Below are 72089 nucleotides of genomic sequence, written 5' to 3' on the forward strand. Positions count from 1 at the left end.
GATGTTCTACCATTTGCCACTTCCAAATTTACATTTAGCACAATCTAATATTGAATTGGTTTCCAAGAATTTTCTAACAATTAAACTCATTCGAAATGCACATGAACTGAGTGTGACTTTTCAACACTAAAAATAATAATAATAATAATAATAATAATGAAAAAACCTTAATGCCACCAACAAGAAAGAGAAGAAAATAACATGCGTTGTGTTCCTAATTAATTTTCATTTTTAATTCTTAAGAGGCTTCATATTAGTGTTCATTTTCCACGTTTTAAATTCATTGGGTATTAAATAAGTTTGCTTAAAAAATAAGCTTGAGATTAAGAGTAACAAACACTGGTTTAGATGTGCAAGAGTGCAAGAACAGGGTGCAGAATGCAGATACAATACCAACCCTTCTACCAATAATCAACTTACCATTCCAAGTAGTATTTGGAAAAGAAAAGGATAACATAAACTAAAAAAGCAAGATCATTCTTAAACGAATTACAAACCAAATTACAATGCATTACAGGATCACTTATGATTAAGGACATGTAAATCCAATGAAGTCCCATTAAGCGACTTTTGAAATAGAGTACCTTGAGGACAAGCCATTAAGGTCATGACCTTTCTTAAGGCTCTTCAATGATGTAGGGTTGATCTGTACGAACAAGTAATTGCCAGCAAAAATATCACCAAAATGAGCCTGACTTTCCTTGAATCTCTTCAACACCTTAGCACATGAGAGTCTCACTGAAGAGAACAGCCTAACTTTCCTCCTCAAGAACCTTCTCAAGCTTGGAACTTTAAGCTTGAATCTCCTCCTTATAGGCACCCTTTTGAACCTGAACCAGCTCCTTGATTTCCCAACATACCTCTCTCCAATTTCTTCATCATCATAACCATCGAAACCATCATCATGTCCAAGTCTTTGGTAAGGAAGAAACTTGGTTAGTGAGGCCATCTCAGTGCCAGACATGGCTAAAATTTTAGAAACAAAAAACAAAGACAACCCAGATGAAGTGGAGAATGTATAGCCAGTCCCTTTATTTCTATTCAGATAGTAGTCCAACTCAAATTATACTCTAGTAGTTGGTCTTCTTATCAAATACGTACTATATTAATAATCACAAGAAGGAAAGAAGGGTTGGTTTTCAGAAACTGTTGGATACACTAAATGCGAGAGGGGAAGCTGGTGAAAATTGCCTAGTGGTACCAAAAACTATTAATGACCATTGACAAATGAAGTCACAAGTTACGAGTGAGAATATGACTACCACACTTACTTGCTATCTTTTGTCAAAAAACAAACAAATAGATAGATATATATCCAGCTAAAAAATAGATGGGTCCGGTGAATGTGTGACTTTTTTTTTTTTTTTTTTGAGTCAAGAACTTGAACTTTATTAAGATAAAAAATAAATCAGTCATAATCGGCACAGAGTACATGAGAAGGGTGTGGAGGAACATTCTCCATCCATACCTAAGGTCACCTTAGGGCACACATTAACAAATTCATTTTAAAAAAGTTTTATTGGGAATTGAAAAAGTTGTCAAAACTTTTTCAATTTTGGACAAACTTTTTCCAAAATTGGTTTATTATTGGGGCACACATTAATAAAATCCAAAATGGACAAATGCATACTCACTTTTGTCAACCAAACAATAAATAAATAAATACCCCTGCTCACATTCTTCATAAATATACAAATAATAATATGATGCTTACATTCTAAACACACATTTTCTCACAATTTACACATATTTTAATTAATGATTAAATTACATTTTCATCAAGTATATTAGTGATGAAATCATTCGTAAGTGATGTAATCCAATCATAAGTGACACATAAATACATTTAAGATAAAGTTGATGAATAAAAGAAAGAAAATTAAATAAACAGACATCCAAAGTTGGTTTATATAAAGCATAGTTTAACTAATAACGAGATTCTTAGTGTGCATTTAGTATCAGCTTATTTAGGCTTTTGTTAATTTGTTTTTTTTGTTAAAAATGTGCTAAAATATACTTGTTCTTTGAAAAAGTGAATTTTTTTTTTTTTAATGTGAGGTTTTAAAAATTTATAAATAAAAACTAAAAATTTAAAACTTGTTGAATAAGATGAAGGCAAACAAACAAAAGTGCCCATTTAGGATGCATTTATACGCCAGTTTATTGCTTATTTTTCCTACTATTTATAAGTCCCACGGAATCCCCTACTTATTTTATTTAGCTCTTATTCTTTTATATTTTATTTACAGTATTTTAAGTATACAGATAGATAAGTTATTTATAAATGAATACATTATTAAACAATTATTGACTTGTAATCAGGTGGTGGGGATCAGGGCCTAGGAGTCCAAAAACCCATAGAGTTTTCATCAACAACCGTCTCTACGTCCGTAAGATTAAATTTTTTTTTTTCTACCATAGCCATTGAATGCTGACCTTCACAAATTACACTAAACAGTTGGGTTTTTTTTTTTTTTTTTTTTTTCAACGCCAGTGCATAAAACTCATCCACCAGTTGATTATTCTTACGGATGTAAATAATTTTGTGTTTTCACACACCAAATAATTATAAGGAGAAAAATGTAATGCAGCTCCAAAATAATAGTTAGAGGTTTTCATACTCAAAATCTGAGGAGACTTAGGATCCATTGGGCTAATTTCATGGATCATATATTTCACCAGCAGTTGCACGACCTTGTGGAGTACTTTGACATTACAAAAAGGGAAGGAACCAAGGGAATTACCACCCCTTTGATTCCAAATTATTGTACATCTTACAAATTTGAATATTTTAAAAGAAAAAATAATATTTTTTTGACATAATTTTTTTTTTCTATTACTTATCAATGTTACCCTCTAGTCCGTGTAACCCTTTCCTTGAATATAATATCCAGAAAATGGTATTGACACAAGCTAGAGTTTTATAGACTGTTTAGTGAGAGAGGAGGGAGAGAGAGAGAGTAAGGGAGAATAAATTAGAGTTGGCTAGATATTAATTCATGAATTGGATCAAGCCACACTGACAGTCTATTTTGATAGAAAAAAAAATGATGTTTTATCTATTATTTTTCTTAGGCAAACCAATGTTTGATTGATTTCAATTAACCTCACTAATGCTTTAGAATAATTTGAAAAATACCTCCCCATACATGTGAAAGCCCCACCCATAACACATCGTGTAAGTCTCAGTTCCCTCAAGTTAGAACTGAAGATATGAGAAGCTGTGCATCACTCCGCACATCAACGGACAAAGGCATGTGGGAAATTAAATCTTGAAAATAAACAATTTCCTCATCTTTTTAGGAATACGGGGACCTTCATTTCAGCATCACTGAAAACAGCCCCATAACTAAATTAATGATCATGTTTAAGAAAGTTTGACATGTGCCATTCTTCTCTTTTTTTTCTTTTTTTTAATAAGAGTCCCCACACTACATGAAGAAATTGCGTAGTTTCCAATCTAGATGCAGAAACATATTGGACCACGTACAATTGGTGAGAATATGACAGCAATCAAACACTATAATGGCATAGACATTTACTCAAACGATTCCAAGGCCACATTTCTAAAGATATTTTTATAAATTTGTTGTGAATGAATCTGGAAAATGGATGAGAATCCAAGGTGACACAAACCAATTTAGCCCCAAAAAAAGAGTTGCACACCCAACAAGACTAAAAGGTATCACTAGCAAAACTGTCATTCATATCCTAAGCAATAAGATTTCTCGCGCAACACCAAATCTAATCGAACAGTTTTGTGCAAAAGAAACAAAGATCAAGCCGGAAAGTATTTTGGAATGCATTTTATAGATTTTCCGGCATTGATAAATCAATTTACAATCATTCTTTAGAAATCTAAAATGTTTAATTACAAAGGATGATGAAATTGACTAACTACAAAGAATTTCGTGCATGAAAACAATTTTGGAAGGAAATAGAACACTATTTAGTAGAGCCTTATTCTGGTTTCAATTTTCCTCCTACATATTGGGCATATCTCAAGGTCTTCTCCACAATCGCAACATGTCTGCATACAAAGATATTTATAGAAGAAATTTGTTAAATGTTAATACATTTCCCTCACTTATCTCTTCTAAAGAGAATGAGCAAATGGAAGAGGAAAATTTACCTGGTGTCCACAACCATAGGCCATGTCCTTGACATTAGTAAGGCAAATGGGGCAAAGCTGTCCAAAACCATGATAAATGTCAATACTAACTCTTGACCAACAAACAAAATTACATTACAGTTAATGCAGTTCTTGTTAAAGCATGCACACATACTGAACAACCCAGGCATCCAAGCAAAATATGCCACAGGCAATCAAAGATAACAAATCATTTGTGTTACTGTTAATTGGACCATGTATTGCTATGACCAACACAATTGAAATGGTAAGAAAGCCGGGATAGAGTAAATCTAAATATCCCATTTCTTAATCCTCATGCAGTTTTATTAACCAACAAGAGAATTATCTAAAAGGAAAAAATTATCTTCAATCAAAAACACTTCCTCCTCTTAGAGGTATGGCTAACCTAGAATTTTCACTGAACTTCTACTTTAGAATTTTCTCCTTTTTGTAACCAAATATCAAGCGACAGCACTTTCTAGAAGGAAAAATTATGAAGAATTACAAAGATCATATTGTTAATGAGCCTAATACCTGGTTTTCATAAGTGGAATTAGGAACAGGTGGAGCTGTGCTCATAGGGTTGATATCTTCATGATAAGGAGGAACACTCGGTGCACTGCTGGAAGGATAAGGAGGTTTCAAGCTGCTGGAAGATGTACCATAGATAGGTGTCGGTTCATAACTGCTGGAAGAATAAGAAGGTTTCAAGCTGCTGGAACTGCTGGAAGATGTTGTACCATAGATAGGTGTGGGTAGGGGAACCCTCCCGGGAGAAGTGCCCTTCTGATCACTATTTCAAAAGTAAGAAGAAATGGCAAGTATTAAAAAAAAATTAAGAAAAACAAAAAAAGTGTTCAAAATTCTCGAACAAAAACAATTAGAGAAAATTATTGACTTACCCTAGTATATTAAGCTCTATAGTTGCCTTATACTGAGAAGGAATTTCCATCAAGGCTGTAAGAGCAAATTCTGTCTCCTTTCGAGCTGGAGCAACATTTTTTGACATAATTTCTGTAAAATTCACAAACTGAAGAAAAACAATATAGCAAAAAAATTTCCAGTCAAGAATTTTCCAATAACAATATACATGAAGATACAAACAATAAAATTTTGAAAATTCTAAATGCCAACTGAGACTTACTTGAAAATTATCAAATTCCCTAGCAGGAATATTGTCATCAAATTCCTTCATCATGTCCCAAGGTCCATCTCCAACTCCAACTAATATGATTGACAAAGGAAACTTGCTGGAGAAAAAAAAAAAAAAAAAAAAAGGCATATAAGACAAGAAGACAACTGACCAAAAAGCATTGGAGTAAGTAAATTGCCCCATATTCACCTTGCTTCAACAATGGCATCGACAGTCTTCTGCTCTTGCGGACTTAGCTTTCCATGCTCAGTATCAACACTTCTTGTTACCTAGGGTAACCATCAATTTAAGTAAGATGATCCATAGAGAAATAAAGGCATTACAAGAAGATACTCTCAAATGAAAATAAATAATTTTTGCATTGCAAGAATGATGACATGTAGAATAACCAAATGAAGTTCCTTCTTATGCAGTTATCGATGTTTGGGCATTCCCTTCCAACATTGGGAAAAGCATTTTTTTTTCCATATCAACATAAGCACAAGCCAATTGAACTAAACCTCAATACCAAGATTCAACGCAGCATTCATAACAATAATGACAAATGCAGCTTTTATTTTTTTTTTGATAAGTAAAAAAAGAATATTATTAATAAAAGAATAGCAAGAAAAACACAAAGAGTTCACGGTAGCGAACAAAGGAAAAAAAAAGGAACAAAAAGATAGAAGTAGCCCCTAATCTATTCTAATAGACGAAAGAAAATCCAAAAGGGTAGAACAATACAAGAAACCCCAACATCGAGACCAATCAAAGAGGGTCCGGTGGCAAAACTCTACTAATTGAATAAAGGAAAAATTAGGGTGTCCCAAAACTTTCGACCTAACACATGGCAAGGTGCAAGAAAGTGGCAATAACTTCAATTAAGGAAAACAGCAATCCCAAAACTTCCAACTAGACACATGATAAGGTCCAAGCACGCGACAAATGCTAGAATTGCAGTTAATTAAAAAACTTGTAAGATAGCAGGTTCCTCTGCATCATATATTTTACTAAATAATGTCCAAACAATGTGTGATAAACAAATAAATTACTCTGAAAATTTGTCAACCATATTACTTGAAAACATACACATAGTGACCTACAAATTAAGTTTACAAATTAAAATTGATTGTGCGTTTAAACCCTATATCCACTTATCAAAGCTTGGTATCAGCACGTGAACCTATATTTAACATTCAGCTCCACCATGCAATTTTATTTATTGTTAAGTTCTACTCTAGAGCATTTCTCACCAACACCACTTGCACTTTCTCTAGTCCTAGCCCTCTACCTGTAGTTCATTGAAATTGTGTATACAGATATTCTCATTAACATCATTGCACCTATTTTATGTGATCTGATACAATGATCATATGACCAATCTCAATCTCATACACTAAGTACGAGTATTTTAACTAAATTTCAATGTAAAACTTGCAATTTAGATGACAAGCTAATTTAATTTTCTTGTTGTATTGGCATTCTACCCCTCAACTTAACTATGATAATATTCATATAAGATGCAAAATACCTGTCCATCTGCAATTATTACAAACAAGAGCATTTCTCACAGACACCACTTGCACTTTCTCTGGCCCTAGCCCTCTACTTGTACTTGTAGTTCATTGAAATTGAGTATACAGATGTTCTCATAGACATCATTGCACCGGATCTTGCCATCTGACACAATGATCATGTGACCAATCTCATGCACCAAGTACAAGTATTTTAACTAGATTTCAATGTAAAACTTGCAATTTTGATGACGATCTAATTTAATTTCTTTCGGAACTTAGCAAATCCACTTAATGTTCTAAATATGTTGCATCAGCATTCTACCCTTCAGCTTACATGATTATGATAACATTCATACAAGATGCAAAATACCTGTCCATCTGCAATTATTACTAACACATGATATTGGCCCCCACTCTGCTCCACGATGGTCATGGCCATCTCAATTACAGGTGCAAACGAAGTTGGTCCTACAACAAAATAGGACTTGTATAAATTACAAAACTAATATGAGAATTATATCAAACTAAATCAAAACTATGGTGAAAACAAATTAAAACCTGCAAGTCGTAATTTTGGGACTATTTCCCTGTAGCGCCTCAACACTTCCTCAAATCCATTACAAAATCTCCCATCTGGGTAGAAACTGAATACATCTCTATCATGTGTTGATGCTGTCAAGGGATGAAAGTAATCCTTATCATTCCCAAATGTCAATGATAGTTATAATGATATAAATATAGTAGAGATAAGGAGGATGATGATGATTAAAAAAATGAACTAACTAATTTTTTTTTTTTTTTTTTTTTTAAAAAGAAGAAGAAAAGAAAAGAAATACCATCTCCAAATCCAAAACATGGAATCAGGTTATCCTCATCAAATGCGGACAATGTCTTCCCAATAATGGATATAGCTTGTTCATAGGGATTTAAGCCACCTCCAATATGATGCAAACTTCGTTTCTGGAATGATTTTGCACCTATTCATGAAACCAAGTTCAGAAAATTCCATTACAACACACAAACTATATAGCATTACATTGGAAATAAGGCTTAACCTGTCCACTCATTGCTTTTTGTGAAATCAATGCCAACAATAAGATTGGAAGACTCAAGGCCAGCCCGTGCAAGAGCCTCAGTCACCTGCAAGGCAAGGTAGAAATATTTTATTTAACTCATTGTTAATATAAGTAAGAGTATAGAATCATTATAATTTGAAAAGCATCATTTACAACTAAATCTTACATGGACACATGAAAATCATCACTATGTTGTCACACACCTAAAAGATCAACATCAAATGATTGGTGGATCTTTAAGTGATGTAGGACAAGCCAGAACAATTCAACAATAAAATATAAGAAGTGAAAAATAAAGGCTCTTAACCTAGCTAAATAAGAGGGTCACCCAAGTATACAAGGAGTATACCTCTAAAATAAGAGGGTCACCCAAGTTAAAATAAAGCATCATTAACCCTTTTTTTTTTTTAATTCTATAATTGGGGGAGGGGGATTTGAGCCGTGGATGACACCAAGAGGTGCCAACCAGTTGAGCTTCTGATGCAGATTGGTTAAGAAAGAATAAAATATTTTAATATTTTATGTTTTTTTTTCTTTCCTAGTGGAATTAGGATTTATTTGATTTTACAAGTTCAATTAAAATCATTTTTCTAGTTGAATTAGGATTTTAATTGTTTTTCTTTTCCCTTTTTCCTTTCTCAAGTAGAAGTAGGTTTATTATTTCTTTTCCTAAAAGGAGTAGGAGAAATTCTATTCCTATAAATACTCTTTATAGAGGGATTGATTATTGTTGTTATGCGTTTATTAATAAAAGTTTGCTAGAGAGGTTTTCTCTATTATTTTGCATACTAGCCTAGTGTTCTTGTAGAACTTAGGTTTCATGGAAGAGTTGTAGTAATTGTGTATTATAGATTCTGCTTTTACATGCCCAAGTTGCATCAGCTTCTTAGCCTAGCTACGAACATACCCAATTCCATGAATTACTAGAATCCTTTTAACTTGAACTAATAAACTAAAACAATTGGACTTATAAATAAACCACGATATATGTTAACCACATGCAGTTGTAGTGGTATGCCAAAGATCCAACCAATAACCTAAGACAAAAGAATCACTAATTGACCATGTTCCAAAATTATTCCAACTATCCAATTACCTAATTAAACAATTCTAAATTGACACAATAAGGAAAATTAGTGATTTCATATGCATGCAAAATGAACAATATCTTCCTAAAATAAAAAAAGATTGTTTTCCTTAATTGTTTCAAAGCCCTAAACAAATGCTACAACTCCATACAACATACCACAGTTTCAAGCAGCAAAGTTATTAAATGTTAAAAGTAGACTACCATATCCTTTCCTAAGCTTGGTGATAGCATAAGTACCTGCTCCAATGAATTGAACTTATCAGCAATTCTTGAATACCTCCTGTCTAGTCTCCTTCTGAGATCAAAGTCCTCGGCACCAACACCATAATTTTGTGAACCATAGTCTTGGGCAGGAGCATGATACTGCTGCGTATACGAATGTTGGGGCGGCGCATAGGTCTGACTTTCTTGGTCGAACGGAGACTGATATAATCCACCCCACGTATTAGAAGAAGAAGAATCAGTCGAACGGATAGATGAAGTTCGCCCCCAACTCCCGTCCTTGGAACTCTTACCACCCATTCACTCAATTCTCTACAAAGAAAAGATTCCCCAAAATTTCTTAACAATGCAAGCCAACCAAAAAAAAAATCCCAAATTCAATAACAACCCCAAATCCGCCTAATTCTTGTCTTTCAAGATGCAATAAACTAATAGACCAAACCAAACCAACACCTAAAAAGCAAGACCCACCAAAGAAAAACACAATAACACCCCCAAATCTGCCTACTTCTTCTTCTTTTTTTCACAATGCAAGAAAGAAGCTGATAAACCAACTCCCAAATTTGCCTACTTCTTTATGTTTTTTTCACAATGCAAAAACCAACCAAACCAAACCAAAATAAAAAAAAGGCGCTTATGTAACTTAGAAAGCAAGGCCAGCCAAAGAAATCTTCTAGTGAACGCCGTTTGCTATTTATATAGAAATCAAAAAAAAAAAAAAAAACAAAAGTTAATAATAATCAAAGGCGGTTCCTTTTACGTAAGCCATTTGTACACGACTTGATTACGTAACCGACTAATAAAAGTAAAACCCTCCACCTTAAGCTTCTTCATCAGATAAAATGCAAAAAAATCCACACATACAAAACACTATAATCACAACACGGCACAAACAGAAAACAATATTGTTACGTAAATTTTACCAGAATTCCCAAAAAAAACACATAAGAGTAAGCAAAATTACAGGGGAGTTTGTTACTAACAACAGCAATCTCTTAATATAGAAACAGAACAGCCAAATGGGTCGGCGAGAAACACTGCAAAAGACACACCTCATTGGTTGGAGATCTTGTTCGCAGTGGCACACAACATATATAGAGCGAGAAACAGAGAATACCTTGTACCATTGTCTTTCCTTCTTAAGCACTAGCAGAGTTGCTTCCAAGTTCGAACTAGTCTTTCTTCTTGAACGTTACAAGTCTTAAAAGTAAAAACAGAGGATCGGGGAATCTCTGAAATTTCTCTCTTTCTTTGTTTAAATTTCAAATCTCAAAAAGGGAAAACCCCAAAAAGTCCAAAAGCTTTTGAAATTTTAAACGTTATTCGCTCGCCTTTTTTTTTTGGTTGTTGCTGTTGTTGCAGCAGCACATGGAAATTTCGAGAGATGCTATTATGGGTATCTCTGTGAGTGATACTATAAATACAATAATTTTGCTTGAAAATCAAAGAGGAATCAATTTGATCCGTTTTTTTAGGTAAATGATTTGATTGATTGTGTGAGTGGGAAGCAAACAGGTGTGGTACTGTGGATCACGTGGACCAAAGCGTGACAGAGTTGGTTTAGTTTCATCATATCTTTTGTTTGAATGGCCGACGGCGCTGTTAATAAACAATTTTTTTTAAAAAAAAAATATTTTACTAATTAATAATATGGTGAGTAATAATTAGTAAATATATAAGATTAACATATGTGAAATTTTTGTCAATATTTTTTGTATTTATAAATTTCTTTTTTTATTTTGATGGTGTTTGTTTTATTATTATATAAAAATTGGTTGACAATGATGTTATCATATTAATAATAATATAATAAATAAAATTCTTAAATTTTTTTGACCTCTTCTCAAAAGATATCTTGAATATATTTTTTTTGTTTTATTATCATTTTTTATTATAAAAGACTAACAAGTTGATAATGGTGTAATAAATAAATTTTAAATGATGATTTTTTTTAATTTAAAAGTTGGTAAATCACTTTTCATGTTTATCTATGATCCATACTAGCTTCGCATACAGCTATGTAATATTCTTTTCGTTCAAAGATAAATAATTTATCATTTATCAAGATGAGTAATTTATTAGATGTCAAAGAGTTTTGAAAGTTTCATAGTTTTTTTTTTTTTTTTTTGAGAAACCAGACTAAAATTGGCAAAAAATTAGAGATGATTTATAGTTAATAATTAGAGATGATTTGTAGGTCCCTAAAAAAAAAAAAAAAGGATGATTTATAGGTATGAAGTTAGATATATTTAGGAGCATTACCAAATATATATATATATATATATATATATATATATTTAAGAGTTTTTTTTTTTTTTTAGAAGAAGAGATTTGTTTTCAATTAGACTATTTTATCCCTTATCTTTTTATTTTATTTCAATTTTTCTTTTAACCATTATCTCAAACAAAAATGCTAGGTACACAATATTTTCACAATACTTTCACAACAAAACTTAAGTGATAGATTATTATGGTTGGGTAAAAAGTAATTTAAGTTGTTAATTCAAATTAGAACCAATAACAACTTATTGTGATTTATTGTGAACATAACACTTCTCTTTTTCAAAACTTTTTCAATTCTTTTTTTCATTTTTTCTTAGGAAAATCACTTCACACAAAACAATAAAGTTTAATAAAAGTGAATATATAAGATAAGATATAACTAATAATAAGAGCATTCACATCTCATATCTTCAAACTATTCTATTTTACCATCTCAAAAGATATTTTATCTATATCATACTATTTTACAATATTCCCAACATACTAACTTTTATTTTACAATACAACACGATAAAATAATATAAATTATACAATAAAAATAATAAACAAACTATTTATCTCTCCTCTCTCTCTCTCTCTCAATTCTATCCCTACATCTCTATCCCTCTCTCAACAACCAAACAACTCAATCACCACCACGCCACCACCATGCCCACCACGCCACCATTGCCCACTGCCTACCAAAATCCCACCGAAACCAAAAACCTAAATTATATAATAATAATAATAATAATAATAATAATAATAATAAAAACCCAGTATATACCCGCCAAAAACCCAGTCAACCCATTAAAAAAAACCAACAACCCAGTCACCACCATGCCCACCACGCCACCACTACCCATTGCCCACCAAAATCCCACCGGAACCAAAAACTAAGCATGTACATGGTGCGATGCGGCCAGTTATGAGAGTGTTTTTAGCACTGCACCTATAAGGTGCAGTTTTCCCTAATGCTTGACCGCACCTCACTAGTGGAGGAGTAAAACCGGTCTACTCAAGGTGCAATTAGTTTAATGAATTCCTCGATTTTCTCATAATCCAAACACAACATTTAACACTCCCAAACCACAACATAATCATTAGATAACCCAAATATTCCACACACAAAAACAAACATACACGAAAGAAAACAAACAAAATACGCACAAATTCACAATCTCACAACAACAACAACAACTAAACTAAACAAAACTAAGCTAAACCTAAGTCATAAAAGATGAAACAAAAATATCAAAGGAAAATATATAAACAAACCTAATAGAACAAAGGGGAGGGGAGAGAGTGAAACTTCAAGAGCAATGCCATGGGTGAAACTCCAAGAACAAAGCATCAAGCAATAGAGTATGGTGACAGACTGACAGCAAGTGGCGGAGGCTGAAGAGGGAGGGGAGAGAAAGGAGAGGCGGAGATGCTTGGGTGAGAAAGACTAATGGGAAGAGAGAGAAAGAGAGGTAGTGGACTGATTGGGGATGGGGATATAAGATATTTAGGGTTTATAAAATGACAAGGTTACAAGTTTTTTTTTTAGTCTAATACCAAAACGACGTCATTTTGGAATTGATATTAAAATTAATATCAGGCTCAAACAGTGTCATTTTGGTACTGTAGAGTTAAAAATTAAAAACCCTACATTTCCCATCTCATTATCTCTTTCGTTGTTTCCCCTTCTTCCTCCTCCTTCCTTCCTTACCTCTCTCAAACTCTCGCCTTCTCTCTACTGAAACCTATAGTAACTACATATATAAATTATATAGCATATAAATATATATATATATATATATACACATCGGTGCGGTGCGATTTCTCATCCGAGTGAAAAATGGTCACCGATTGTTGCACCGGCTGCCTTCGGTATGCTTAGATCTTTGCCAACCACCTCTTCGAGCATCTACGATGGAGCTTTGAATCGGTCGGATTGGTTTGGCACCGATCGGTTTCATCGGTGCCAGTCAAGTCCTGAATAGGCCTACCAAAAACCTAAATTATTTAAAATAAAAAAAAAATTAAAAAAAAAAAAAACCCCAGCAAACCCATAGCAAAAACAACTCAATCACCACCACTGCCCACCATGCTAACCCAAACCAACGTATCCAAATCCAACCTAAAACCCCATCAGAATCCAACCCATCAAAATCCAAAATTCAACCTATCTGAACCCAAAAGACAAAAATCAATCCATGCCTTACTGCAAAACACACAGACAAACACACCAAACATATTATGGAGATGAAATAGACCACCAGAAAAAACTCAATAATCCATCCATGCCTTATTGCCACATCTAGCCACCGTCGCCGCTAGATCAACGTTGCCACCATCGCACCACAACACACAAAACCCAACAACCCATAGCCCCTCAAACCACCCGCACACCACAACCTACCACCGGAACCACGCTAGAAAAATCACAGCCCATCATCAGCAAGCTTGAGCAACCCATCATTGGAGGCGAGGTTGGGCACTTCCATCAAAGGAGCATACCATCGAAACCACTAGACTCACAACACCACTAGATCCACACCGCCGCCAAATCCTTGTCAGACCCACAACCCATGCCAGAATTTGCCCATCGTGAGAGAGAGATGTGATGAAAGACAGTTGTGATGAGAGAGAGAGGCTAGAACGTTGTGGAGAAAGAAAGAGGAGATAAGAAACAAATAAAATGAAGAGAAAGAAAGAGTCAGATATGTTTAAGTGAGTGAATAAAAAAATATTATTTTGTTTTACAATTGTGTTATAGTACCGTCACAAATTTGTGATGGTACTGTAGCACAATTGTAAATTTTTTTAGGATACAAGACCGGATAATGGGATATTTTTCTGTTTTGATGGTAAAATATATCTACATATGGCATATGGTAGTGCAGGTGTGAATGCTCTAAGAAGTCTATTCCATTCATATATATAGATTAAATGAAAATTTTTAACTTTTTTTTTTCTAAAGTTACCACATAAGTATTCCAAAACCCATAATTTTCCTTTTCTTCCTTGTAATATAATTTCAATTTCACAGTCATTTTTTTAGCAACTTTTTTTTTATATAAGATAGAAATTATATTCTAACATAATCTAAGCCATCGTTTCGGATGAAGGTATGGAATGTGTTGGGGGAACCACAATTTGACTCCCTACAACCATTCTAAAAATAGGCCCACGTGACGTGATATCGAATGCCATAAAAGATTTGAGTGTATTTTCCTCATCACCAATTGCTTTTGAAATGAAATGGCATAGCTCACAATTCGACAAATGGTATCAGAGCCAATGTCATAGGTTCGAGTCATGAGAGTGTCATTAGGAAGGAGGGATTGTTCGAGGGACCACAATTTAACTCCTTACAACTACTCTAAAAATAGGCCTGCGTGGTGTGATGTCGAATGCCATAAAAGATTTGAGTGTGTCTTCCTCATTACCAATTGATTTTGAGGTGGAATGACACAGCTCACGATCTGATAAAATGGAATAAAAAGAAATGAAAATAATAATTTTAGAATATTCTTTCATTCCCTTATTTAGGAGTTTTAATGGAGGGAATGGAAAATCCATTCATTTTTTTTTAAATTTAAGTGGAAGGGAATGTAATGGGTAAAAAGGAATATTCATTCCTCTCTATTCTCTTAAAACCTTAAATTTTCATTCCCCCTGAAATTGGGAGGAATGAGAGAGAATGAAATTAGATTTAATAAATTTTTTTACTAAAACTCTCAAAATACCCCTATATATTCAACCATTTATTTTAAAATAGGGGTCTAATAATAATATTTTCATAAAATGATTCAATTTTATTCTCTCTATATTACTCCCAAACAAGATTATTTACATTCCATTGACAGAAGGCACTTTACTCGTAAGTGTTAGGGTAATATTTTCTATATAATTGGCTAATCCATTGACAGAAGGCACTTTACTTGTAAATTAGGTAGATCTAAGTTGGGTTTGGTACATATCAAGTGGTTGTATTAAATACATGAAGGTTGATCCAAGAAACAAATGAAGAAAAATTGTTTTACTGAAGGTCAAAAGATAGCTCATCAGAAATCTACTATTGAGATTTAATGGGCAGCTTAACACAAGCTAGATTTATCGAGCTTTACGAATTAAAAATTTCCAGATCTAAATTTTGGCCCATGTTGATGTATTTGTTTAAAGTTTCTTTTTTCACAACCCTAAACATAAATATGACTTATTTTAAAGGCCATCACACACGAATACAAAGACCAAGAGTTTAATTTTCTCCGTGAGAAATTATTGCGTTTGTACGCCATAGGGTTTTGTAACCAAGTGTTTTCTAATCTTCATCGTTTATGAAGTGAAGAACTTTACAGCTAACAACAATTATTCAAGTTACTGGAGTTAGTCACGTATTGAGATCCATGCAAAGGAATTAGTCACTGATTGGAGATTTGTGCATCAAAGGAGAGAAGGCTACTACAAGATTAAGTCCAATTGGGTATTAGAGCAAAGGTTCGACTGTAAATTGGTATTTTGGGATAGGCCAGGGTAGTGGTAAAATTCTCCATACTTATAATCGCTTGATTATTGATTAGTGGATTCTTGGGAGTGGTGACCTTAAATTCACTTGGTGGGGTTTTTGTCTTGCAAGAGATTTTCTCAATTTGTCAATAAATCACAGTGTTAATTTATTTTCTACTGCATATTAGTTTATTTGGTGATTTGTTGGTGCCTCTACGATCTGCATGTAATTTGACTTAATTAATCAATTTGGATAATTGAATTAATTAACTGGAGTCAAACTCTCTTAACCTAACAATAAGTAACTTAACACTAAACAAATTCTTATTAAGTTCAATTTGATATTTCCTAATAAATTTAATCAAATTAGATATTTTCTTTTGTACTAATTCTCAAAAAGGAAAAAAGAGAAAAATTCTCTAATTTAAGATTTTTTATTGAGAATATTCAATACTTATAAATTAAATAACTCTATATAAATATTTTTTTTCCATACCTTCTTATGTTTTGCACAGATTAACAACTAGTGTAGTCAAATTTGTTATATATTATTCTACCAAAAAAAAAAAATAGTTATATGTCTACTGGCATTATTATATTTTGCCGAAATTATAATGACATTTCTGATGGTCATCTTAAATTATAAAACTATAGTCAATATTTACAATGTTCATTCTACCATCAAATAGACCGGTTAATACCAATTTATATTCATTTGAATTGTTCATCTCAATTAGTTTTAAATATTTTAATTTTGACAAAAATATATGTTTGATCCATAAATTTTGGTTAGTCAATTAGGTTCCTCATTTTGATGAGGATGACTTTTGAAAAAAGAAAAAGAAAAGAAAAACTGAGTTATCTAAAAAAAAAAAAGAAGGAAGACATGAGTTATCCACGATGCTTTTCAAAGAACTTTACTTAGTACCTTCACCATTTATTAAGAACTGCAATAAAATAAAAAAATTTCGTGAAAAGCTTTGTAACTAATCTAGTTGACACCTTGAGATGTTAAAGGTTTAAATCTCCAATCTCTAATAAATAAATAACTTTTCAACTTTCACGTGCTAAAGACTAAAATGGAACTAGACTCAAAATTTGGGGACCATTTATATATTTTTCACCTTTTAATATTGATTTTTTGTTGGTGGCATGAACATGACAATTTTCTGTTGTGAAAATATTGTGAACATAGCACTTCTCTTTTTCAAAACTTATTCAATTCTTTTTTTTTTTTTCGAAAAAATCATTTCAAACAAAACAATAAAGTTTAATAAAAGTGAATATATAAGATAAGATATAACTAATAATAAGAGTTCTAGTCCATTCATATATATAAATTGAATGAAAGTTTTTAACTTTTTTGTTTTTTCTAAAGTTACCACATAAGTATTTCAAAACCCATAATTTTCCTTTTCTTCCTTGTAATATTCTTTCAATTTCACAGTCGTTTTTTAGATAACTCATAAGCAACTTAACACTAAAAAAATTCTTATTAAATCAAATTTGATATTTCCTAAATAAATTTAATCAAATTAGATATTTTATTTTGTACTAATTCTCTAGATTTTTTTTATTGAGAATATTCAATACTTATCAATTAAATAACTCTATATAAATATTTTTTTTCCATAACTTCTTATGTTTTGCACACATTAACAACTAGTGTAGTAAAATTTGTAATATATTAATCTTCCATTAAAAAAAAAAAAATTGTTATATGTCTACTAGCATTATTATATTTTGCCAAAATTATAAGGTCATTTCTGATAGTCATCTTAAATTATAAAGAGTAATGTTACAGTTACAAACTATTTTATAATATTTTTACAAACTATAGATGTGGTAAGTTCTTATTAGTTCTAATATAGGTCTACTACTAACATCACGTTTATGTTTACCAATAATTATTTGAAAATTACTAAAGTCATATCAGCAGTTTGTAAAAATGTTGTAAAATAGTTTGTATCTATAGCAGTATTTAATTATAAAACAGTAGTCAATATTTACAATGTTCATTCTACCATCAAATAGGCCGGTTAATACTAATTTATATTCATTTGAATTGTTCATCACAATTAGTTTTAAATATTTTAATTTTAACAGAAATATATGTTTGATCCATAAATTTCGGGTTAGCCAAATTAGGTTCCACATTTCGATGAAGATAACTTTTGAAAAAAGAAAAAGAAAAGGAAAGACTGAGTTATCTAAAAAAAAGGAGGCTATGAGTTATCCACTCCAACGATGCTTTTCAAAGAACTTTACAACCTTGCTTCGTACCTTCACAACATTTTTTTTTTTTTTTTTGAGAAATTACCTTCACAACTTATTAAGAACAGATAAAAAATAAATAAATAAAAAATCGCAAAAAACTTTGTAACAAAACTAGTTGACACCCTGAGATATAAGGTTTAAATCTTCAATCTCTAACTATAGAATTGTACATAAATAAATAACTTTTCAACTTTCATGTACTAAAGACTAAAATGGAACTAGGCTCAAATTTTGGGGACCATTTATATATTTTTCATCTTTTAATATTGATTTTTCGTTGGTGGCATGAAAATGGCAATTTTTTTATTTTTTTATTTTATATATATATAGAAGAAAGAACATGGCAAATTAATCTCAAGTTAAGTGGTAATTACAAAATATGTAATATATGATCCTGCCAATTTTTTTTTTTTTTTTTTTTTTAAATCCTTTATGATAATTATACCTATTAAACATTTTTAAAGGTATAGCCTATAAAAATAGGGGTTGACCCCCAAGCAAAAATTTCTAGTTCCGCCCTGAAAGTGTTCTCATAAATTAAGGTAGAGACTTTAAGATTGACCATAATTTTTTTTTTTTCCATGTTTGTCTTGGTCCTGCAAAATTCCATTCTGGACCTGAAAGTTTCCATGTTTGTCTTGGTCCTGCAAAAAAAGTGTTACGAATATAGTATATATGGACCTGAAGGTTTCCACGTGAAGATGCCAAATGTTGAATAGAAAATGCAGGTGAAGGCTATCTCAATTCTCAAAAGAAAAATAAAAAATAAAAAATTGCAGGACAAGGATTAAGCAATTGTTGGAGTAGTTATGTTACACATACGGCTGCAATTTTGTTTGAAAAGCAAACATCTTTCTGTATCATTCTTTAGTTATTTCTGTTCCTTTTCTATTAAATCTTAGTCTAAAAGTTTCTCCAAAAAAAAAAAAAAAACTTAGTCTAAAACTTTGAGTTAAAGATAAACATTATTTGAAATGGTCTAGTCATAAAGAGAATAAATATTTTAAGATTGCGTGCAGATTTTAAGATTAGAGAATACTTTGACGGTGGTGGAAATTAATTTCTTCATGGAAAAAATTTTCACAAGTCTCGGTGCATTGGATATATACTAAAATACTCAACCAAATTGTGTTATATATTCATATGTTGAACTTTCCTAAATATTGCATAGTCACCTTTCACGTGATCCTTTTTGGGCTGTGTGAAATAGAATGAAACAAAATTTAAACATGATTTTTAAAAATTTTTTTGGTATTTAATAGAATATCCTGGCTGCACCATATCAATGGTGTTAATTATGAGTAATTTTTAAGTACTCTCGGAACACGGAGAATGGTGCTTCTTCCTCTCACATTCATAGTGGAGTCCACTCATTAAATTCATGGTGGAGTTCAATATGAATGTGAGAGGAGGAAGCATCATTTTACTATATTCCAGGACTACCTAAGAATTTTCCGTTAATTATTCACATTTCCCATGTTGAAGATCATGCAGAGAACCTATGTGTGTCTCCCTTTTGACCTATGACCATGAACAATAAGCCTTCAGCATGTTCTAGAGAAGAAAAACATGGACAAATTCTCTTCTATCTCTCTGTTTTTAAATCTGTGAGTCTTGTCAAATATCCTATGTACAAAATAAGAAAGAGCTACTAAAGCTTGAATGGGTTCATTTGCTAATACAGAGGGGCTTTGTGTCCTACTGATATTGACATTGCTATAAGAGGGGAGTTTTAGATTTAGAGGCTTAATTGCCAAGATTTTGGGATAAGGAGGTTTAAATTTGTCTCGTTTAGCTACAAATTTTAGCTTTTGCTTTTTCTTTAGCTTTATTTTAAATATATAACTTTTAATATTTTAGAAATAAGCTAATTTTTTGCTTTTTGTCTCATATATTCAAATAAGCTATCAAAAATAAGTTATACCTAAACACACAATAAGATTGTGGATCCTTGTTTGGGCTATCCCTCCTCTGCCCGAATGGAGCTACAGTGCCATTCGTTCATTTTTGGCCCAAGTGGGCATTTCTTTTGTAAATTTTTGACATTGTCCCAACCGATTGGGCATTTCCTTTGTAAATTGTTGACATTGTCCCAACCGATTGGGCTAGGCCTTAATGTCTCGAGGACATGGGCTGAAAAAATAATCCCTCCATAATGTTCGATAAAAATCAATGCTTAAGTACTTTAAAGATGTAAATCAATGCTAAAGTACTTTAAAGTTGTTAAAGATGTTTGGTAAAGGATTTTCAAATAATAAAAAATATATATTTAAGGGCAAGGATTTGCTGCACATTAAGTTGCAACAACTTCTGCAAAATACACACATGTCAATGTCTTATTTGGTGGAAAATTCAATATTGACGCAGAAGTTTTTATTTAAACAAAGCCTAGACAGGTGTCTATTCGAGGCATTGACATGTGTGCATTTTTGCAGGTATTGCTTCCACTTAGTTTGTAGCAAATCATTGTCCAAATATTTATTATGTTGTTAATGTGGCAATATTCACATTCAATTACATGTCAATTTGTAGTATTTTTATAATAAAATTGATAATAACTACTATGGGAGACCAAAAAGCTTGATCCCATTTAGGCTTAAATTGAGGAACATAAGGCCCAACCATCAACTTGCTTAATTCAAGGTGGCCCAGGTAGACTGAAAAGAAGAGCTGACCGAAAAAATAATTTTTCCAAGGAAGGCGCTCAGAGAATGATAGTCTGAAGAAGTTGAGAAGTTCTTTTGAATGAACCAAGGGTACTGATTCGAGGAAGGCAACAATAACCAGCGTGAATAAGAATTTGGGGAAACTTCCTAGTGAAGCTACCATTACCTTCGCATTAAATGCACTGCACCAACTAGGCATGTCGCATTAATGACCCAATGATACCTGAACAACGCCACATAGTTCGTTACCTGCCTAACACAACCTCAAAAGGAGGGGAGGAAAATGATGAGATAAGAATCCAAGAAAAAAACTATCCACCATCTAGGTGGAAGGCTAGAATTGAAGTAATGGGACTACAAAAAAGAAGAAGATCCTTAATGTACAGGGATTGGATCTTGAGAAGAGAAAAAAGAAAAAAAAGATACAATAAAAACAGAAGTGAAATCTGGTATTTGATTAAGTGTAAAGGCTCCTCAGCCATTCCGAGGAAGAAGAAATAAGAAAAACATGTTTCATTACTAGCTTTAGTTCCACATGCTTTTTATTATCATTCTCGGGTGAGAAATTGTTGTTTCAAGGTCAACTGTTGGTTCATAAACTCATCTTTATAAATTAATTGTTGTAGACTTTAGTCCAAGCCCAGCATCTTTTTAGGCCCTTTGGATTTTAGCCAATACAACTACATTTTCAATAAACATGATCCTTTCTCCGATTTTTTTTTACTCCCATCTAATTTCTTTATTCTCCCTTCAAATTTCCAAACACTTCTTTATTTTCCTTCCATATTTACCAACATAGTGTAGAAGTTATTAAATATAATATAAATAATGCCTTTTACTTTCTCACTTCCCTCCAATTTTCCAAACATTTCTTTATTCTCCTTCCATATTTACCAACATAGTGTAGAATTTTTTTTTTTTAATTTTTAATTTTTTAACAAGAAAACAGTGTCTCTTATTACTGGACACAACAGGTGTTGTAAAAAAGAAGTGATAAATATTCGTACAAGAAAGGCTCGTGGTCCACTTATTGATCATAGATGATATCGATGTGAAAGTTTTTCAATATGGACAACACTAGAGATGACATCCTAGAGTCTAATGGAATAGAGGTGGCTTGTCAATATTCAAGTTTAGGAGTGTGCATGGGTCAGGTTGGGTCAGGTTGAGAGATTTTTTGACCCAACCTACCATGGTGGGTAAAAAAAAATTCAACCCAACCCAACCCATTACATAAATCTAACCCAACCCAACCCAACCCACATGGGTCGAGTTGGGTCTGGTTAAACCCATGGGTTTGACAAATTTATTATTATTATTATTAAATTGAGTAGAAAAAAAATATAAATATTAATTTATTAAAAAAACCTAAAGATTAGTATCAATGTAACTCCTTAAATGCAAACAACACTAAAAACTAAACAACAATAGTAATTTATTAGGATTTGTGTGAACTAATTGACTTTTATATATGATAGGAAGAACTGGTTATTTAAAAAAATATATTAATTATATAATATTATATATATATATATATATTAAATTAGTATTAGTAGAAGGAATCGAGAAAATGTTGCTCTACAGCTAGTTTTTTTTTTAATTATTAAATATATAATATATATTTAAATATATATATATATATATATATAAAAGTGCCCTATAGCTGATTTAAAAAAAAAATTATTAAATATATAATATATTTTAAATATATATTAAATATGGGTGGGTTGGGTCGGGTTTGGCGGGTTTGTAATTTTATGACCCAAACCCAACCCGACCTGCTGTAAAAAATTTTTTTGTAAACCAACCCAACCCACCAAGCCTTAAAAATCAACTGGCGGGTCGGTGGGTTTTCTGCACACCCTTATTCAAGTTAGGCTTCTACATGCAGATCCATGTAGGTGAGTTTCCAATGATGTACCATCCCTATCTCTGTTGAAAATTTGGTAAACGATTTTCAACATCCAAAAGTATTGCTTCCACACCCTTCTCTTCTACTTCTATGTAACGAGACCCATTACAAGTGACGAAGATAGGAATTTATTTTCAAAGAGAATGAATAAAAATATAACTATTAAGGTTTTTTTTGTTTGGGTTTGTTTATAGATACTGTATTCCTTTTATGTATAGTGTACAGTGGCAGAGCCACTTGATGATCGATAGTGCCTTGGTTCCTCCAATTTTTATTTTTTTTGGGAATATCTTAAATAATTTAAAATTTTTTAAATAACCATATCATTTTGGCCCCCTATACCTGATAATATACATATATATATATATATATATAAAAGAAAGTCTAAAAATAAACATAATTTTCATTTAAATAAAATATAATTCATAAATACATATGTTAGCAAATTACAATAATTAAACATTCAACATTTTTAAAATGAACACATAAATATTTTAATAATTACCTCAACAAATAAAAGGGAAACAAATTCTAATTTTCATCCTAACACATCTAGGGTTTACTTGTACATAGCATTAGAAAAATTGAAAAGTCAAAAACTTTGTTGATGTGCCGCACCATCGAGTCCCCCACACAGTGGCAAAAACATTTTGCCTCACACATTTTACTCTCTCTCTCTCACTCGCTCTCTCTGTCTCTGTTGGCAACTTGGCATTTGCCTTTTTTTTCTTTTGGCAAAAATCCAAAACTAACCCTCTAACTTTTAGCCTTTTTCATTTCAGTTTTTTAACTTTTAATTTTATCATTTCAATCATCTAACTTTCAATTGTTGTCAATTCGATATTTAGTTAACCATCTGTTAATTGTCTCTGTTAAATGAGCAAAACGACGTCATTTTGACTTTTTTTTTTTAATTTTCGTAATTAAAAGAAATTAAAAAAACTGTTATTAAATAAATAAAATAAATAAAACATTTAGGGGAACGACGTTGTTCCCCTTACCTGAAATCAAAACACAATTCCTACCTAATCAGAACACAAATCGTGTAAAGTTTCTCACATCCCTAAAGTTTCTCACATCAAATTGATAACGTCTTAAAATATATACGTGTTATATATTTATGTGGGCGTTATCTCCTTATTACTATGCTTAATTTGTATAATTAAGCCATGATTTGCATTAATCCCTATTATTTATCTTTACATAATTTCTTGAATAAGATGCTATTCATTGTGTGTAATTTTCTACTTTCAAGAAATCATGTGAGAAATATGAGTTTATAGGAATTTGTGAGAGAATGGAGGCCAAACTAGAATTAAAGTGGAGCTAAAGGACCATACTTAAATGTTTAAGGAGGTGTAGCTGGAGTGCTTGGATCATCTACCATGATTGGAAGCTTCAAATAAGGAAAGAAATCAAAGAGATAGAATCTGAAAAGGAAAAGTCTGATTTGAGCACTGATCAGTATTTTTGGCATATCTCTCTTCTAAAAAACCCAATTGACACAAAGCCAGATGGGTTGGAACCGTGACTTAAATATCTAAAACTTTGTAGTTTTGAGTTTTTCGAAATTCTCAATTTTTGAAGGCCGAAATTAATTCACAAATTATTGTTGTAAACCTGGACGGAAATTAAAATAGTAAAAATCTTATTTTCTTTGGACACTTAGACATTAGGGTTTTGAAGGGAGGCTGGTAGAACAAATTTTGGCAAAGAAAACCTTGTATTTTTCTTTCTTTAATGGCAGCCTAAACTCTTTACTAGGGCTAGGGGTTATGTTTCTTCTATACGGAATGAATATTCAATGTGATTCTTTCTAGGATTTTATCAACAACATATTTGATTGTTCAATTAGATTTCTTTTGATGTATTAGTTCTTCCATGCTTTCAATATGTTCAATCATGTTTTCTTATTGTTTAGATGAATTTTTAATAGTTTTTTATGGGATTGACGAGAATGCATCACCTTGAAGAGGTCAACCTAGTGACGAGGTCATCCCTAGCGACGAGAATCCATCACCGACGAGGGAAGGAAAGTCATTCAATGATGCCAGCAAGTAGCCTGGGCAGTTACGAAACCAGCAAAACAGACCGTTGCGGGCCTAATAAAAACCCCATAATTGGGCTGGAGGCATTACCAAAGAGAGGCATTAACACCCCAACGGCTAGCAATCAAGACCACATATATATAAAGCCCTTACATTGGCAACACAAGGTACACATACTGAGACTCTAAGAAAATACCAATTATTTCCTAGTTTTGCGAATTGCTTTGCTGTTCTAACTTTGGTATCGGAGGCGTTGTGGCAGGCACCACACCGGTGACCCCTTTAGTGGATACATTAGTGCTAATGGGGAGTTCCATTTGCCTATTTCGATTGACGAGTTTACACTTCATCAGTTTGGCGCCGTCTGTGGGAAACGACATTCTTAAATTCATATTTGAAAACGTAGTTTCCATCAACCCTCTACATTCAGATGGAATCCAACCCAGATTCAGCAACCTTGGCCCAGCAAGTCCAAGCCCTTGCAGCCACCATTGAAGAACTCACCAAACAAAACCAGGAAATGAAGCTACGACTCCAGCAAGTTCAACAGGCTCAACAGGAAGAGAACTGTTCCAAGGGTAACCTGGAAAGAGAAGGGGATAGCCACCGGAGAGGTACCCCTCAGAGGCCAACTACTCCAGACGAGCAGAACTTGGATCTCCTTCGCTAAATGAGGAAGGAAATGGACGAACTGAAGAGCGCCATTAAGGAGAAGACGGACCGGAGCGTAGATAAAATGGTAAGGGCTACGGATTCACCTTTCACCTCAACGGTACTTGAATGCCCTATACCGTCAAAGTTTCGCTTACCTCAGCTTGAGCCATTCGACAGACTAAAAGACCCTCAGGATCATCTTAATACCTTTAAGACGACTCTAGGTCTTCAACAACCACCTGACGAAATACTGTGTCGTTCCTTCCCAACCACTCTCAAAGGAGCTGCAAGAGAATGGTTTACGAAGTTGCCAACCTCGTCTATAGACAACTTCGATCAATTAAGTAGTGCCTTCTTGCGCCATTTCATAGGGGGACAACGTCCAAAGAGGCCGGTAGACTACTTACTCACCATAAGACAGGGAGAGAAGGAAACTCTGAGGTCATATGTCAAACGATTCACCCGGGAGACTCTGGAGGTGGACGAAGCCGATGACAAGGTGCAACTGACGACCTTTAAGGCGGGGCTGAGGTCCAGAGATCTCGTGGCCTCCCTCGCAAAGAACCCCCCAAAGACGATGGCAGAAATGCTCCTGAAGGCACAGAAGTACATAAATACTGAAGATGCTTTAGCCGCCATAAAGAATGCCGAGAAGCCAGGTGACAAAACCAAAAGGGAAGACGACCGTAGGGGGCAGAAGAGAGATCGACCAGATCGTCAGAACAGTGACGGGAACAGGAGGAAAGATGATAAAAATCCTCGGACGGTAAGATTTACTCCTTTGGTTATGCCTGTTGATAAAATTTTCACGCAGATCAAGGACAAGCATTATCTCAAATGGCCCAGACCATTGCACTCATCCCCCAATGTCCGTGACAAGAATAAGTACTGCCGGTTCCACAAAGATCACGGCCACAACATGGAGGATTGTAGAGACCTAAAGGAGCAAATAGAGGAGTTAATACGGAAAGGGAAGTTACAGAAATATGTGAAAAAAGGAGAATATAGCAAGTTCAGGGACGACAATAAAATCCAGCATGAATCCTTCTACCGCGATGACGACTGTCCGTCCCAGCCTCCACACAAGGTGATCGGGGAGATAAACACGATTACAGGAGGGCCGTTTTCAAGAGGATCGTTTAAATCACTCAAAAAGGCATACCAGAGACAGGTGAATAGCGTCCATGCCGTACCTCCATCCAAGTACCGACGAATACACCAGGACATGTCCTTCAGTGAAGGAGACGCCATGGGAGTGAAGTAGCCCCACAACGATCCTTTGGTCATAATGCTGAATATAGAAGGGTTCAATACCAAGAGGATCCTCATCGATAATGGAAGCTCCGCGAACATCATCTACCTCCTTGCCTTCCAGCAGCTGAAAGTAGATCCGAAAAGACTGTGCCCTTTTGACTCTCCACTCGTCAGTTTCAGTGGAGACAGGGTCTACCCCAAGGGCATAGTGACATTGACGGTGACGGCAGGGGCCTACCTAGTACAGTTGACCCGACAAGTAGACTTCCTGGTGGTAGATTGTCCTTCATCTTACAATGTCATCATTGGGAGGCCCACACTCAACAAGTGGAAGGCGGCGACGTCAACCTACTGTTTGAAGGTAAAATTCCCAACAGATAATAGCGTTGGTGAAGTGAAAGGAGATCAAGTCCTGGCAAGAGAATGCTATCAAGCCATCCTGGCTGGGAAGGAAAACCATATATGGATGATTGAAGAAAAGGAAGAAGACAGGATAGAGGCCCTGGAGACGGTGGAATTGATAGAAGGAGAAGCGAACAAGACGACCAAGATAGGAACGACGTTGAGCCCTGAGATGAGAACAAGACTCGTAAGGTTCCTTAAAGAGAATCTAGATGTTTTCGCATGGAGCCACGAGAACATGCCGGGCATATCTCTAGAAGTCATCCGGCATAAGTTGAATGTGGACCCCGAACGAAAACCCATCCAGCAACGACGAAGAACCTTCGCCCCAGAACGAGACCAGGTAGTTGCAGAGGAAGTTACCAAACTCCTGACGGCTGGATTCATCTGGGATGTGTATTATCCTGAATGACTAGCAAACATCGTCCTGGTAAAAAAAGCAAACGGGAAATGGAGGATATGTGTGGACTTCACCGACCTAAACAAGGCATGCCCAAAGGACAGCTTCCCTCTACCAAGAATAGACCAACTCGTGGACTCCACAGCCGGGCACAAGTTACTGACATTCAGGGACGCCTTCTCAGGGTACAACCAGATAAAGATGGCTGAGGAAGACCAGGAGAAGACCGCCTTCATCACAAGTCAAGGACTCTACTGTTACGAGGTAATGCCTTTTGGGTTGAAGAATGCTGGAGCTACGTATCAGAGGTTGGTGAACAAAATGTTCAGTCAACAGATTGGCAGGAACATGGAAGTGTACGTGGACGATATGCTCGTCAAGAGTAAGGAAGAGCTCACACATCTGGACGACTTGAAGGAAACATTTGCAACCCTCAAAAAACATTAGATGAGGTTGAATCCAAGTAAGTGTGTTTTTGGGGTAGCCTCGGGAAAGTTCCTGGGATTCATGGTGTCCCAGAGAGGAATAGAAGCAAACCCAGAGAAAGTGCGAGCCATCGTCAACATGACCTCACCCAAAATCGTCAAGGATGTTCAAAAACTCACAGGAAGGATAACGGCTTTAAACAGGTTCGTCTCCAGGGCTACAGACAAATGTCTGCCCTTTTTCAAGACCTTGAAGCAGGCTTTTGCCTGGACCGACAAGTGCGAAGCGGCGTTCCAGGAGCTAAAGTATTACCTGAGCAGTCCACCTCTCTTAAGCCCGTCCAAAGAAGGGGAAAACCTATACTTATACCTGGCAGTGTCAGCCTCGGCAGTAAGTGCAGCCCTGATCAGAGAAGAGGGCAAGAAGCAGCTCTCGATTTACTACGTCAGTCAAGCCTTCCAAGGAGCTGAGTCCAGGTAGCTAAGGATCGAAAAGATCGCGTTTGCACTAATAGTAGCCTTGCGCAAGCTAAGGCAATATTTCTAGGCAAATCCCATTCTTGTAATGACAGACCAACCAATCAAGAAATCAATGAACAAGCCTGAAGCAGCTGGAAGAATGGTCCAGTGGGCGATTGAACTTAGTCAATTTGACATCGAGTACCATCCCAGAACGGCGATCAAGGCGCAAGCTCTGGCGGACTTCATCGCAGAGTTCACTCTTCTAGACGAAGACAGGATTACCGATGAGGTAGATAGATGGACAATACAAACTAATGGTTCGTCAGCCCAAAGGAAGGGGGGAGTAGGGGTCGTCATAACCACCCCTGACGGAGAAGTGCTCAAATATGGGGTCCAACTAAAATTCCCAACCACCAACAACGAAGCTGAATACGAGGGGATACTGACGGGACTGAGGCTTGGAAAGGCTCTTGGTGCTAAAAACTTGTTGATCCAAAGTGATTCAAAGCTAGTGATCGGACAGATTATGGGAGAGTACGAAACAAAGGAAAAAAGGATGTAGAAATACCTCAAGCTGACAAAACATCTAACTCTGGAGTTCGATATAGTGGAGTTCGTGCAGATCCTAAGAAGTCAGAATATGGGAGCTGATGAAATATCGAAGTTAGCGTCATCAGAAGAAGGGGAGATTAGCACAGATCTGGCGATGGAGGTCTAGAAACACCCTAGTATCGAAGAAATTGCAACATTCACCATCTAGAGCACAGATAGCTGGATGACACCCACAATATCCTACCTCCAGGACGGGCGCCTCCCTCAGAACATAGAAGAAGCTAAAAAGATCAAGAAGAGGGCGGCTAGGTTCACGATCCTGAATGACGCCTTGTACAAGAGAGGCTTCTCTATGCCTTACTTAAAGTGTGTCAACGAGGAAGAGGCTAGATACATCCTGGAAGAAATCCACGGAGGAATTTGCGGCGACCACGCTGGCTCCAGATCCTTGGTGAACAAGGTAGTACGAGCAGGATATTTTTGGCCAACCATGCAAATAGATGCTGCTGAGATCGTCAAGAAGTGTGACAAATGCCAGTGATACGGGAATGTGCAACGGCTTCCAGCAGAGAGACTGACGACTATAGCTTCCCCATGGCCATTTGCACAATGGGGAATTGACATCGTCGGCCTGCTACCCCAAGGTAAAGGTCAGGTAAAGTTCCTACTTGTTGCTATTGATTATTTCACGAAATGGGTTGAAGCAGAGGCTCTAGCAATGATCATTGAGGCTCAAATTCGGAGCTTTGTGTGGAAGAATATAATCTGCAGGTTCGGGATTCCCTTGACGATCATATCAGATAATGGGAGGCAGTTCGACAGCCAAGGCTTTAGAGAATTCTATTCAAACCTTGGGATCAAGAATCAGTTCTCATCCCCAGGGCATCCTCAGGCAAACGGGTAGACGGAAGTGACGAACCGGACGCTGCTCAAGATTATCAAGACCAGGCTGGACGATGCGAAGGGTGCCTGACCAGAAGAATCACCAAATGTCCTGTGGGCTTACAGAACCACAGCCAGAACCCCGACAGGAGAAACCCCCTTCAGGCTTACCTATGGCACAGAAGCAGTAATCCCAGTCGAAGTGGGGGTAACGAGCATCAGATGAGGAACATTCAACGAAGGGATCAATGACGATGAACTACGACTCAACCTGGACTGTCTGGATGAAGTAAGAGACAACGCATCCAGCAAGATGATGACGTATCAGAAAAAGATGGCCGAGTACTACAATAAGAGGGTTAAACTCAGACGATTGGACATAGGAGACCTCATCCTACGCAAGACCACCACAGTCACTAAAGACCCTACCTAGGGAAAACTGGGTCCTACGTGGGAAGGACCCTACCGAGTCATTCATTACTCAAGACAAGGAAGTTACCACCTGGAAACCATGGACGGACAAAGGTTGCCTCAACCATGGAACATTGAGCATTTAAAAAAGTACCACCAGTAGATGTAATAGACGAATGCAGTCATTATTGAATTTAATAAAAAAAAAAATTTATTCTCTGATGTCTTTGTACAAACAGGTCTAGTCAATTATAAGGCAAACTAAAGTAACAAGATTTCGCCTTGACGGATGTAAGTTACTGACGACAACCCCAACGGGTATAAGGCAAACTAAAGTAATAAGATTCCACATTGACGGATGTAAGTTACTGACGACAACCCCAACGGGTATAAGGCAAACTAAAGTAACAAGATTTCGCCTTGACGGATGTAAGTTACTGACGACCTTCATAACGGGTACAAAGTATATAAAAGCTAAGTGATAAAATTTCGCCAAGATGGATGTAAATCATTGACAAAGCCTGAAGTGACGAGATTCCTTAAGTGGATGTAAGTCACCAAAAAATGGCCAAGTGATAAGATTCCGCTTTAATGGATATAAGTCACTAACGAAGACATAAAAGAAGCAAATGTCCCCAGAACAAGCCGGTGACGAAGACACAATCCTTAAAGCCTACGCAAATGGCAAAGTCCCGCTTGATGAACTCAGGATACTGACGAATCCGCAAGAGAAAGGATAAAGAGAAAAAGAAGAAGGACAAGAACCCTCATTAAGGATAAAGAGTGACGGCCAAATCACTGACACAGCTAAGAAATTTATGCTAAGTACAAGGTATGGACGAACTTAAACATCACAAACACATGCATGGTTATAAGCACAAGCATAGCCATAAAAACGGGTAAGTACAAAATCATAAAAAGCCCAAAAACAGCGGGCAATTATCCTTGTTCTTCCTACAGACCCATGAAACAGAGGGTCAAGAGACATTGTTCTGGAAATAGATAAAATATATATATATATATATATATATATATGTCACCAAAAAGCCCAAAACACAACGGGCATATATAACAGATAAATTTTCCTAAGTATCAGGTTCGGGCGTCAGGAGTGTCAGTAACGGGATCGTCAGCAGTAGCAGGAGCATCATCAGCAATAGGGGCATCATCAACAACAAGGGCGTCACCTTCAGGTGCCGATGACTGGGTAGTCTCGTCAGCAGCCATCTCTTGATCCACCACTTTTAGATCCAAATTCGGCAGATCAACTTCGGTAGGATGCTTGACGAGGTACCTACGTAGGAGCTCGAAACCCTTGAAGTACCAGCTGAAGAGTACTGTGGAGTACTCCTCAGTTTGCTGGAAGGCCTCGATGGACCTAGCAGCGATCGTCTTTAGCTTCTCCTTTGCTGCCTGTAGCTAGTCGTCCTTCTCCAGGTTTAGCTGACACTAGACCCTAAGGTCGGAATTAAAAGCCTTGACTTTCTCCTTCAAAGTGGCAGCCTCGTCCATCGACTCTATGATGTCATTTTTCAGCGTGGAGTTCTCCTTCTCCACAGCCTCCATCCTGGACGCCAAAGAAGCCACCTTAGCCTCTTGAGTGAGACACTCAAAAGCAAGGTGAAGGCTTTCCCCCAACACCTGACAAAGTAAACTAAGTGTGTCAGTAAAAAGAAGGGATGGGGAAATTGATGTGAAAAGAAACCAAGGAAAATGCATAAACAGTCTTACCTGCACGATCTTATGAACATGCTGACTTGCAACCACGTTGAGAGGCACTCCAGAAAATACCTTAAGGTCTTCAGCCTTCACAACGTTATGTGCCCGCTCCACGGCCACACCTTTGTTGTCCCAGACGGACGAGCCCACTCTCTCCTTCTCCTTCTCTTGGGCTGACAGTCTCGACCTCTTTGATGACGGGGTGGGGATCTCCTCAATTGAAGTGGTTGGCAAAGCCACCCGTAGACTTTCTACTCCCGAGACGATGGTAGTGGCATCTGCGGAGGGAAGGACGGACGGACCCTTCCCTGTGATGCGTACTCCCTTCTTGCCAATGTTCGCCAAGGGTTTGTCCTTCTTGGACCTCATCTTAGCGTACATATCTTTGTTGAACCTGGTCGTCATCTCTAAAAAAAAAAAAAAAAAAAATGAGAGAGAGAAACTAAGAAATCTTGAGTACACAAGTGAAGACCAATATTGACGAGGAAAACACTTACTCTTCTTCTCCTCGATGTTAATACTGCGCAAAACGTAAGGAGATGGGTCCGGGCCTAAGCAGTAGAAAGCAAGCATCCGTGGGTCAACGAGGTCGTCCCAACTCTCAATCGACTTTGCGTATTCTATTGCCTTCTCAAGACGACCCTGGTACTTGCTCTTCAGTTTGGGACGTCTTTTAACTACAAAAGAAAGTGAATAAGTGGTTAGTGACGACCAAATATGCAAAACGAAAATAAACAGACGAGGAGAAACATGGACGCACCTAAGTTTAGGGTTCCCCACCGACGAAATAACCTTGGGATATCACCCCAAGCCTCGCTAGAAGGGGTCTTAAAATCATCCCCGGACACGAAAAAGAAACATGATTTCCAGTACCTGAATGACGAGGCTAAACCCTCAATGATTCTAGTCCTCCTCATCCAGGGGACTAATTCATAATACCTATACTCTTTCGATTCCTTTAAACGGTAAAGGTGGATGAGCTCACTCACTTTGATCATATCCTCGTTGGCAGCCAGCCAAATCTCCATACAGTTGATAACTATCCTCCAGGAGTTAGGCATGAGTTGCCTGGGGGCAATGCCAAAATGACCCAAGAGCTCCATCACCAAAGGATGGACGGGTAGCCTAAGCCCAAAAGTGAAAGTAGCCTCGTAGAAGCATACTTCATCAGGAAAGAAGTGGCAGGCCCGATCCTCAGGACCAGGCCTACGAATATGGACTCGCGCAAGAAACTGGAACCTATCCTTGAACCTAGCCACGGTGTCAGCGCTTAGCCCACACTCCTTGTTAAGGGCGTAAAAAGCCCTAACCTGACGAGGGGTGGAAACGATTGTATCACCCTCAACCGGGCCGCCGCTAGACGACAACCCAGTGTCTAGTTCACTGGATCTCACCTCCGACATCCTCCTCGTCTCTCCCTCGAACCAAGCTAGTGACTGGCCTAAAATTGGAGACAGTTTCCCTAAAACCACACTCAACCCACAACCTTCAAAAAGATAGTCCCCAACCAAAGGAAAAAAGTCCCCGGAGACACCCAAAGCCGCCCCTAAGAGAGTAAAAAAGAAAGAAACTGAGGGGCAAGCTACCCAAACCTCAGAAGAACTAACCATGAAAAGAGGTACACAATTCTAAATGCCCACATATCAAACACGAAAACAACAAAAGCAAAAAACAGAGGAAAAATCAGGAATTTATAAGGGGACCATTAAGAAAAAGGATCTGAAAGAAATCAAAGGGGTAGCGTACCTTGAAAAGCGGAACAGACGAGGCCGGAAAAATTTGTCGCCGGAGCAAGGTCGAAGTTGCCGGAGCAGAATCGGAATAATCGCAGAAGCAAGCAAGAGAGACAAACACTTGGAGCAAAAAAAAAAAAAAAATCGAAGTGAAGGAAAAAGAAAGGTTTTTGAAACCAAAAATCCAAGGAAACTGAAAAGTAGCGGGAAACCCAAGGGTCATGCCATCAATACCTTCAATCAGCACGTGCCACGTGGCCACGATGCATACCGCGCCGCCATCGTGCATTAAATTCGAAATAAAACCCCAAGCGTCACAAACAACTCAGGAAAAAACCTTTCACCTTCTGTGGCCCTCATGACACGTCACTGACGACCACATAACTTGGGGGGCAACTGATGGGAGTGATGAGAATGCATCACCTTGACGAGGTCAACCTAGTGACGAGGTCATCCCTAGCGACGAGAATCCATCACAGACGAGGGAAGGAAAGTCATTCAATGATGCCAGCAAGTAGCCTGGGCAGTTACGAAACTAGCAAAACAGACCGTTGGGGGCCTAATAAAAACCCCATAATTGGGCTGGAGGCGTTACCAAAGAGAGGCATTAACACCCCAACGGCTAGCAATCAAGATCACATATATAAAAATCCCTTACATTGGCAGCACAAGGTACACATACTGAGACTCTAAGAAAATACCAATTATTTCCTAGTTTTGCGAATTGCTTTGCTGTTCTAACTTTGGCAACGGAGGTGTTGTGGTAGGCACCACACCGGTGACCCCTTTAGTGGATACATTAGTGCTGACGGGGAGTTCCATCTGCCTATTTCGACTGACGAGTTTACACTTCATCAGTTTCAAATAGAAATCAGGTTTTAAAGTGAATGGATTTTTCTGAAAATTTTTCTAACCGCATTATTAATCGAGATTATCATGCGTTTTTAAATTGTCTCAGTTCAACCGAATCATAAGTTTTTAATTGTATAAGAACAATCAATTATGAAATAGATATTTTCTTAGATCACAAAGAATTTCATATCGATATAAGGAAACACCCTGATGCCCTAGTATTTTACATTATTGATTTAAATCAGTTTTTATTATTATTCTTGTTAACAATCACCAAGCAAAAGTATTTTTCTTCTTCACCCAAATTGTTATTTAATTATATTGTCTTTGAATTTACCCTGCTCCTTGTGGTTCGACTTCGGTACTCCGAGAATTATATTACTATGATCTCCTACACTTGGGAGTGAGCAAGCACAAATTGGTACTCCTTTATGGCAGCTTCAACTGGAAAAGAAATTAAGCCAAGAAATCCCATGAAAAGAAAAGCGAACAGAGACTTCTTCATACACACTGAAAGAGAGAGAGGCTTCAGAGATCTCAGTTTGTTATTGGAAATGGTTACTTTCAGGTTCCACCAGTACCAAGTTGTGGAGCATGCTTTGCCCACTGAATCCGATGAGCACCCTAAGATTTACCGCATGAAGCTCTGGGCCACGAACGAGGTTCGCACCAAGTCCAAGTCTTGGTATTTTCTAAGGAAGCTAAAGAAGGTCAAGAAGAGCAATGGGCAAGTGCTTGCTATTAATGAGATCTTTGAGAAGAACCTAACCAAGAAAAGTGAACAGCAACAAGACTCTAGCCATTTTCCTAGTAAAAAAAAGCTTCTAGTGTAGTGTTTGTATGGATGAGACACTGAGGTGTAATGACTTGAGGTGGATATATGTATGTAGGGGTGTTCACCAAACCGCATAAACTGTAAAAATTGTACCAAAACCGCTCACAAAATAGTATAACCACACCGCACCGCAAGTAATAGTGCACCGCACCACATCGCATGGTGCAGTGCGGTTTGTAGTTTTATAATAAGAAAACAACACAAACCAAACCGCACCACACCCTCTCTATATATTAATATATTTATTTATTTTTAATATTAAATATATTATTAATAGTTTAATAACCCTAGTTTTCAAAAAAAAAAAAAGTTTAATAACCCTAACAAGTGTTGACTAGAAAAGCCAACCTAAAATAAAGAAAAACTAGCTCAATAATTTAAAACTTGGTCCAAAAAAAGGGAAAAATTAGTTTTGGACTGAGTAGGAAAAGCCCAAAATTTAAAAAATATACCGATTTCAAACCGCATCTTATATATAGTATCGCACATGTGATTGCAAAAATGAGGTACGGTGTGGTTATAATTTTGGCTAAACTCTAAACCACACCACACCGCATATGTGACTGCAAAAATAAGATGCAGTGAAGTTATAGTTTTAGGTAAACTGCATCGCAAAGTGCGGTGCTAAAAATGACTCAAAACAGCACCACACTGCACCGCGAACACCCCTATATGTATGTATAGAGGTAATGGTTGGATATCAGTTTGTAGAAGAGAAGCGGTGGTGGATGATTAGGTAGGAATTGTGTTTTGATTTCAAGTAAGGGGAATGACGTCGTTCCCCAAACTTTTTTTTTTATAACAGTTTTTTAATTTCTTTTAATTATGAAAAAAGAGAGAGCCAAAACGATGTTGTTTTACTCATTTATCGCAGACAGTTAACAGATGGTTAACAAAATACTGAATTGACAATAATTGAAAGTTAGAGGACTGAAATGAAAAAAGGCTGAAAGTTAGAGGACTGAAATGAAAAAACTGAAAGTTAGAGGGTCAATTTTCAATTTTTGCCTTTTCTTTTTAGTTCTTTCCTTTTCCTCTCTCCCACTATTGCTGTAGTTTGTTTAAAAGTAAAAGTTCTGTACTATGTGACTAAATTAGACAAGAAAGAGTGAAAGATTGAAGCTTGTGTTGTGGACCCCTCATACTGTGACTGTGTAGCGCTTTATGCCCTTAGCTGACCCCTTGTTTTTAACTCTTTCTCAGGTACTTTACATTTGCTTTGTTTTGATTTTATTTACTTTACTTTTCATTGCTTTTTTTTTTTTTTTAATATTCCTTTTAATTTTAATTAAATACACTTTTGTTTATAACACATTTTCCTTTTAATTTTAATTAAATACACTTTTGTTTATAGTACATATTTTACTTTTCATACCCACAAAAAAAAAAATTATATATAACTCCTTAAAGATAAATTCCTAACTCTACCACTGATGGTGTATAATGGTACTATAAAACAATTTAAAATAAAAACAAAATGTGTACTGCAGCAAAACTTATACTTATTAAAAACTAAAGTGTAGATTGCGCCCCTAATTAGTTTGGGATAATCTTGATTTTCCCCTTAAATTGTAAAAATTATGTTCCCCTTTTTTTAACGTCAAGGATTTGTTTGAATTGACACATATTCTGTTAATGTACTTGTTGATGAATTCATTAAGTGATACGTAAGCATGCTACTTATGCTAATTGATCCAATATTTTTTTTTTCATAAATTTCTTTGGATTAAAAAAAAAAATCTGCTTTGCAATTTGAAGCCATCCTCATCAAGGAAGCTCTCTCTCTCTCTCTCTCTCTCTCTCTCATAAATATAAAGAGAAGGCAATCAAAGGAAAACAAATAACTCTCATAAGCAATTGCAATCAAGGTTTTCAGACCCGGACTGTTCATTGAACTGTAAAAGGGAGAGGTTCAAGATTTTCGAGGTCGAACTGAGGTCGAACCGGGATGACGTCATAATTAATTTAATAATTAATTAAAGCCTAAATATAGATATTAAATTTATAAAACTATCAAAATTGACAATATATCTATATATGTGAGGGAAATTTAATAATTTTCAAGCATATATTTAATAATTAAATAAGAAAGTTAATAAAATAAAATAATTACCATGAAAACAATAAAATTTATGATTAATTTTTGAAGTAAAGTTGAATATCTTTGAAGGATTTTAATTATAATTTTTTTTATTCCTTGTAAGAGATGGATAATTTAATTAAGAATAATAAAATTGTATTAAGTTGTTGTTGTTGTTGTTGTTGTTGTTGTTTTATTTATTTATTTATTTATTTTTTTAAATTGCTAAAGGGTTGGACTGCACGGTTCTCACCGGTTCGTGCGGTCCAACCCCGGTTTTAGGGGTTCATGGAATTAACGACAAATCTGGTTCTTTATGCTTAAAAAATCGGTTTTCATCTTGGTTCCCAGTTTTCACAGTCCGACCTTTCGGTTCGGTTTGGTTCTGAAAACCTTGATTGCAATAGCAACAGTATGAGAGTGATAAATGCCTACATTTATAAAAGTGTTAAGAACAAATGATTTTTTTAACTTATTAGCGAAGCATGTCATAATTTAAATAGCGTTTGACACATTATGTTTTTAAATGTATACTTAAATAAACATTTAAGTATATATTTAAAAAACGCTATACATGACTACATAAATTAATACTACGTATATATTAAAAAAAATTGAATAGTTGTGCATTTTCATTTTTCAATAAACACATTCTATGTCAATAGACATATTTTCATTTAATAGATACCTTTACGGTCAATAGACACATTTTCATTTAATAGGCACATTTTCGGCCAATAGACATCTTTTCATTCAATAAGAATTTTTTCAGTTAATAGGCACTTTTTGGTATGTCCAATATGAAGGGTTATGACATTTTAATAGACATCTTTTGAGGCCCTTTTTAATATACACCACTGTAAGTTTTTTTTTTTAAAAACTTCTCGTCTCTCCCCGTGTGTGTGTGTTAAAAATATTTAGTATTCCTAAAAAAAAAAAAAAGACATTTTTTGGCATATCAAATTTGAAAGGTTATGACCTTTTAGTAGGCACATTTTTGTATATCAAATTTGAAGGGTTATGAAATTTCAATAGACACTTTTTGGCATATATATTACAACCTATATCTTTTATATACAACACAAACTAAACTAGAGATGCAACATTTTGTCTCTTATTCCTTCCCACAAAAAACTAATAAATAAAACAATATTGCTTCTTCTACCTAACTAATAAAACTTTGTACTATTTCTTTTAATATATATATATATATATATGTGTGTGTGTGTGTGTGTGTGGGTACCTAAGGCATGCTTGGCAACGTCCTAGGCATGCATGCAACGTCCTTGTCCGTCTTCGGCATGCTTTGCAACGTCCTCGGCATGCTTTGCAACGTCCTAAGCATGCATGCAACATCCTTGGCTGTCCTCGGCATGCTTAGCAACGTCCTAGGCATGCTTGGCAATGTCCTTGGCCGACCTCGGCATACTTTGCAACGTTCTAGGTGTCCCACATCGAATAGAAATCCCCCCACTTTCTACTTTATAAGCTTTGAAGCGAAGGAGTTGGCCAAGGACATTGCCAAGCATGCCTAGGACGTTGCTAAGCATGCCGAGGACGGCCAAGGACGTTGCATGCATGCCTAAGACATTGCCAAGCATGCCTAAGCATGCCTTAGGTACCCACAATATATATATATATATATATATATATTTTATTTTTAAAAAAAATTCATGAATTTTTACTTACCACTCCAACTCAAAAATAATGGTTTTTTTTTTCTTCCCTAAAACTCATTTAGTAGCTATTCCAGTGCATCGCATGGGTTAGCTACTAGTGGTAATATGTGATTAAAACATTTGTGTCTGTTTAAATTAAAATTTTGGCACATAATTGGCTCTTGAACATTCTTTATAATTTTCATTCATAGTGACACTTGGCAAATATCTACTAGTCTAAGAATAACAATGGTGAGAACCATAATGTAACACATGATACTATGTAATTAGTCATTTTAATGTAATACATAGGTTTGATAGTATATTTTGGTAATTTGTGATCGGTTAACAATTTCACTCTCTACATAAAAAAAAAGGAACTACAAAAAGAATAATTAGAATCTAAAATAACTATAAACACCCACTTTAAGGGGAAAAAAAAGCAATGTTTTTTTTTTTTTTTTTTGGGTTTGAGAAGGAAAAAAGAAGCAATGTAAATGTTCTTTAAAAAAATGGATAATAATAATTTATAAATGATTTTTTTTTTTTTTTCATGTAGATGAAGATTTCTAATTGAATTTCAAGGGACTTGGTTTAGGTCTAGCTGGACTCGATCAAATAGTAATACTTATTTAAAATGAACAAACACTGAACTTAAACATGGCGCAATTGCAAAAAGTCGAAGTGTGCGAAGAGTTGTACTCTGTCGTCTATTGTGTGTAGAAGTTAACACTAAAACAATCAAACTAGGGAAATGCGTTCAATGCCGTGACTGCAAAGGCAAATCAACGGTCTACCCAACCCAAGAGCCAGTCCCTACACACCCAATCTGTATCTCTCTCTCTCTCTCTCTCTCTCCCGCGAAAACTCCAGCATAGGCAAATAGGTACAGTTCTAGTGTCTCGACCTCTCACTCAAATCCGACACAGTCTCTCTCTCTCCTTAAACTCTACGAGCTAAATACTTAGAAAGGGTTTTAGTACTAGGTTTATGTTCCAAAGTCCAAACTAAGTTCGGGTCGGACCCCAAAAAAAAAAAGGAAAAAAAAATGAAGCACAAGGCCGAGCACAGTTCCACCACCAAGCTACTCAACTACTTTCTCATCGGACTCATCGTGTTTCTCGGTCTTGTCTGCTTGTACCTCGTATCTTTTTTAGCTCCGGGATCGCGTAGATCCGACCAAGAAGCTTCCGGATTCCTCGGATCCGACCCGGTTCTCCAAACCCATGATGTCGATGATTTCCTTCAAGTGCAGGACCTAAATCCTGAGGCCCCCAGAAATATCCCTGTACGTAATGCTTTCTATTTTTATGTTTAATTTCAATTTTTGCACTTTTTAGTTAATGGGTTTGTGATAAAAATTTGTAATTCTTTGTTGCAAATTGTATTAATTGAACTGTTTGTGAATAATTTGTAGGCTTTAATGTGAGAAATAAGAAACCCCATATGCAATTAATGACAATAGGTACAAGAATAAGTAGCATTAGTGCATTAGCCTAATAATGCTGTTCATAATTTTTTGATTTGGGACTTGGGTAAGCAGCATAAGTAAATGCAACTAATTGTTTCAATTGATTTTTGTTTTTGGGTTGTGCTGCAAAAGGGTATTGTTAAAGTGTTTTTTTTTTTGATATGGTGGAAATGATGTTGTTTCAGATCTGTGATTTGAGGTTTTCAGAGTTGATACCTTGTTTAGATAGGAACCTTATCTACCAACTGAAATTGAAGCTGAATTTGTCGTTAATGGAGCACTATGAGCGTCATTGCCCGCCTCCAGCGCGTCGGTATAACTGTCTGGTTCCGCCCCCATCTGGTTACAAGGTTGGTGGTTGGCATTGCTCATGTAGAAGTGTTATTTAGATTGGGTTCATTTTTAGTTCTTGATTCCGACAAAATTTGTTACTAGTGTTTCAGATCCCTATTAGATGGCCGGAGAGTAGGGATGAAGTGTGGAAGGCAAATATACCCCACACACATCTTGCACAAGAGAAATCAGATCAGAATTGGATGGTTGTTAATGGGGACAAGATAAATTTTCCCGGTGGAGGTACTCATTTTCACGATGGAGCTGATAAGTACATCATTGCTCTTGCTAAGGTATTTGTTACTCTCAAGGCTGTTTACTTGAGTCCCATTAATAACATTTTAATTCTCAATGGTAATTTCATTTTGTTTTCGTAAATTTGTTTTGAATCTTATAAATTGGTAATTAATGAAGCATTATGTAATCCAAGTGACTTTTTTTTAATGTTAATTCTATGAATATATTGTTATAGATGCTTAAGTTTTCTGGTGATAAACTCCACAATGGCGGAAATATTCGAAATGTTCTTGATGTGGGTTGTGGTGTTGCAAGTTTTGGAGCCTATCTTCTTCCCCTCAACATTATAGCTGTGTCTCTTGCTCCTAATGATGTACATGAGAATCAAATACAATTTGCACTAGAGAGAGGAATTCCAGCAACTCTTGGTGTCTTGGCAACAAAAAGACTTCCTTATCCGAGCAGATCATTTGAACTGGCTCATTGTTCACGATGTCGAATTGATTGGCTTCAAAGAGATGGAATTCTCTTATTAGAACTTGACAGATTACTAAGACCAGGAGGGTATTTTGTATACTCTTCTCCTGAAGCATATGCACATGATCTAGAAAATCGGAGGATCTGGAATGCTATGTGCAATCTTCTTAGAAGAATGTGCTGGAGACTTGTTGTAAAGCAAGACCAGACTGTTATATGGGCAAAGCCATTGACGAATAGCTGTTACTTAAAGAGAGAACGTGGGACATTGCCCCCTTTGTGCAGTTCTGATGATGACCCAGATGCAACTTGGAATGTGTCCATGAAGGCATGCATCTCCCCATACTCTAAGAGTAAGTAGCATTAATATATAATCTGCCAATGCATTGATGTTTGTGGTGGTTGGTGGAATTGTTGTCTTTTTTCTCATAATCTAGCATTGTATAGGTAGGCATTACATTTAATGTTCAGTGATTGATGCTTTTGGGTACTATAGTGAAACTAGTTTAATTTTGTGAATTAGAAATTTAGAACCTGAAGGATTTCCACCACTCTGAGAAATGGGGTTACATGGTGAAAATGTATTTGAAGCTATTGGTGACATAGATAGCTTCCTGGCAATGCATCTGAATTAGATACACAACTGCATCTGTTAACTCTCTAATTATTGATCTCACAACAAGGAATGAAATATATTACTGTGACTAACATACTGTAAAAAGCAAGAGGTTGGTGACATTGATAGCTTCCTGGCAATGTATGTGAATCAGATACACAACTACATCAGTTAGCTCTCTAATCATTGATTTTATAACAATGAATGAGATATATTACTGTGACTAGCATACTGTAGAAAAATTTAATTCACCAAGAGAAGGTGATTAATTATGAAATTATATTTATAAATGCATGATTCTCCATTAATTTGCTTCGTCTCATATTTTCTATGAGAATCCAATTCTGTATGTGTGATTTGACTTTGAAATGCACTGCACTTCAGAAAAACGTGACATGGTAGGCTGTAGAAATTCCGTGTTGACCTTCAGTGTTAATGCTTTCTCATAGACATCAGGCAGTTTATGTTATTTCTTTCTGATTATCTGAAGTCATGGCTAGGACCTCTGCTTGCATTTTTCTCTTTATGAGGTGATATGCAGGTCTTAGGAATTTTTGTTAAAAAAGATTGCTAGTAGTGCTGGTAATCTCCATTAAATAGATATAAGTTTTAATTTTCAATGAGTGGCTGGATAGCATTCACAAATAGTTGAGATCCTTCCATTCAAAAGTGAGGCAGATGCAAACACAATTAGAATTACTAGCTTACTTCTTTGGTTAGGATCCTCAGGTTTTCACTTTGTTTTGCTGAGCATGCTGATTGTTATCCTTTTTCACCTCCTCCCTTTTTACCCCCTAAAGGCAGATAGGTTAATACATTGTATTTTCGCTATTCATTCTATGTTAACAGTTTATGTTGTTCTGGCGGGGATTTTGATTTTTCATTTACTTAAACTTCTATTACATTTTTTGATAAAACAGAGATGCACAAGGAAAAGGGAAGCGGACTAGTTCCTTGGCCACAAAGACTTTCTGCTGCACCACCTCGCCTGGAAGAAATTGGTGTGAGACGTGAGGAATTTCTAGAGGACACTGTATGTTTCTCAAATTACAATAGATCGCTGCATGATACTGTCAGTTTTTTGCTGGTTTTCTGTTTGCTATCTTTATGAGTGATGTTCAACCTTATATGAATTAGAAGTTTATATAATGCAGAGCATTTGGCATTTTAGAGTGACTGAATACTGGAAGCAGATGAAATCTGTTATCCAGAAGAATTCCATCAGAAATGTCATGGATATGAACTCAAATCTTGGTGGGTTTGCTGCTGCCCTTAGTGATAAAGATGTCTGGGTGATGAATGTTGCTCCTGTCAATGCATTTGCCAGATTAAAGATTATATATGATCGAGGCTTAATTGGAACTGTTCATGACTGGTATGTTTTTAAATTCCCATCATACATGGAACTATGTTTGTACCTAATATTGTGTACAGGAAGCATAACATTTTTTTTTCTATGTTGCTTCAACTTTTCCTGTTTTTGAGATTTTACTGTCAGTTTCACAAATTTGTCTTTTGTAGGTGTGAAGCATTTTCTACATATCCACGGACGTATGATCTTCTGCATGCCTGGACATTATTTTCAGATATTGATGAGCGTGGGTGTGGCGTAGAAGATCTACTAATTGAAATGGATCGAATTCTACGGCCAGATGGTTTTGTCATCATTAGAGACAAACCCTCGACCATTAACTATATTCGGAAATTTCTGACTGCCTTAAGGTGGGATGGCTGGGTATCAGAAGTAGAACCAAGGGTTGATGCTCTCTCCTCAACTGAAGAAAGAGTTTTGATTGCAAGAAAAAAGTTGTGGGATGACGGAATTATGAAAATGTAAATTCTTTTGTGCGTCCAGCCAGCCAGGTGTGTGCTCTGCATTTCTGTTTATTCAAGCACATGACAGTTGTTTGGTCATGATATCCAAGTCACTGGCTCATATCTTTAGATCATCATGTGAAATTTTTATGCCAATTCATTTGCATTACATGTGTAAATTAGCAAATTAGGATGGGTTAAGAATTGAAAATATATAATATTCTGAACAATCATTTGATAACAAATTTTCAATTTTGAGCAGTCAGATTATGAAACATTGTCGGAAGATGATGTATGTAAATCAAAAATTTTGGTGTTGTACGTTATTCATATTCTTACTAAATACAACTTTGGATTGGTGAAACAAAAGAAAATGGTTTAATCTATTGAGTGCAAATTTTCACTAGAAGGCCTTTGTTACTTTCTGATGAAGTTATTTCCTTTTTACAAAGGCATGTGAGTCTGCACTTTTGGGAGCATCTAAGCCACAACTGAACAGAAAGTTTGCAGTGCCGGGAGCATGGAAATTGCTTTCAGTTGCTCTTTGCGACCACTACTTAATTTGCCTCAAGGTGAAAATGGGACTACGGCATATGTAGAAACAATCCGTTTGCAGAATGTGCAACCATACAGAGACACGTAGCTGTAAACAGTGACAACCATTACTATCCATGACAAGTAGAAGCATACCTGCGTAAGCTAGATAATTTATTTTATATTTATTGGGATGTGAGTTTTCGCGTTTAAAATTATTGCCAAAATTATTCTGGAAATTGTTATATAAGCCTACAGATTCTCCTCATATGACTTATAACCTTGATTTATTCTTTCATATCCTGTGTGAATTACTTAATCCATGGCTCCAACTGAAGAGACTATGGAGTATGGACCATACTATTATTAGAATTAGATTTTAAAAAATTGATATTGAGCAATATGATTTATGAAATTTGAGTTTGAGGCTGCGTTTGTTTTGGTGTAAAACCATTTTAGGAAATGGTTTTACACCTCACCGTGTGTTTGGTTGCACATGGAAAATAGAATTTTCCAGAAAACCATTTCAATTGACCGTAAATATTATGGCTTTGACTTGGAAAATTTTTTACATTTCTATTTTCACTTCAAACCATTTCCGAACTTTAGACGCGCAAAGAGAGAGAGCTAGAAGAGAGAGCACAGGTGGCTGCCCAGCCAAGCTCCGGCCAGCCCAGATCGTGCCGCCGCCTCCATTGCCCAGATCATGTCGCCTCACCGCCCAGATCACGCGCCGGCCAAGCTTTTTTTTTTTTCAACTCTTCTTCTCCCTCTCCGATCGCCAGCCATGCACCGACGAGGACAGGTTGAGCTCCGATCTTGACAACCAACTGCAGGCCGTGCTCCACTAGGCTCTCCAACGCACCTCTCTGCCATTTTCCTCTCAACCCACGGTGAGTTTCTCCCTCATCTTCTCACTCCACTTCACCATCGACCAGTCAAACACCTCCTCTACCTCTGCATGAACCCGATCCACCACCGCCATAGCTTGATCTGGAACGATCTCACCATCCCTCTCTTCGATTAGTCTCACCCTCCCTCTCTTCTCCACGGTGGTCTTCATCTTCTTATCTCATTTTTCTCTCTAACCCGAACCAAACCCCCCACATATTTCTATGTTTGATATTCTTTTTCTTTGATTTCAGATTTTGTTGTTATTGTGGTGGTGTGAGTGGTGGTGTTTTGGTGGATTTTGGTGGTAACGGAGCAATGGGGGCGGTTTTTTTCCTCTTCTCGATTTGGATTTTGGGTGGTTGGTGGTGGGTTGTGCTTTTCCTTGGTGGCGGTGGTGGCGGTGGCTGGACCAAGTGGTGGCTGGGGGCTGACTTGTGTTTCCCTTTTCTGAAAATAGATTTTTTTCATGTAAGACCAAATACAAAGAATAATTTTCCGGCATAGTTTTCATAACACAGTCAAACAACAGAACATGTTTTCTTTTTCCGTAAAATATTTTCTCTTGAATCTATTTTACACTTGGAAATGAATTTACATAGAGTCAAACGTAGCCTTAATTGCATATTGCACTTTGGAAAATAGTTTGTGATTCTTTGTTTTTTGGACTAAAATCAATTTGACCACCATATTAGATATTTGGGCTATGGAGTTATGTAGGAGCTCACAAATATGGTCCACACTTTTCTCCACTCTAACTAGAGGATGGTCCAAGTGAGATTCAAAAGATAAATAACCGTACGCCTTGATTCCTATCAACATTATTGAAGTATTAATCTTTTTGGAAGTAACTGAAAATACATTTCACATTATCATGCAAGCACAAAGCATAAAAATAACATAAGTGCTTATGAACCTTGATAATATTAGTGCTGTTTAGGGCTTACTACCAGTGTGAGAAAAAACAAATATCCTGATTTTTACCTTCTTATAAATTGCATGCGAGGAATGAGATTCATTACAGCATAAGATCATTCACACTAAAGCTGTTTTTAACAACTCAAACACCAAAAAAAGCCTTTACAAGGGTGCTAAACTTAAAATTTTTTAACAACTTGGTAACAACTTATTGTAGCAAGTTGCTACATTTTTTCATTAATTTATTTCTTTCTCTCTCTCTCTCTGATCCATGCCTCATCTCCCCCTCTCTCTCTCTCTCTCTCTCTCTCTCTCTCTCATGGATAAAGAAGCCAAACCCAAAGGGAAAGTGATCTGCCGTTGATGCTTCATGGCGACTTTCCCACTACCACTTCTTACCTGGCGTTCTCCTCTACTCTAACCGATTTGCCATCGACACTTCTCTCTTCTCTAACTGATCTGTTATGAAAATGGGTCATACCACAAGTGGGTTTACTATAATTATTCATTTTATTTAATTAATATTTAGGGAAAAGTGCACTTTACCCACCTGTGGTTTGGCCCATTTTAACAGTGCCTAATCGTAGTTTAAAAGTTGTCACTTAACCCACCTGAGGTGACCTCCATTAGACCCCCGTTACCCACCTCTCCCTTTTTACCGTTAAAAATAGGGATAAATGTGTCTTTTTCATTATATTTTATGTCTCTTTCCTCTTTTCTCTCATTCTTCTTCTTCTTTACAATCAAAACCCAAAAATGTAAATGGAATGATGCGTTTAACGTTCTTCCCCAATGCTCACTGCAATTGCCAAACATACTTTTACAATGACGAGAAAACCAATACACCTACCGTCACAAACAAAGCCATAGATCCATGTGAACATACACCCATAGATTCGCTAAAACTCTAAAATTCTAATCCCTTCTCTTTTGTTGGGTTCTCTAAAAAAAAACCCAGATTTGCAAGTAAAAAAAAAAATCTGCAAAAAAACAAGAAATCTTTCACGCATCTGTTCACGCAAAAAAACAAGAAATCTTTCACGCAAGTAAATAAAAAAATCTGCAAAAAACACAAGAAATCTTTCACGCAAAAAAACAAGAAATTTGCAAAAAACCCCAGCAAGGCAACGAACGGTGGAGATCTGTTCCTTTCACGCATCCATCAACTTTCAAAACCATCTCCATGGAAGAAGATCTCATAAACAAGGTAAAGTCCGACCTCGAATCTTTCCTCAAAGGCAAACTTTGTGAAGACTATACCCTATAAAGGTGGAGCTTTTATTGTATAATTAGAAATCAAGTTGGATTTCCTCAAAAAAAGAAATCAATCTGGATTCTTATCTTTTTTTGGGGCAGGGGTATAGATTTGTGTAAAAATGAATTTCATTTTTAATTGTTGTTGATGGCGGTTTTGTGAGAAGTACTTTGTATCTGATTTTGGTTGATGGGGAAATTTACAGCTTGGAGATTTTTGATCCTGTGGAGTTCAATAAGTGGGTCGCGACTACCATGGCTTCAAAAATTGTTTTACAAAACAGGTTGTAAAATTACTTGTGTGTGCAAAGGATGGTGTTCAATTAAAGTGATGTTTTGATGGAGAGTGTGAAGAAGACTGGGCTAAAGTTGATACAGAGGAAAACCCAAGCTTCAATACACCTCCTTGCTTGCAAGTGTTTAGATTTCACTTGGGCAATCTAAGTGAAGAGAGAAAGGGATTATGGGTTTTGGGGATTTTTAGGGATTCTCAAGTAGAGAGAGGGAGAGAGCTCGTTCTTCTTTTTAGGGTTCTATTTAGGTTCTAATTTTGGCTTATATAGTAAAGGGGATTTTTTATTGGAAAGGGCAAAGGTGGGTAACAGGGGTCTAACGGAGGCCGCCTTAGGTGGGTTAAGTGACAATTTTTAAAACAAAGGTAGACATTGTTAAAACGGGCCAAACTACAGGTGGGTAAAGTGCAATTTCTCCTAATATTTATATATCAAAGGTCCCAGGTCCAACATAAATCTTTCGCCTTAGGCCCCAACCCTGGTTTCAAAATTACTGCTATTTATATATTTCTATACACACACGCATACACACACATGTTTGTATTTATTTATGTAAGTATGGATTTTATGCTTATTAACAAAAAAAATTTAAATCCACATATTTTATAAGCCTAAATATTAGTGATCTAAGTACATTAACCAATATATTAGCTTCAATAACATGTTTTTTTTTTTAATAAAGAAATTTCAAGTTTTTAATATTTTTTTATTGTACCGGCCAAAACGTCAGTATTGGCCGATGCACCCAAAATATGCCTAGTAAAGGCGAGTACAATCCAGTATTTGTTTTCCTGATACATTTTAGAGGAGTAACAGTATTGGTTTAATGACCATGGACGGTAACAGTACAATATTATTTTCCCTACCTCGTCCTCAACTGCCTCAACATCAAGTGCTCCCTCGACTCCAAATCTGCTATGTTGACCCTGTCAACAACAAAAAACCTTTCTCATGAAAGACTGAAAAATTGTCATCACTTTTTATATTCTCATCCATCTAATATTAACGAATCTGAAATCTCAATGTATGGCTATGATTTCATATTGGACAAAGTTTAATTGGAAATATTGTTTTTATTTCATTTCATTTGTTTATTGTTTGAAGTAGTGACCACTGAGGCACTAACTAGAAGCCTCCCAACTTGTTTGAATTTCGTTATATCTCTGCAATTATTCGACTGGTAGAGATAAGTGGATTTTGACCTATCAAGTTGCAGTCAAAATGCAACTTTCCAGTACACAGTAGTTCAATTTTCTAATTTCTTGAGTTTTCAACTGCTCTAAACTTGATTTGTCATGTTCCAAAGAATAATTCAATACTAAACAACTAGTCAAACTAAGTTATAAAATGTTACATTTGTTTATGGTTGCCAATCTATAAATATAGACTTTACCTGTAGCACGCATTAGTTAATTAGAGTCTTTAGGTGGGTAATCTGCATAGATTAAATTTCCTTTATTTTTGTTTTCCATATCTACTGTGTATATAAAGCAGATCATGTACATTCAATTAATTATTCAGAACATATTTTTCCGAAGTCTTATTTCTTATAAATATCAATGGCGACAAAGAGCAATGCATTTCGTTTGGCTCTATTCTGCATTGTCGTTGCTGCCCTCTTAGCTCTTCATGAATGTAAGTATGTCAATATCGTTTTCATCTTCATCAGATTCATATGTTTTGGTGGAATCAGTAATTTCCCTCAAGGGGGCCAAATCATATATAAGACCAAAATGTAAAAACAACGCTAGGATTTGCATCAATTGCAAACACATTATAAAAAATAAAATTAAAAAATCTTTTTTTTTTCAATAAATGTTGATAAAATTAAAAATTAAAAACTCATTTTTAAATAAAAATGAAATGAAAAAAAAAAATTTAATCAGACTTTAAAAACAAATCTCACTTTGAGAAATTCACTCTCTCACACTCTCTCTATAAAAGAAGACTTCTATTAAAGAGATTTACTTACATATTATTAGGAACATATAGGTTGATATGCATGGTTTACATTATCAGTAATTACTAAGACAGTTTATTTTAAACTCTACCATGTCTTCAAAGTAGTGGACCACTAGTGGTTGTGTCAAGTAGTTATCTTCTTTTTGCAACAAATGTCTATACTTTTAGTAATTATAAAGATTATATATCTAAATTTTATGTTTTAATATAGTAAAACATGAAATTTTGTACGATATACCGTGTTAATCTTTATAATTACCACGGTATATGGTAATTATAAAGATTCCATATACCGTGTTAATTTGAACGAACTGACTCAAGATATGTTATTACACGTAAAATTAATATATTTGTGTAATGTGACTAATTAATTATTAAGATAGTTAAACTAACTAAAAATAAAACCCTATTAACGTTTTAAGTGACTTAACAATTAATAATATATTTTTGATTTATTTACATATAATTTTAAAAAAAAGTGTTACGTCCACAATATTTTCAGTCTTTCATAACAAATTCTAAACGTCAAGTTGTTATTAATTATAATTTGAACTCACTATTAAAATTACTTTTTTATCTATCAATAACACCTATAACAACTTGTCACTTAAAATTTGTCAATTTTTAATGTATTTGTGCATCTCACAAATATGATAAAAGTAAAATCATGTCATTAAACTCCCGTTAGTTTAGCCCATAGCTCATCTATTGCATTATAATTATAATATTTATGTTGATGTAACTCTGCTCTAATATTTTTCAATATGACAATGAGCAGGCAACACAGACAATGGCATTAGCAACAAAGGAAATGATCATCCAGATTTTTATATTTCATTCTGCAAATTAAATAAGCGCGGTCTGTGGTGGTTGTGTCATGCGCCTCTGAGAATGTGATAGAACTTGCGGTCCATTTGGTCCAAGACCTTCTCCATCGCCCTGAAACCCCATCCTCTCCTGAGTTGCCCTCCAGTTTTATTACCCATATAAGTCTATTATGAAATATGAAGTAAAGGATTGTAAAGGATGGAGGCTCCTAAATCCTACCCCTCACCAATGAGTTGTTTGTGAGGTAAAAATTATGCAAAATATATGCATAAAACTTATTATTACTTTTTCTTTTTTTTCAAAAAAGAAAAAAAATAGTGAATTTAGGCTCCTCTCTTATTGTATCAATTTACATAAATTTTTTTTTGGAGCTAAAACGTTAGTAGACTTTATTTATATAAAATCACGTTTTTTAATATTTAATTTACAGAATTATATATTAGAAAACCAATCACAAGATAAAAAAATAAAAACTTAAAATCTTAAAATATCATATAATACATATAAAGTTGGGTTCTAAAAGTTGTGATTGCGCTGATAGGATATCTTACTTGTCACATTTAGTGTTTTTATTTTTAGTAACAGTCTTTTATAGCACATAACTTTTTTTTTTTTTGTTGTTGTTGTTGTTGTTGTTGTTGTTGTTCTTATCAACTTTTTAATAACCAGTTGTCTCTCTACCTGTCTATCATGTCTTAAACTTCCTTTAAAGCTTGGATATCAATGGCAATTTGGGTCACAATGGATCCATAAAGATGTACTCGAACTCTACTCATGGGTTTTTCAACACACCATCCTTAGTTGGAATAAATATATTTTTTCCTAGTAAATATAATGGATTATTTGTATTATCCAAATCACCAACTTAACGATTCACATACTCAGGAGCACCATGCTCTTTGCTAACATCATTTAAATGTATTCCTGCAACTGCAAGCAGAATGATTTAAAAAAGAAAAAGAAAAAAGATTGGTTAATCTTTCTAAGCTACATTTCACAAAAAAAAAAGGATCATTTTGATTTACAAGTTTTGATTTTCAAAACTTTCAAGTGTTTTCTATTGACTGAAATCACAATCACAAGAACTTTAGAATTAAAAAAATAAAAAAATAATAGTTGAGGTGGGAGAATTTGAACTTTGGATATCTTCGTTAGAAACATAGGTGTCAAGCAGATTCAGATCCTCTAGATTTCTTAGGGTACTCTGCCAATAGATTTCCTTAAATCCTAATTACTCTTTAATGATTTAATGGTCAAGATTTTGCCATGTCAGCATTTCACTAACAATATTATTAAAATAATAAAATAATGTTGCAAACAAAACAATTAAGAATAATATTGTAGACCATTAAATCATTAAAGAGTGGTTAGGATTTAAGGAAATCTATTGGTAGAGTACCTTAGGAAATCTAGAGGATCTGAATTTGTGTCAAGCAATTGAGCTGTAAGAGCTCTTGGCAATAAATAACTATTAATAACTATCATAATTATCAAATTTCATATTTAATAATTCATATAAAAAAAACAATAATAAATGCACATTAATGACTATCATAAGTATTAAATTTCATAATAAATTCTTATTAATAATTATCGTAAGTATATATTTAATAGTTCCATATAAAAATAAACATAATAAATACCTATTGTGGGGTACCGAAATTTAAATAAGGTAATAGTGTCACGTGTCAGGGGTTAGCCATGACGTAATTGAAGAGATGGAAGTTGCAACCACATTTATTGGGCCTCACCAAACCCTCTGGCTGCATTTATGTGAGGAATTCCCCTGAATAGTGCTGTCTTGGTTGCCGCAACTCACAGAAGACTGGGGAGGGCGTCTAATGGGACAAACATTTGAGTAGTGGCATAAATAATCAACAAATGGAGAGCCAAAATCAGCCAAAAAAGGATATATATTGTGAGGGATCCTCCAGTGATGAGGGAGAGGAAAATCTGTAGAGAAAACATTGTAGCAACAAGAATTGAAATTGTATCTGAGTTTAAAAGAAATATACTTAAGGACCACTCTCCTCGGATTTTGCCGTGAATGGTTTTTTTTTTTTTTTTTTTTTTTTTGAGAAGCACTTTCTTACCATCTTTAATTCACTATGCGCATTATTCAATCCATTGAAACCTAGTCTTTAAGTTACTCTCTACAAATTCATTGTGTTGGACTCTTTGGGTCCTTCTACCTTTTGGGCTCAGGATCCAAACCCAGCCCTTACGCCTATTAATAACTACCATAATTATCAAATTTTATATACAAATACAATCATAATAAATAGTTATTAACATATACTCAAAAAAAAAAAAAGTTATTAACAACTATTATAATTATCATAATTCATATTTATATATAGAGTAAAAATAAGAAAATATTTTTCAAAGATAAAATCATTTTTATTAAACTTTCTTGTACTCATACATTGCATAAATTGTTGATTCGTAAAAATGAATTTTACATTCTTATAAAATACACAGAAGTGACCAATAGGCCAGGAGAGAGGAGAGATGCATATACCATACTCAATAACTTGCCATAAAAAGAAAAATACCTAGATTATAGACAAGGATGAAGCCGTAAATCTTTACTTGGGGGGGGGGGAGCAGGGGCGACTTCTAGAACCAAAATGAATTTGTATTAAACTCAAATCACACACACTCTCGTACATAATAATTATGTATGTGTTTGCTATTGGTTTGAAAATATAAGTAAATTTATCATTTAATTTTTTTGACAGATAATTGAACTAAAATTACAATGAAGTTCTTAATCTATTTTTTATTTTTTTTTATAAAGATTTTTCAATATCATTTGTTTTGTTTAGATACCATCTTTCGTTTGAATTTGAATTGGCTTCGATAAAAAAATTTAAAACTAACAAGTTGTGTATTATTTAGTTAATGAAATATCTATTGTGGGGCCCAATAATTTATGGGTCAGGCCCACTTGCTCAAGGGGAGTCCAAAGGCCCAAGCCGAAGAAGGCTATGGCCCAAGCTCAAAAATATAAAGCACAAAATGGCCTGGAGATGCAGCCGAGGACAGTTTAGTCCTCGGCAGACCCAAAATTCCATTGAGAAGAGGGGTAAAAAAGGTATAGGAACAAACTTGAAAGAAGATCTAAAATATCTCGGGAAAGCTGCCTTTACTACCCCTCCTAGATAAGACTCTGCACCTAACAGAACCGGATTCTTTGGCTTTATCAACCACCCCCAACGATTCTGGGATTAGACTGACGGGACAAATATCAGTCTTAGAAAGGTTGACCCTACACGTGGACGAAGGACAGCGAACGTAGGCTAGTATAAAAGAAAAGGTAAAGTAATCAGGAAGGGGAGGATGGCCAAAAAGTAGAGCCTCCCATCCCACCTCCGGAAGAAAGACTCCAGGGGTGAAAACACTTTAACAATGTATGCACACCGCAAAAAAAAAACCCACTGCCGGGTAACCGGGGGAAGAGCCTAATGCTCCTCGGACAAAGTCCGAGGAGTCCAATCCCTCAGGTTATGAAGCTGTAGAGCTTGGATGTTCAGGTTGAACTCTTTTTCTACATGAGTTCGCCTAAAATCAAGTCCGGACCATCACCCCGTAATCAAAGGCAAGCCTTTTAAGCCCACTCTCTATAAATCATATTGTGAGGGATCTTTCATGTGCGAGCCAATATCATTCTTGGGCCGTTAAATAATCGTGTCCCTACAATTGGCGCCGTCTGTGGGGAGGCTTGTGCGTTGGCGCAGGTGGCGCTTGAGTCAACTCTCTAGCAAGCAGAGATTTGTAGGTTTTCCCCCGTCTCCGGTGACAGGCAATTGCTGTTCCGACATAAACTTCGGCCAGGGGCTACGTCCTACAGTGCCAACGGCACGAGCAGCTCTAGGGGCTTCCGGCCTCAAGCCAACTCTCCCCGCCACGGGCAAGGGGCTGACCTGCGAAAAAGCAAATAAGTACAAAAAAAAAATACTCAAAAAAAAAGTTTTGGACAGAACCAAGGTCTTGCATGGTCCTCGGACTCAAGCCTATGGGGAAACCAAGTACTCAAAAAAGTTTTGGACAGAACCAAGGCCTTGCATGGTCCTCGGACTCAAGCCTATGGGGAAACCAAGTACTCAAAAAAGTTTTTGGACAGAACCAAGGCCTTGCATGGTCCTCGGACTCAAGCCTATGGGGAAACCAAGTACTCAAAAAAGTTTTGGACAGAACCAAGGCCTTGCATGGTCCTCGGACTCAAGTCTATGGGGAAACCAAGTACTCAAAAAAAGTTTTGGACAGAACCAAGGCCTTGCATGGTCCTCGGACTCAAGCCTATGGGGAAACCAAGTACTCAAAAAAGTTTTGGACAGAACCAAGGCCTTGCATGGTCCTCGGACTCAAGCCTATGGGGAAACCAAGTACTCAAAAAAGTTTTGGACAGAACCAAGGCCTTGCATGGTCCTCGGACTCAAGCCTATGGGGAAACCAAGTACTCAAAAAAAAGTTTTGGACAGAACCAAGACCTTGCATGGTCCTCGGACTCAAGCCTATGGGGAAACCAAGTACTCAAAAAAAGTTTTGGACAGAACCAAAGCCTTGCATGGTCCTCGGACTCAAGCCTTTGGGGAAACCAACTACCCAAAAAAAAAAAAAAAAAGTTTTGGACAGAACCAAGGCCTTGCATGGTCCTCGGATTCAAGCATCTGGGGAAACCAACTACTCAAAAGAAAAAACACAAGTCTTGGACAGAATCAAGGCCTTGCATGGCCCTCGGACTCAAGCCTATGGGGAAACCAACTACGTGGATGGGGAAAGTCCTCGGCTCAGATACTGTAAAAGGTTAAGGCCATTAAGAGTGTTAAGAAGATGGCGAAACGCCCCACTGTTCAGTAGCCTAAGGGGGTTGTTCATTTTGCGGGTGATATGTCTTCGGATGGCTACTTCCTACACTGCATCGAGCACTCAGTTCTCATCTCGGCTAGTTTTGGGGTAAGTATCGTTCTTCACAGGTCGGCATTGTTGTGCCAAACAACTCTATTAAGGTTATGGTTACACCTATTTCTTAGCAAGTATTTGGGCCCTAGTTGTCATTGATTCAAATGCTATATTTTTGTGCCGAACAGCACTTACAAATTCGTAAAAACGCCTTTCTCTTTGATAAGGGTTTAAGGACCCAAGTATTGTACTCTAAGGTCGGCAGTATTGTGCTCGGCCGATTCAGTAAGCTCATCATAATATCCTTTCTGTTTCTGTCTCATGGGAGTTTTAGCCCTAAGTATCATTTGTTTGATTCAGTATTATTGAGCAGGATTATTTTTATAAACACAGAGCAAGATCTTTTTATTAACTGGAACTTTGGTCCTAGACGTCGGTCACGGTTTAAAAATAAAAAGAATTTGCAAGATTGTATGTCTATGCATTGCGTTATCATTTTGGAAACATAGAGATATAACAAGCGAAGTAAAATTGTAACAATTTTTATTAATATAAAGATGTATTACAACATACAAAGAGGGGCTTAAACAAGCCTATACAAAAGGTGAACTGCCGAAGCAACGATAACATCAGCAATACAGATAAGTAAACAGTCAGGTGTCTTTTAAACTCGTCTTCAAAGTCTCTCCAATCTCTGCCTCAGTATCACCCATATTGAGAGAAGAACCTTCTTTAGAAAAAGATGAAGGAGAAGGAAGAAGAAGATGAAGGAGAAGGAAGAAGAAGATGGAGGAGATGAATGAGGAAGATGGAGGAGATGAATGAAAAGAAGGAGGAGAAGAAGAGGGAAGAGATGAAAAGGAAGAAAAAGGAGCAAAAGAGGGAGAAGGAAAAGCACCAGGATGGATCTGGTGGTGGAAAGAAGAAGAAAGAGAGGCAAAAGGAGGCGCCAGTGAATGAAGAGAAGAAGAAGCAGGGGCACTTAGTCCCTGCCCCAGTCCTGACTCCTAACACACTGGTGCCATGTTAGATATGCTCATGAGAGAGCGGGTGGTACTGATAATGGGTGTCCTCGACTCATTCACGCCGAAAGTGAGACGTGACAAGTCCCTGCTTCGGATTTTGGCTGAAAGGAAGGTGAGACAAATCTTGAGTCTCCGCCATCCTTGCCCTGACCGAGCCATTTCGAGCTTTATTAGAATATGGTGTTTTTGGGAGGGGAATGGCTTCTTCATTGCTTATTACTATGGTGAACGTATTACCAGTTAAGGTATAACCAGAAGGTAAAAGTAAACTCTGGGAGGAATCTAAGGGATTCAGGTATGAGAGAACTAGCTCTTGTCTTTTCTCTTTATATGAGGGACGAAGAGGAAGGTACTTAATGTGTTCAGATCTCCAAAGAAATCCGCCAATAAGAATATACCCGTTCCGCTCCCCCACGCCATCAGCAACCATTAAATCTGAAAGGTCTCGTGAAGGGAAAACATTAAAGACACGCTTCGGATAACCAAACGGCATGAGCGCATCGTGAACAAATTAAGAGGAACATCTCGTAGACCGGTACGTTTCCTGGGCAGGTGAAGAATCGCCAACGTCAGTCAAAGGCTGAATTAAATGAGCCATAATAAAGGTTCGGTATTACCAAAACCCCCCTCTCCAACCAGGAGGTCGGACAGTAGCGTTTTGAGGGGCTATTGTGGGGCCCAATAATTTATGGGTCAGGCCCACTTGCTCAAGGGGAGTCCAAAGGCCCAAGCCGAAGAAGGCTATGGCCCAAGCTCAAAAATATAAAGCACAAAATGGCCCGGAGATGCAGCCGAGGACAGTTCAGTCCTCGGCAGACCCAAAATTCCATTGAGAAGAGGGGTAAAAAAGGTATAGGAACAAACTTGAAAGAAGATCTAAAATATCTCGGGAAAGTTGCCCTTACTACCCCTCCCAGATAAGACTCTGCACCTAACAGAACCGGATTCTTCGGCTTTATCAACCACCCCCAACGATTCTGGGATTAGACTGACGGGACAAATATCAGTCTTAGAAAGGTTGACCCTACACGTGGACGAAGGACAGCGAACGTAGGCTAGTATAAAAGAAAAGGTAAAGTAATCAGGAAGGGGAGGATGGCCAAAAAGTAGAGCCTCCCATCCCACCTCCGGGAGAAAGACTCCAGGGGTGAAAACACTTTAACAATGTATGCATACCGCAAAAAAAAAAACCCACCGCCGGGTAACCGGGGGAAGAGCCTAATGCTCCTCGGACAAAGTCCGAGGAGTCCAATCCCTCAGGTTATGAAGCTGTAGAACTTGGATGTTCAGGTTGAACTCTTTTTCTACATGAGTTCGCCTAAAATCAAGTCCGGACCATCGCCCCGTAATCAAAGGCAAGCCTTTTAAACCCACTCTCTACAAATCATATTGTGAGGGATCTTTCATGTGCGAGCCCAATGTCATTCTTGGGCCGTTAAATAATCGTGTCCCTACATCTATATATAAGTTTTATATAAAAAATTGAATTTAAATAAAATATTTATATGTTATATGTAATAAAATTTTAACCTATTATGAGTAATCTTTAATTTTTTGAAACTTTTAATTTCTTAATCTTTAGAAATTTTATTTTAAATAATTAAATTTATTTACCAATCACAATACTAACAAACTTATGAAATACAATAAATGGTTAAAATATGTAATACAATAAATGGTTAAAATTGAATTTATTTTTAATTGATATTTTATGTAACTTTGCACTCTTTCCTGACCCAAAAATAAAAAATATACTATAAAATAAGAAAAAATAACAAGAAATTAAAGAAACAATATTTGAGTGTTCCTATTGAATAAGTATTTTATTTTGGATTGAAAAATAAATTTCTTTAGCCACATGCCTTAAATAAAATTATATATATAAGAATCACTTAATAATTTTCATGTCTTTTTTCAGAAAAATTAATGAATTTGAATGGGACTTTTATAAAATTTGTATAATCTATTTGTAATCTTGTTATTTTTTATTGTATTAGAAGTAGTTTAGAACCACATAAGAATTTTCGTGTAATAATTTCAAAAAATTAATGAATTTAATTAATTAGAACTTTTATATCAAAATTATATTCTATTCTATTTGTATATGTTATTTTCTATGAGATACTACCATTTTTATTTTTATGTAACTTAGAAGTTAGAAGACTATATTTCTTAGGGGGGGCGAATTCATATTATTTTGGGAAGTTAAACTCATAAAAAAAAAAATTTATTTATGCAAATTAACGTATATAAAATAATAAAAGTTTGTGGGGCCATGGCCCCTTAACCCCAATGTAACATTGTCCCTGATTATAGACTGGCAGTATATAAACCTGAGTTGGTTCTCCAACTAAGATATGAATATGACCGATACTTCTCTTTCTTTAATATCAATGGAGATAAAGACTAGTATTGCATTTCGTTTGGCTCTATTCTGCATTGCCTTTGCTGCTCTCTTTGCTCTCATGAATGGAAGTATGTCGATTTCTCTTTCATTCTTCATCATATTCATATATATTGGTTGAGTAAAAAATAAAAAAATAAAAAAAGCTAGGCCAAGTTAACAAATGACTAAAATGCAAAAACACCCTCAAGAATTTGCATCAACAGCAAACACACCCCATATACTTTCAATTTTGTGTTTTTGAATCCTGAGTTTATTCATTATAAAAAAAATGGTTCCTGAGTTTATTATTGACGGATCCACTTTATTATAAATAATTCATTTAATAAATTTTAATAAAAATTCATTTTATTAAAATAAACTTTTATAAAAATGAATTAAAAAATAAAATAGCACTTGGCTGTTTCTCAAATTATTATTTTTAGTTTAAATATAAATTTCAATAATTTTTTTACCATTGCTGAAAAAAATTGGTTGTTGATATCTGTGGGGCCCGGCCCAAAACAATGGGCCACCTAAACACAGGCCCGTCCGAAAAGCATCATGTTCGAGGAGAAGTCATAGCCAAAACGTTATTCAAGCCCAACTACGGTAAAAGAAACCTGTCCGAGGAGTAACATCTCCTCGGACGCTACGAAGTCCAGACCAAGAGCTCGCCCCTACCACTGCAGCTCATCCCCCAAGCATATAAAAAGAATAAAACCCAAAATATCTCATGGAAAGCTGCTACCGCCACATTAAATGTGTCACAACCACCCTCTTGGCCGCATTAATGAGGAAAAGACCCCTGAACAGTACTGCCTTGGCCACTGCAACTCACAAGGGGATGATAAAGGTGTCTGATAGGACAGGTGCTCAAGTGGGGGCTTAAATGATCAACAAGTGTAAGGTTCAGATAAGAATAATAGAGCTATATAATGTAATAGAGTCCCTCAAAGAGGAGGACGAAAAAAAAAACTGTATTCATCACTTAGGAAATAAAATCTTCTGGGGAATATTCATTCTGGTGTTTTTATCCCTGCTACAACCTTCTCCATACCCAAGGCCGACTAGGTTCACTGAGGCTAAGTTTTTTCACCCATCCTCTACAAACATTTATTGTGTGTTGCGCTTTGGGCCAGGGCCTGATCAAAAGGGTTTGGGCCGGAAAAATCGTGCAACTACAATATCTTATTTAAGAAATGTAAACATGAAATAAATCTATTACATCAAAATAATAAAAATTAAGTTAAGAAGTAGCAAATTATATATTAATTTCTAGAATAAAACAATTAAGAATGAACAATTTTCATACTTTATCAAATAATATCACAACAAGGTTTTTTTTTTATTATTTTTTTTAAGAGTTGACAATAATATAAAAATGATACTAAGTAGTATTCAAACTTAGGCAAGAATGTTAATATGCCTTTAATCATGTTTATTTTGATTCTAAAGTAATATGCTTATTTTTAAATGCATCCATATGGTATTAATGAGTTTACAAGCTATTCATTCATATATTAAAGTTCAACTCAATCATAAATTCAAGTTAGATTCTAATTGCAGTTTAATTTTGTGAAAAATTTCCTTATAATAGAAATATAATTTGATGCCAAATGCCTTTAGGCTTTAGATTACAATGCACTTCAATTTCATGCCAAGTGTTATTCCAATTATACTCTAATTTTGTATTTATTATATTTACATGAAAAATCATATATCTAAACTTAAAATTACAAACTATAAAAAGTCTCAATTCAATTTTTTTTAATACAAATACAATCATTTATTTATTTATTTATATTTTTAATTTAATTTTGATTCCTCTTAAATGTTGATGACCATCCTCAAATTTTGAGAAAATCAGGTCAGAGAACTCATGTTGTTTAGCCCATAAACCATAGGCCATTTATTGCATTAATATTTATATGTTGATGTAACTTTGATAATTTTTTTTCAATATGACATGAGTAGGCAACCAAAACAATGGCATTAGCTACAAGGGGAATGATGTTTCCGATTTAGATCGATGGGGGAGCTGATGCAATTAGGGACAGCAAAATATATGTTTCATTCTGCAAACTAGATAGAGACTACAATGTGTGGTGTTGCAAAAGAATTTGCTACGTAGAGAGAGCAGAATGTGATAAACATTGCGGTCCATTTGGTCCACCACCTGTAAAAATTCCATGAACCAATTTCATTGCAAGAACCTACTAATAGAGTTTTAAATTAATTTTAGAAGATGTTGACCACACAGGAATGGATTTTAGGGTGAACCCTACACACATGACCTTTCTTAAAGGCCTAGATAACGCGTGTATAGTAGTGTCATTATCTGTGTATGACATTTGTGATGAAGTGCGTGCATGATTACGCCATTTTATCTTTTGTTCATTTTTAAAGCTTATCACTTTCTTCCTCTTAAAGAATGCAATCTTTTTTTCCCCTTGATAGAAATAATGTCATCTCATAAAAAAAATAATTTATACCATATTTATTTTATAATGTGATACTCTAGTTAGTTTTTACGCGTATATTACGCGAAACATTCGCGAGCGTACGTGACAAACAAAATGACTTCCGTTTCACGTTTTCATTCCAAAGTTACAGTAAATAACGCGTTTTATTGAAATGAGGAGTTTAGTTGCCGTGAAATACGGACTACGTAAGAAACGTAGACTGAAACACTGACATAAAAAAGACGGAGTAATTACAAAACTAAAGTAAAGGATAAAAGCTGTTAAAGTTAGTGATAAAGTGATAATTACTTCCCCGGACTCATGTCAATCTATTAACAGATTGAAGAGACTAATATATGAATATATCTGATAAACTGATAAGTGATTACACTGAGTGATAACAATAAAGCTGCTAAAACCTAAGGTGTACGTGTAGGCATAGGCTATAGCCTATTATACTCAATTGTGAAGGTTATACACAAAAAGCTATCTTCAATTCTACTACAGTAGGAGAATTTCAATTGAGCCTTTAAGGCTTTGTCTATGCATCCAGCCATCCAACGCCACTGTTGCTGTAAGTGTAATCTATATTTTATGCTTAGTTATTATTATTTTTAAATCTCTTTCATCCATTATACCATTGTATTTGAATCTTCCTTATTATAATATAGTTATGATTTAATTTTACATTCTATTGAATCAATTATACATATATATATTTATTAAACATAATAGAACAACTATTGTATTTATCTATAAAATAAAATACTTGACAAATATTTCCGTATTTTTTGTAGCGTTTTTTTAAAATATAAACGTATTATACACATACTATACATGTACCGTTATTTATCCGTTCTCATATTTTTCTGCCGAATTTTTGAAACGTATTTTTCTTAAAATGACCAAATTATACACGTCCGTATATTTTCTATATCATACACGTACCGTATTTTACTAACTATGTGTGATAGTGTAGTAAATCAAATATTATATAATAAAAGTTGGGTCCCACAAGTTTTGATAGCACCAAAAGGTTATCTTTGCTTTGCAATAAGTATTTACATTATCTCTATCTTTTATCTCCACCAAAAAAAAAAAAAATTACATTATCAGTAATTACTAAGATAATTTACTTTAGATTAAACTCTATCGAGTCCTCGAAGTTGCGGTTGCACCAAGTAGTTATCTTCTATTTGCAACAAGTGTCTAACTTAGTACTTTCAATAATTATCAAGATTATATATCATAATTTTATGTTTTAATATGGTAAAGTTTACATATACTATATACCGTGTTTGCACAAAGTGACTTGATGTTTATTAAACTAGTATTATGTTCATGCATCACACAAACATAATACTAGTTTAAAGTAAAATCAGGTCATTAAATTCCTGTCGTTTAGCCTATAACTTATCTATTGCATTATAATAATTATGTTGATGTAACTTTGCTCTTCTTTTTCAATATGACATGAGAAGGCAACCAAAACAGTGGCATTAGCTACAAAGGGAATGCTGTTGCCAATTTAGATGGGAGGGCTGCTGCAATTAGGGGCAGCAAAATATATATTTCATTCTGCAAATTAGCTAAAGAGCTCAATGTGTGGTGTTGAAAGAAAATATGCTACCTTGACAGAGCAGACTGTGATAAACATTGCGGTCCATTTGGTCCACCACCTGTAAAAACGCCATGAACCCCATCCTCTCCTGTGTTGCTTTCCAAGTTTATCTTGTATTACTGATATCGCGACTTTGCGTGAACCTAATAAAGTAATAAATTAATGGGCAAATTATATGTTTAGTTCCTAATCTTTGCAGCATGTGTCAATTTGGTCTCTAACTTTTCAAATGTGTTAATTTAGTCTCTAACCTCTATGTGTTGTGTCAAAATGGTCCATGCCATTAAGTTACAAGTGAAAAATGTTGACATGACTAATAGCCTAAAAAAAAAATTATTCTCATGCCATCTGGACTGTCACGTGGACTAAACAAAAAACCCAATCCACATGTACAGAATACTTTTAGTGGCGGTGCCACATAATGTTCAGGGGTTCAAATGAATCCCTTGACTTTTGGTTTTTTTTTTTTTTTTTTTTTTTTTTTTTTTTTTTAATTTAAATTTTTACATATAATAATAATAATATTTTTAAAGTTTTTGTTTTGATCACCCTAAAATGAAATTTTGAACCCCCTTAAATAAACCCAATAACAAATCAATTCAACACCAACATGTATCTTGGCTTTTCTATTTAAATAAAAAAAAAAACCAACAGCAAACCAATTTGATCTAAAATCTGATAAAAAAAAAATAGCAAGCCTAACAACAAAATTTAGTAATTTGTTAATCTTAAATCTCAAGAAAAAAAAAAAAATTAAGTGGGTAGTAAAGTGTAAACGATGGGAATTGGGAAGTTGGAAGTGAAGCCAATTTTTATTTTATTTTTAATGATTGTATTATTGTGTTGAAATCTTGATAGATTAATGCAAAATAAAAAAAAAAAAAAAAAAAAAAAAAATCTTAATAAATTATAAAGATTAATAAGTTGTCAAAGTTGAGTTGAATTGTTGAATAAAATAATTGAAAAGAGTTAAGACAAAAACTAATAAATAATAAATTAAAATATTCTAAGCAATAATAATTAAAGTTCACTTAACAATAATAATTAATGACTTTGTTATAATAGTAAGAGACAATTGATGATTTCCAAGATTTAATTTTAGCAACACTAATTTTCAATATACTAAGGAACAATATACTCAATGAACTTAGAGTCTATCGTTTATTCTCTTGCTGTATTATAGATAAATTTTTTTATAAAAAAATCACGTATACCACAAGATTCATCTCCCACCTAAAATTTATTATTTAAAAGAACTCGTGTTGACTTGAAAAATATTAATTCGAATCATAGATTGCGAAAAATCTCATCTTATCATCCTAATAATCAAGATGAAATAAGAAAATATTCTTTACAATAAGGTCATTGTCAACTTCATAAATTTGAATGACCCCCCTAAAAAATGTCTAGAGCCACCACTGAATACTTTAAATCTAATTTTTCTTCTCTTAACACTTCTCTTTGCACTTTCTTTATAAACAAACACTTGCAAAAAAGAAACTCATAAATCGTAACCAAGAATTAAACTCCAGCCACCATGAAAATCTCATATTCTTGGCAATGTGTTCAGACTTTAGATGGCAAAGCTTCTATTTTGTTTTTTTATTTGTTTGATTTCTTCATAAAAATTGAATTATACTGGATTGTTAAAGTGTGTGTTACTGTTAGGCACTATGCTCTTTGAAAAAAGTTAAAATCAAATGGCCTGTTTTGGGTTCTGGGCTTTATCGGATGCCAAGAAAATGAGATTTTTTCTTGTCGGCTGGGGTTTAACATTTTTCCCCCCTGTAAGCGATCATTTCCAGAGAAACCAAGAGAAAATGATATAGGAAATATGTGTTGTTTACACATTGATTGGGTTTTTTTTAGAACACATGGTAGTACACATGGCATCCTAAGTGACATTAGAATAATTTTTTATATGAGCCATTAGCCCATCAGCATTTTCCATCTGTAACTTAACAGCATGGACCCCACACATGACCTTTTCTTAGAGGTGTTGACAACAAGCATATGGTTGTGTGATAATTTGTACTTGGGATGATATGTGTGCATGAGTGTGCCGTTTTAAGGAAAATATCTTATATGCTCGATGTATAAAACTTATGTGAGAATGATATGTGGACCCTATATATATGCCAGACGTATACAAGATTTCTTTTGTTCATTTTAATGGAATCACCAACAACTCTTAGTTTTCTAAGCGTGATTGGTCACATATGTCTATTTGATATTATTCTTAAATTAGCTAAAGAAGGTCCTAAGGGCTCCTTAGCTAAATAGAAAATAAAAATAAAATTCAAAGCAAAAGACATGGACTCAAGAGCTCAATTATGTATGAAAAATGTGTCAGGCACCTCACAATGTGCATCTCTCGATGGTAACTAGTTTTGAATACATTTGTATGACTCACTATTATAAAGATAACTTGAATATTTGGCATGAGATTTTGGGAAAAAGTTTTTGGAAATTACTTTAAAGGTAAGATATAAATGCTATAATTACTTAATTGTTGGAAAAGTAAATTACATTTGATATAAATGCTATAAGCTTAAATTGAAATTTATTCTCCAATATATTTTTCTCATGCAAAATGACTCTCGACCACCCATGACAATGACAATGGGTCCTCCCCTCTCTGCCTTTTTTTTTTTTTTTTTTAATTAATAATTTTCTTTTATTATAGAGAATCAAAAGGCATTCCTCATTTTTTTTTTTTAATAACAAAAGACATTCCACATGATCGTGTAAGCACAAAGCATAAAAATAATAATAGTGCCTATGAACCTTGATAATATTAATGCTGTTTAGTTTTTACTACCAGCGTGAGAAAAACAAATATCCTGATTTTTACTGAAATTGCATGCAAGGAATGAGATTCATTACAGCACATGAAGGTGTCGCATCCCCTGAGTTTTCTAGGAGATCATAATGGTACACCGCAGCACAATCTAAATTCATTCAAATTACTATCAGAAACAAGTGGGGAAAAAGAAGAAAGAGATAATTGTAACCTGAATAAATTACTAGTATTTTCATTTCTCATAACCACACGGTATACCAGGAGGTGACTCTTGGAGTTGCTCTTCAAAGGTTCATGTATAGTAGGGAAAGACAGTGTAGCTTCCCAACTTACTTTGAATGTATCCCATAAAACCAACATACTATATCTTGGAATTCTAGCATTGCTACAACCGAAGAAGCAGAGTTATTTAGCGCTAGATGATAAGAATGGCTTGGTTCATATCATATAACTATAAGTAGCCACCACTGACCACTTGTCTTGTGTTTTCAATGCAATTTAATCTAGTTTCTCATTTTCTTCTATCCTTTGTTTTTTCTTCTCTTCTTTTTAAGAGATGTCCAAGTCTTATACATGTAACTTAGGGGCCGGAGACATCAGAACAACTGTCATAACCCATGAGTCAGCGCTGGAAGAAGGCCTTAAGTTTCTATTATCTACTTTTAATGTAGAGGAATCAGAAAAAAACAATGTAGGTCAAAACTTTGAGAGAGTTGTCGGTTTAGATATAGAGAAGTCATTCAGTTCAACTAGTGATGCCTTAGTCAGTGACAAAGTTGCATTGTTGAAACTATGTGCAGAAAATGATTGCCTCCTTGTCCACCTTACACACTTCAAGAAAATACCCACTTCCCTTGCCAAGTTTCTTAACCTTTCAGATGTAACATTCGTTGGAATGAGCATCAAACACAACCTCAGTGATCTTCAAAGGGATTATGGGGTTCAATGTAGGAATGTGGTTGAGTTGGGTCCTTTTGCAGCTGCTGTTCAAAAGAAGCCTATTTTAAGTGCTTATAGTTTGCCAGATTTGTTCAAGTTTGTTTTTAAATTTCCAAAATGGGAAAAGACTTTTGGTAAATCTACAAATGTTGCTTTAAGTGATTGGGGTACCAGTACATTAAGTTTGGAACAAATCTGGCATGCTAGTATAGAAGTCCATGCAACCATCATGATTGTGAAAGAACTAATCCGATACCACAGTTGACAGAATTAATCCAAGGCTTTGGCAATTGGCCAAGTTTTCAAACGAAGTTAATGACATGTTGTTGTTGTTGTTTTTTTTTTTTTTTTTTTTAATTTATTTATTTTTTTGGGTGAAATATTGGTCTGTTGTTGGATGGTTTGATTATGCATCTACGGTTGGGCACAAAAATTGGCACAACATAATGTTAATGAATTGATAGTTACCTATTCTAATATTTTGTATTTGATCAAAAGATTGTAGCCAAAGAGCATTCTACTCAGGAGCCAGATAAGAAAATACTTCACCTTGCAGAACCCGATTGGTCACTTTTTAGTTCCTTTTGCTCCTATTGTCATTTCCAAATAATTGCAATCAACATCTATCTACTTCATCCTAGCCTATCTAAGGCGATACCATCCCTAACCTCCTCAGTTTAATTACATTCTTACATGGGTAGGAATTTCGATTCCCTAATCAAGGAAGTATGTTCAAAAAGTGTACAATTAAAGGGGAACAAGAGGAGAGAAAAATGCACAATTAACAGTACCTCCATTTAATATAATGCTAACAAAATTTTAGAGTATAGAGTAATTATTTTTATTATCTTCATACAAGCTACTGAACGAAGTTAATTTAATTGACTACAAGGGGAAAAACTTCATTTTGCAACGAATTACTGGCACCTAAATTCTGTTGAATAAAGATTAATTTGTGTGATTCTTCTTACTCTTCTTCTTCCTTGAAGCAAAACTACTGGGTCCAATTTCTACGGACATTCTTTTTGTACTGCATAGCCAATAAAAAAAGGATAAGGCCCACAGTGGCGAAAAACATTGCATATCAATGAAAAATAAAATGATTCAGATACACATGATGAAGGAAGATACCGTGTAGAGAGTTCTTCTGTCTCCTGCTCAACCTCTTCAGCTGGACCATCTGATAATAATGATATGCCTTCTTCTGTCTCCTGCTCGCCCTCTTCAGCTGGATCATCTGATAATATGATATACCATCAAATTCAGTAACAGAGAGAGAGAGAGATTTCTAGAATTCGATAAACTACCATGTGAAAAAGAAACTTTCATAAAAGATTTGCAGTGGTTTGGCTATAGGCAACTGGAAGTTAAACAAAATATGCTCCGATGTTATCCAGACAAAGATAATCAACTAAGACAACTTCACATTGGACTAGATGACTTTTAGCAATAAGTGAGCCAATAAGCTCTAGGTCGTGGATTCAAGACATGGGTGGTGCGTACAACTTACAAATCCTAAAATGAATAAATAAATAAACAAAAATATCAGCAAAAGCAGGGATGAGAAGGATGTAATGAACAGGGTTAGACATATTTCCCTTGAGCAAGTATACTGAGCAGGATTAGACCACAATTAACTTTGCCAAATATGTCTAGCATATATACAATTAAGTGACCCTGACTTTGTAAATTCTCACTTGGAACTTGGAGGAGATTGATTGATGTAATGAGTTCTAGTGTTCTACCATAAAGAAAGATTATTTGGCCATGTAGTTGCAGTCAAGTCATTAGAACTTACTTCCAGAATTTGATGAAGACAAAAGTGTTCATCAACTTTTGAACCTTTTCTTTAATAATTTTTTTATGGTAAATTTTGGCCCCAAGGGGAAGGGAAAGGGGAGATTTATATTAATGACATCTGCTTCATGAGACGTGGTCCTCAGTACATTGTGCTACCCTTGTGATTATTCATTAACTTTGGAACTTTTCAAAGAATCATCCAGTCATTTCTCATTGTCTGGTTTGGCAAGATTATTTCTAAGTCCTTATATTCATCATCATAATCTTTTATATCCTAGCCTGTTCAACAGAACTATTTTCTTTTTTAGTCTTGCTCCCAATTCAACAATGAACAAGTCCAAACTAATAGAAAAATGTTTGATTTACCATCCAAAGTAATTTATGTGAAGGACCATTATTCACAGAATGCATAAGTGACTCATCTATTACAAAGTAACATAATTTGAGTTTCAAATAGAGGCAAAACATACCTGTTTCATTAACCTCATCACTTTCCTGCCCTGACTCTGAACCAGAACCCCATCGATCTCCTCCATCATCAAAATCCCAACGATCTCCCACTGGAGGCATCCAGAAATCATCTTCTTCTGCATCACTGTCATTATCAGACATATTTCTAACTTCAGAGATAATCTCTTCAACTTCCTTCTCCTTCTCCTTCTCCTTCTCCTTCTCCTTCTTCTTCTTCTTTTTCTTCTTCTCCTTCTGCTTCTTCTTCTTCAAACCATCTGTACTTTGCTTTGAAGCCATTTTGGGCTTCTGCTCAACTTTCTCTTCTACTGTTCCATTAGAGGTTGACTTCCCTGTTTCCCTTTCCTCTATTAAAGAAAGTCCATATTATAATCCTAGGCAACCTTGGAACATATAATTTATTAAAACTTGAAAATCTAAAGGCAAATACTTAAATGGATCATCAAGATAACTGATCATAAACAATCACAACGAAAAAAAGAAAAAAAGAAAAAACACAAACCTAGTTTATTGAGGAATCGTTTCCCATTGATGTGCTTCCATATATGTTCCTCAGACTTATTAATGGTATCTCCTGTCAGCTTACATATCAACTTTGAGCTACAAAAATGATCAAATGGATAATGGTATCAGCATACCCACAAAAATCAAAGTAAATATCTAGAATGTTAAATTTTCCAACATATATGGATCAAAAAAAAAAAAACACCCAATATAAATTTTCACAAACCCATAATCAATTTTTTCTTATTAACCTTAATTCTTCAGAAAAAGAACACAATCAATTTAAATGAACCAATACCCGTTTCAATTTGCATTAAAAGAGAGAGAAAGATAATAGCTTTCAATTCAATAGCTCAAAATAACAACATGGGCTTAGAGAGAGAGAAAGATAGGAACTTTTTGGTACCGAGAGAGAGGGTCATGCTTGAAGATATTGAGAGGGGGCTTGTTTTTGGACAAAGCAAAGTCGATGAGACCCAAACGGCACCGTTTTGAGTTAGAGTAGGAGTCCTTGTCTTTGGCGAGCATTTCGTGACCGGTCTCCACGCACTTGAATCGGCCATTATCGAGCTTTGTGAAGCTCGGTGCGCCCAATAGGCTCGTCCCTTCCTTCGTCTTCGATGCCTTGTCTTCTTCGCTGTTCGTCGCCATTGATACGGTTCTGAAAAACCCTAGTGTTTGTGTTTGTGTTTGAAAAGGGCAGCTTTGTGTGTATTTGTTAGGCGTAGCAAAACGACATGTCGTCTTGAATTACTTTTTATTGGCAAAAATATATTTTTAGTCACTGAAATTTGAAAATCTTTATTTTTGTCCTTAAATTTTGTAATTACACCAAATTAATCCTTCCAGAATCCATATCATAGCTTTGTAGCTATAATTCTTGGTTTCTTGCTTATATGGCAAAATTTATATTAAAAAATCACATAATGGTTTTAGTCTCTATCCATTGCCATTTGAAAAACATTGTTAAATCTCTTAAATGGAGTCATTTTAAACAATTTTTAATACTATAAACGTGAAAAGAAGTCATTTTATTTATATATTTTTTTAATGTTTTAAATAAAAAAACTATGTTGTTTTAGGAGATCTTATAGCATTTTCCGCACAGTGATAATGTTTTCAAAGTGAACAAATTAAAATGATAAAATTTAAACTTAATGAATTAAAATGAAAATTTAAACTAGTTGCAGATCCACGTTATGCGTGGATATATATAATTATTTTGAGATATAGTATAATGTATAATTTATTTTTTAAATTTTATTGTAAATAATTTATTTTTTCTAAAAATTAAATAATTTCTAAAAGTGATTTATATCTTTCTATTTTTACAAATATTTAATTTTATAATCTTTTTTTTATTTATTGATATTATTCTTTTTTGAAGTGATTCATATTCTTCTAATTATTGTTATTATGCATTATATTTTTCTAACTTATTTTTTTTGTACAACTAAGATTTTTAAGTTTCAAATTTCTCATTCTTTTAAAGAGATTATCGTAATAATCAAAACTTAATTTATAATTAAAATTTATATTACTCAAATAATTGATAATACTTAATACTTTTAACTCAAACATGTCTTTTCTCAATCTTAAGTAAGTATATCAAAGTGGACTGAAATTGACCAAAATGGACTGAATGAATCGAAGTGGACTGAAATGGACCAAATGAACTAAGTGAACCGAATTGACTAAAATGAATAGAAATGAACTGAATTAGACCAAAGTAGACCAAATGCTCAACCGTAAGTAGTAAACAAATAACATAACTCAGAAAATAAATAATAATTATAATAATAAAGTGGCGTAAAACCATAATCTGTGAAGCAACAATTAAGCAATATATCATTTCTTCTACGCTCATGAAGGGGTAAGAAATCGCGGAACATTGGGCCTGACGGATTCGGACTCATGGGCCAATATTAAGCGTGGGCCGAGGACTTAGCGTCACTTAAAATACTTGGTGTACACGTTTGGAATCCGAGGGAACCCTAGGAAAATCAGGATGTTCGCACAAAGATAATTCTAGAAGATCCGCCTTAATGAAAAACCCACTCTACAAGGAAATACTTGTCCATCACGCTTGGGATTGTTAGAGGAAGAGTCCCATGAGGAAAAGACTTCTAGTCCAAGGAAGGGAAGTCGATTTTCTTCTACTATAAAAGTTTCAATACCCTCGCAAATCAAGGTACGCATAATTTACCCTCTCTAGCACTCTAAAGTTGAGAACAGTTCTAATTTGACCGTCGGAGGGTATTTGGTCGACACCACACCGGTGCCCACGGCGAGATCACTTTTTCTTCTTGTAGGTTGTTAGCGGGAGCGAGCGTGGATTGTGTTGCTCACTGGTGATATTACGGCATCATCAGTTGGCGCCGTCTATGGGAAAGC

At 35.2% G+C, this 72089-nt stretch overlaps 6 protein-coding genes across 9 annotated transcripts; 3 read left to right on the forward strand and 3 right to left on the reverse strand.

The window, feature by feature from the left end:
- Positions 1-323: 323 nt before the first annotated feature.
- Positions 324-1111, reverse strand: LOC126714753 (uncharacterized). Its single transcript, XM_050415043.1, has one exon. The coding sequence runs from the start codon at positions 962-964 to the stop codon at positions 560-562; it is 405 nt and encodes a 134-aa protein (XP_050271000.1). The 5' UTR covers positions 965-1111; the 3' UTR covers positions 324-559.
- A 2561-nt stretch (positions 1112-3672) lies between these two features.
- On the reverse strand, positions 3673-10666 carry LOC126714754 (E3 ubiquitin-protein ligase RGLG2). Of its 4 annotated transcripts, none has more exons than XM_050415047.1 (12): positions 10294-10666; positions 9185-9481; positions 7837-7921; positions 7618-7758; positions 7340-7453; positions 7152-7249; positions 5475-5554; positions 5277-5382; positions 5035-5162; positions 4667-4925; positions 4133-4189; positions 3673-4030 (listed from the first exon to the last, which is right to left on the reverse strand). In XM_050415047.1, exons 2-12 carry the CDS (start codon positions 9467-9469, stop codon positions 3950-3952), a joined length of 1434 nt encoding a protein of 477 aa, XP_050271004.1. In that variant the 5' UTR covers positions 9470-9481; positions 10294-10666; the 3' UTR covers positions 3673-3949. The 4 variants fall into 4 exon arrangements, with proteins under 4 accessions (XP_050271004.1, XP_050271001.1, XP_050271003.1 ...); XM_050415044.1 differs by having other exon boundaries at positions 10287-10663; XM_050415046.1 differs by lacking the exon at positions 10294-10666 and adding an exon at positions 10153-10174.
- A 24342-nt stretch (positions 10667-35008) lies between these two features.
- LOC126702421 (60S ribosomal protein L18a-like) lies at positions 35009-35410 on the forward strand. Its single transcript, XM_050401123.1, has one exon. It carries the CDS (start codon positions 35009-35011, stop codon positions 35408-35410), a length of 402 nt encoding a protein of 133 aa, XP_050257080.1.
- A 4436-nt stretch (positions 35411-39846) lies between these two features.
- LOC126714757 (probable methyltransferase PMT9) lies at positions 39847-45048 on the forward strand. Its single transcript, XM_050415048.1, has 8 exons — positions 39847-40438; positions 40807-40971; positions 41065-41247; positions 41427-42021; positions 43205-43317; positions 43439-43659; positions 43806-44147; positions 44552-45048. Exons 1-7 carry the CDS (start codon positions 40199-40201, stop codon positions 44119-44121), a joined length of 1833 nt encoding a protein of 610 aa, XP_050271005.1. The 5' UTR covers positions 39847-40198; the 3' UTR covers positions 44122-44147; positions 44552-45048.
- Positions 45049-66537: 21489 nt separating this feature from the next.
- LOC126702433 (uncharacterized) lies at positions 66538-67277 on the forward strand. Its single transcript, XM_050401132.1, has one exon. The coding sequence runs from the start codon at positions 66538-66540 to the stop codon at positions 67183-67185; it is 648 nt and encodes a 215-aa protein (XP_050257089.1). The 3' UTR covers positions 67186-67277.
- Positions 67278-67694: 417 nt separating this feature from the next.
- LOC126714758 (uncharacterized) lies at positions 67695-70396 on the reverse strand. The gene is made up of 5 exons (XM_050415049.1): positions 70102-70396; positions 69694-69791; positions 69191-69538; positions 68052-68157; positions 67695-67950 (listed from the first exon to the last, which is right to left on the reverse strand). Exons 1-5 carry the CDS (start codon positions 70344-70346, stop codon positions 67869-67871), a joined length of 879 nt encoding a protein of 292 aa, XP_050271006.1. The 5' UTR covers positions 70347-70396; the 3' UTR covers positions 67695-67868.
- Between the last annotated feature and the right edge of the window lie 1693 nt (positions 70397-72089).

The sequence above is a fragment of the Quercus robur genome, chromosome 2, assembly GCF_932294415.1.
Source record: "Quercus robur chromosome 2, dhQueRobu3.1, whole genome shotgun sequence".
Taxonomy (NCBI): Eukaryota; Viridiplantae; Streptophyta; class Magnoliopsida; order Fagales; family Fagaceae; genus Quercus; species Quercus robur.

Bases quoted from the DNA above. Each gene is read 5' to 3' on its own strand.
- LOC126714753 (XM_050415043.1), bottom strand. From the start codon at position 964: ATGTCTGGCACTGAGATGGCCTCACTAACCAAGTTTCTTCCTTACCAA.
- LOC126714754 (XM_050415047.1), bottom strand. From the start codon at position 9,469: ATGGGTGGTAAGAGTTCCAAGGACGGGAGTTGGGGGCGAACTTCATCT. The intron at 7,759-7,836 runs GTTAAGCCTTAT...TTTCATGAATAG, and splicing joins AAAAAGCAATGAGTGGACAG to GTGCAAAATCATTCCAGAAA. The intron at 7,454-7,617 runs GTATTTCTTTTC...ATCCCTTGACAG, and splicing joins ATGTTTTGGATTTGGAGATG to CATCAACACATGATAGAGAT.
- LOC126702421 (XM_050401123.1), top strand. From the start codon at position 35,009: ATGGCAGCTTCAACTGGAAAAGAAATTAAGCCAAGAAATCCCATGAAA.
- LOC126714757 (XM_050415048.1), top strand. From the start codon at position 40,199: ATGAAGCACAAGGCCGAGCACAGTTCCACCACCAAGCTACTCAACTAC. The intron at 42,022-43,204 runs GTAAGTAGCATT...TTGATAAAACAG, and splicing joins CATCTCCCCATACTCTAAGA to AGATGCACAAGGAAAAGGGA. The intron at 43,318-43,438 runs GTATGTTTCTCA...TATATAATGCAG, and splicing joins AGGAATTTCTAGAGGACACT to AGCATTTGGCATTTTAGAGT.
- LOC126702433 (XM_050401132.1), top strand. From the start codon at position 66,538: ATGTCCAAGTCTTATACATGTAACTTAGGGGCCGGAGACATCAGAACA.
- LOC126714758 (XM_050415049.1), bottom strand. From the start codon at position 70,346: ATGGCGACGAACAGCGAAGAAGACAAGGCATCGAAGACGAAGGAAGGG. The intron at 69,539-69,693 runs GTTTGTGTTTTT...TTTCTTTAATAG, and splicing joins ACGATTCCTCAATAAACTAG to AGGAAAGGGAAACAGGGAAG. The intron at 67,951-68,051 runs GTATCTTCCTTC...TTGGCTATGCAG, and splicing joins ACAGAAGAACTCTCTACACG to TACAAAAAGAATGTCCGTAG.